This window comes from Phyllobates terribilis, unplaced genomic scaffold (genome assembly GCF_046119375.1).
Source record: "Phyllobates terribilis strain yellow unplaced genomic scaffold, ASM4611937v1 Scaffold_9__5_contigs__length_417890890, whole genome shotgun sequence".
NCBI classification, from domain to species: Eukaryota; Metazoa; Chordata; class Amphibia; order Anura; family Dendrobatidae; genus Phyllobates; species Phyllobates terribilis.
The window spans coordinates 198,846,856-198,918,944 of record NW_027362769.1 but is presented as its reverse complement, the minus strand read 5'-3'; positions in this window follow the sequence as shown (position 1 = coordinate 198,918,944).

Sequence of the window (72,089 nt, the reverse complement as noted above, 5' to 3'; positions counted from 1 at the left end):
TGTCAGGAAGTGAAGCAGAGGCTGCAGTGATCCCCGGTGTCAGGAGGTGATGCAGAGGCTGCAGTGATCCCTGGTGTCAGGAGGTGATGCAGAGGCTGCAGTGATCCCTGGTGTCAGGAAGTGACACAGAGGCTGCAGTGATCCCTGGTGTCAGGAGGTGATGCAAAGGCTGCAGTGATCCCAGGTGTCAGGAGGTGATGCAGAGGCTGCAGTGATCCCCGGTGTCAGGAGGTGACTCAGAGGCTGCAGTGACCCCCGGTGTCAGGAGGTGATGCAGAGGCTGCAGTGATCCCTGGTGTCAGGAGGTGATGCAGAGGCTGCAGTGATCCCCGGTGTCAGGAGGTGTTGCAGAGGCTGCAGTGATCCCTGGTGTCAGGAGGTGACGCAGAGGCTGCAGTGATCCCCGGTGTCAGGAGGTGACGCAGAGGCTGCAGTGATCCCTGGTGTCAGGAGGTGACGCAGAGGCTGCAGTGATCCCCGGTGTCAGGAGGTGATGCAGAGGCTGCAGTGATCCCCTGGTGTCAGGAGGTGACGCAGAGGCTGCAGTGATCCCTGGTGTCAGGAGGTGACGCAGAGGCTGCAGTGATCCCCGGTGTCAGGAAGTGACGCAGAGGCTGCAGTGATCCCCTGTGTCAGGAGGTGACGCAGAGGCTGCAGTGATCCCCGGTGTCAGGAAGTGACGCAGAGGCTGCAGTGATCCCCGGTGTCAGGAAGTGATGCAGAGGCTGCAGTGATCCCTGGTGTCAGGAAGTGACGCAGAGGCTGCAGTGATCCCCGGTGTCAGGAGGTGACGCAGAGGCTGCAGTGATCCCCGGTGTCAGGAGGTAATGCAGAGGCTGCAGTGATCCCTGGTGTCAGGAGGTGACGCAGAGGCTGCAGTGATCCCCTGGTGTCAGGAGGTGATGCAGAGGCTGCAGTGATCCCCGGTGTCAGGAGGTGACGCAGAGGCTGCAGTGATCCCCGGTGTTAGGAGGTGACGCAGAGGCTGCAGTGATCCCTGGTGTCAGGAGGTGACGCAGAGGCTGCAGTGACCCCCGGTGTCAGGAGGTGACGCAGAGGCTGCAGTGATCCCTGGTGTCAGGAGGTGACGCAGAGGCTGCAGTGATCCCCGGTGTCAGGAGGTGACGCAGAGGCTGCAGTGACCCCCGGTGTCAGGATGTGATGCAGAGACTGCAGTGATCCCTGGTGTCAGGAGGTGACACAGAGGCTGCAGTGATCCCGGGTGTCAGAAGGTGACGCAGAGGCTGCAGTGATCTCCGGTGTCAGGAGGTGACGCAGAGGCTGCAGTGATCCCTGGTGTCAGGAGGTGACGCAGAGGCTGCAGTGACGCCCGGTGTCAGGAGGTGAAGCAGAGGCTGCAGTGACCCCCGGTGTCAGGAGGTGATGCAGAGGCTGCAGTGACCCCCGGTGTCAGGAGGTGACCAGAGGCTGCAGTGATCCCCGGTGTTAGGGGGAGACGCAGAGGCTGCAGTGATCCCCGGTGTTAGGGGGAGACGCAGAGGCTGCAATGATCCCCGGTGTTAGGGTGTGACGCAGAGGCTGCAGTGACCCCCGGTGTTAGGAGGTGACGCAGAGGCTGCAGTGATCCAGGTGTCAGGAGGTGACGCAGAGGCTGCAGTGATCCCCGGTGTCAGGAGGTGACGCAGAGGCTGCAGTGATCCCCGGTGTCAGGAGGTGACGCAGAGGCTGCAGTGATCCCTGGTGTCAGGAGGTGACGAAGAGGCTGCAGTGATCCTCGGTGTCAGGAGGTGACGCAGAGGCTGCAGTGATCCCTGGTGTCAGGAGGTGACGCAGAGGCTGCAGTGATCCCCGGTGTCAGGAGGTGACGCAGAGGCTGCAGTGATCCCCGGTGTCAGGAGGTGATGCAGAGGCTGCAGTGATCCCTGGTGTCAGGAGGTGATGCAGAGGCAGCAGTGATCCCTGGTGTCAGGAAGTGACGCAGAGGCTGCAGTGATCCCTGGTGTCAGGAGGTGATGCAGAGGCTGCAGTGATCCCAGGTGTCAGGAGGTGATGCAGAGGCTGCAGTGATCCCCGGTGTCAGGAGGTGATGCAGAGGCTGCAGTGATCCCTGGTGTCAGGATGTGACGCAGAGGCTGCAGTGACCCCCGGTGTCAGGAGGTGAAGCAGAGGCTGCAGTGATCCCCGGTGTCAGGAGGTGACGCAGAGGCTGCAGTGATCCCCGGTGTCAGGAGGTGACACAGAGGCTGCAGTGATCCCCGGTGTCAGGAGGTGATGCAGAGGCTGCAGTGATCCCTGGTGTCAGGAGGTGATGCAGAGGCAGCAGTGATCCCTGGTGTCAGGAAGTGACGCAGAGGCTGCAGTGATCCCTGGTGTCAGGAGGTGATGCAGAGGCTGCAGTGATCCCCGGTGTCAGGAGGTGATGCAGAGGCTGCAGTGATCCCTGGTGTCAGGATGTGACGCAGAGGCTGCAGTGACCCCCGGTGTCAGGAGGTGAAGCAGAGGCTGCAGTGACCCCCGGTGTCAGGAGGTGATGCAGAGGCTGCAGTGACCCCCGGTGTCAGGAGGTGACGCAGAGGCTGCAGTGATCCCCGGTGTTAGGGGGAGACGCAGAGGCTGCAGTGATCCCCGGTGTTAGGGGGTGACGCAGAGGCTGCAGTGACACCTGGTGTTAGGAGGTGACGCAGAGGCTGCAGTGATCCAGGTGTCAGGAGGTGACGCAGAGGCTGCAGTGATCCCCGGTATCAGGGGGTGATGCAGAGGCTGCAGTGATACCTGGTGTCAGGAGGTGATGCAGAGGCTGCAGTGATCCCTGGTGTCAGGAGGTGACGCAGAGGCTGCAGTGATCCCCGGTGTCAGGAGGTGACTCAGAGGCTGCAGTGATCCCCGGTTTCAGGAGGTGACGCAGAGGCTGCAGTGATCCCCTGGTGTCAGGAGGTGACGCAGAGGCTGCAGTGATCCCCGGTGTTAGGGGGTGACGCAGAGGCTGCAGTGATCCCCTGGTGTCAGGAGGTAACGCAGAGGCTGCAGTGATCCCCTGTGTCAGGAGGTGACGCAGAGGCTGCAGTGATCCCTGGTGTCAGGAGGTGACGCAGAGGCTGCAGTGATCCCCGGTGTCAGGAGGTGATGCAGAGGCTGCAGTGATCCCTGGTGTCAGGAGGTGATGCAGAGGCTGCAGTGATCCCTGGTGTCAGGAGGTGATGCAGAGGCTGCAGTGTTCCCTGGTGTCAGGAGGTGACGCAGAGGCTGCAGTGATCCCCGGTGTCAGGAGGTGACGCAGAGGCTGCAGTGATCCCCGGTGTCAGGAGGTGACGCAGAGGCTGCAGTGATCCCCTGGTGTCAGGAGGTGACGCAGAGGCTGCAGTGATCCCCGGTGTTAGGGGGTGACGCAGAGGCTGCAGTGATCCCCTGGTGTCAGGAGGTGATGCAGAGGCTGCAGTGATCCCCTGTGTCAGGAGGTTATGCAGAGGCTGCAGTGATCCCCTGGTGTCAGGAGGTGACGCAGAGGCTGCAGTGATCCCCGGTGTCAGGAGATGATGCAGAGGCTGCAGTGATCCCTGGTGTCAGGAGGTGATGCAGAGGCTGCAGTGATCCCCTGTGTCAGGAGGTTATGCAGAGGCTGCAGTGATCCCCTGGTGTCAGGAGGTGACGCAGAGGCTGCAGTGATCCCCTGGTGTCAGGAGGTGACGCAGAGGCTGCAGTGATCCCCGGTGTCAGGAGATGATGCAGAGGCTGCAGTGATCCCTGGTGTCAGGAGGTGACGCAGAGGCTGCAGTGATCCCCTGTGTCAGGAGGTTATGCAGAGGCTGCAGTGATCCCCTGGTGTCAGGAGGTGACGCAGAGGCTGCAGTGATCCCCGGTGTCAGGAGGTGATGCAGAGGCTGCAGTGATCCCTGGTGTCAGGAGGTGATGCAGAGGCTGCAGTGATCCCTGGTGTCAGGAGGTGACACAGAGGCTGGAGTGATCCCTGGTGTCAGGAGGTGACGCAGAGGCTGCAGTGATCCCCGGTGTCAGGAGGTGACGCAGAAGCTGCAGTGATCCCCGGTGTTAGGGGGTGACGCAGAGGCTGCAGTGATCCCCGGTGTCAGGAGGTGATGCAGAGGCTGCAGTGACCCCTGGTGTCAGGAGGTGATGCAGAGGCTGCAGTGATCCCTGGTGTCAGGAGGTGATGCAGAGGCTGCAGTGATCCCTGGTGTCAGGAGGTGACGCAGAGGCTGCAGTGATCCCCGGTGTCAGGAGGTGACACAGAGGCTGCAGTGATCCCCGGTGTCAGGAGGTGACGCAGAGCCTGCAGTGATCCCCGGTGTCAGGAGGTGACGCAGAGGCTGCAGTGATCCCTGGTGTCAGGAGGTGACGCAGAGGCTGCAGTGATCCCCGGTGTTAGGGGGTGACGCAGAGGCTGCAGTGATCCCTGGTGTCAGGAGGTGATGCAGAGGCTGCAGTGATCCCCGGTGTCAGGAGGTGACGCAGAGGCTGCAGTGATCCCCGGTGTCAGGAGGTGACGCAGAGGCTGCAGTGATCCCCCGTGTCAGGAGGTGACGCAGAGGCTGCAGTGATCCCCGGTGTTAGGGGGTGACGCAGAACCTGCAGTGATCCCCGGTGTCAGGAGGTGATGCAGAGGCTGCAGTGATCCCCGGTGTCAGGAGGTGACGCAGAGGCTGCAGTGATCCCCGGTGTCAGGAGGTGACGCAGAGGCTGCAGTGATACCTGGTGTCAGGAGGTGACGCAGAGGCTGCAGTGATCCCTGGTGTCAGGAGGTGACGCAGAGGCTGCAGTGATCCCCTGTGTCAGGAGGTGACGCAGAGGCTGCAGTGATCCCCGGTGTCAGGAGGTGATGCAGAGGCTGCAGTGATCCCCGGTGTCAGGAGGTGATGCAGAGGCTGCAGTGATCCCCGGTGTCAGGAGGTGATGTAGAGGCTGCAGTGATCCCCGGTGTCAGGAGGTGACGCAGAGGCTGCAGTGATCCCCGGTATCAGGAGGTGATGCAGAGGCTGCAGTGATCCCCGGTGTTAGGGGGTGACGCAGAGGCTGCAGTGATCCCCGGTGTCAGGAGGTGATGCAGAGGCTGCAGTGATCCCCGGTGTCAGGAGGTGACGCAGAGGCTGCAGTGATCCCCGGTGTCAGGAGGTGACGCAGAGGCTGCAGTGATACCTGGTGTCAGGAGGTGACGCAGAGGCTGCAGTGATCCCTGGTGTCAGGAGGTGACGCAGAGGCTGCAGTGATCCCCGGTGTCAGGAGGTGACGCAGAGGCTGCAGTGATCCCCGATGTCAGGAGGTGATGCAGAGGCTGCAGTGATCCCCGGTGTCAGGAGGTGATGCAGAGGCTGCAGTGATCCCCGGTGTCAGGAGGTGATGTAGAGGCTGCAGTGATCCCCGGTGTCAGGAGGTGACGCAGAGGCTGCAGTGATCCCCGGTGTCAGGAGGTGATGTAGAGGCTGCAGTGATCCCCGGTGTCAGGAGGTGACGCAGAGCCTGCAGTGATCCCTGGTGTCAGGAGGTGACGCAGAGGCTGCAGTGATCCCCGGTGTTAGGGGGTGACGCAGAGGCTGCAGTGATCCCCGGTGTCAGGAGGTGACGCAGAGGCTGCAGTGATCCCCGGTGTCAGGAGGTGACGCAGAGGCTGCAGTGATCCCTGGTGTCAGGAGGTGACGCAGAGCCTGCAGTGATCCCCGGTGTCAGGAGGTGACGCAGAGGCTGCAGTGATGCCCGGTGTTAGGGGGTGACGCAGAGGCTGCAGTGATCCCCTGGTGTCAGGAGGTGACGCAGAGGCTGCAGTGATCCCCGGTGTCAGGAGGTGATGCAGAGGCTGCAGTGATCCCCGGTGTCAGGAGGTGATGCAGAGGCTGCAGTGATCCCCGGTGTCAGGAGGTGATGTAGAGGCTGCAGTGATCCCCGGTGTCAGGAGGTGACGCAGAGGCTGCAGTGATCCCCGGTATCAGGAGGTGATGCAGAGGCTGCAGTGATCCCCGGTGTTAGGGGGTGACGCAGAGGCTGCAGTGATCCCCGGTGTCAGGAGGTGATGCAGAGGCTGCAGTGATCCCCGGTGTCAGGAGGTGACGCAGAGGCTGCAGTGATCCCCGGTGTCAGGAGGTGACGCAGAGGCTGCAGTGATACCTGGTGTCAGGAGGTGACGCAGAGGCTGCAGTGATCCCTGGTGTCAGGAGGTGACGCAGAGGCTGCAGTGATCCCCGGTGTCAGGAGGTGACGCAGAGGCTGCAGTGATCCCCGATGTCAGGAGGTGATGCAGAGGCTGCAGTGATCCCCGGTGTCAGGAGGTGATGCAGAGGCTGCAGTGATCCCCGGTGTCAGGAGGTGATGTAGAGGCTGCAGTGATCCCCGGTGTCAGGAGGTGACGCAGAGGCTGCAGTGATCCCCGGTGTCAGGAGGTGATGTAGAGGCTGCAGTGATCCCCGGTGTCAGGAGGTGACGCAGAGCCTGCAGTGATCCCTGGTGTCAGGAGGTGACGCAGAGGCTGCAGTGATCCCCGGTGTTAGGGGGTGACGCAGAGGCTGCAGTGATCCCCTGGTGTCAGGAGGTGACGCAGAGGCTGCAGTGATCCCCGGTGTCAGGAGGTGATGCAGAGGCTGCAGTGATCCCCGGTGTCAGGAGGTGATGCAGAGGCTGCAGTGATCCCCGGTGTCAGGAGGTGACGCAGAGGCTGCAGTGATCCCTGGTGTCAGGAGGTGACGCAGAGGCTGCAGTGATCCCCGGTGTCAGGAGGTGACGCAGAGGCTGCAGTGATCCCTGGTGTCAGGAGGTGACGCAGAGCCTGCAGTGATCCCCGGTGTCAGGAGGTGACGCAGAGGCTGCAGTGATGCCCGGTGTTAGGGGGTGACGCAGAGGCTGCAGTGATCCCCTGGTGTCAGGAGGTGACGCAGAGGCTGCAGTGATCCCCGGTGTCAGGAGGTGATGCAGAGGCTGCAGTGATCCCCGGTGTCAGGAGGTGATGCAGAGGCTGCAGTGATCCCCGGTGTCAGGAGGTGACGCAGAGGCTGCAGTGATCCCTGGTGTCAGGAGGTGACGCAGAGGCTGCAGTGACCCCCGGTGTCAGGAGGTGATGCAGAGGCTGCAGTGATCCCCGGTGTCAGGAGGTGACGCAGAGGCTGCAGTGATCCCTGGTGTCAGGAGGTGACGCAGAGGCTGCAGTGATCCCTGGTGTCAGGAGGTGACGCAGAGGCTGCAGTGATCCCCGGTGTCAGGAGGTGACGCAGAGGCTGCAGTGACCCCCGTTGTCAGGAGGTGATGCAGAGGCTGCAGTGATCCCCGGTGTCAGGAGGTGACGCAGAGGCTGCAGTGACCCCCGGTGTCAGGAGGTGATGCAGAGGCTGCAGTGATCCCCGGTGTCAGGAGGTGACGCAGAGGCTGCAGTGATCCCTGGTGTCAGGAGGTGACGCAGAGGCTGCAGTGACCCCCGGTGTCAGGAGGTGATGCAGAGGCTGCAGTGATCCCCGGTGTCAGGAGGTGACGCAGAGGCTGCAGTGATGCCCGGTGTCAGGAGGTGACGCAGAGGCTGCAGTGATCCCCTGGTGTCAGGAGGTGGCGCACTCGAGGGCTCATCCTCTGTTGGCTGCTGTGACTTCCCCTCCTGGTGGTAACAGTTGGGCCCATTAGCCATGATTACTCCAGAGTAGATGAGAGCAGGCTGGTGGAATCACGGCGTTAATTAGGTCTGAGTGGAATTATAATCACGTTGCCTCTCCAGCATTCGAGCGCCGTCCTTGTACTTAATGTCACATGAATACATGAGAGCGCGGCGCAGAACCTATTACTGCTGAGAATTCAGCACAATGTGTCGGAGACAATGAATCTTCTTTTGTGTTCTTCTAATTAGGAGACAATATTGGTTATTACGGTGAAGCCCCCGACCCGCGCCGCGCTTCATGCATTTCCTGGGATACAATCTTCAGTGACACATGTAATATTACCTGGAACGAGGCTTCGCAAATTGAATTAAATATGCAGAGCGCAAATTTGTTCGATAATTAAGATAAAAATCCCCGTCAGGTAAAGCCCTGGTGACTATCAGTAACCGCGCGGCGGATCCACTGGAGAATATCAGCAACCGCGCGGCGGATCCAGCAAACGAGTCATTTCTGTCGGAGCTTAATTACTAGAATATCCCTGGAAGAGCGAAGAGCGAAAATCGCTAGGAAATATCCAAAGTAAACACGATCATTCCGAAAGACCGTCCAGAAAATTACCCGTCATCGTAGAGCCGCGCAGGGGGCTCAGACTGCTGGTAGAACATGGGGGCTCAGACTGCTGGTATAACATGGGGGCTCAGACTGCTGGTATAACATGGGGGCTCAGACTGCTGGTATAACATGGGGGCTCAGACTGCTGGTAGAACATGGGGGCTCAGACTGCTGGTAGAACATGGGGGCTGAGACTGCTGGTAGAACATGGGGGCTGAGACTGCTGGTATAACATGGGGGCTGAGACTGCTGGTATAACATGGGGGCTCAGACTGCTGGTATAACATGGGGGCTGAGACTGCTGGTAGAACATGGGGGCTGAGACTGCTGGTATAACATGGGGGCTCAGACTGCTGGTATAACATGGGGGCTGAGACTGATGGTATAACATGGGGGCTGAGACTGCTGGTATAACATGGGGGCTCAGACTGCTGGTATAACATAGGTGCTGAGATTGCTGATATAACATGGGTGCTCAGACTGCTGGTATAACATGGATGCTCAGACTGCTGGTAGAACATGGGGGCTGAGACTGCTGGTATAATATGGGGGCTGAGACTGCTGGTAGAACATGGGGGCTCAGACTGCTGGTAGAACATGGGGGCTGAGACTGCTGGTAGAACATGGGGGCTGAGACTGCTGGTAGAACATGGGGGCTGAGACTGCTGGTAGAACATGGGGGCTGAGACTGCTGGTAGAACATGGGGGCTGAGACTGCTGGTAGAACATGGGGGCTGAGACTGCTGGTAGAACATGGGGGCTGAGACTGCTGGTAGAACATGGGGGCTGAGACTGCTGGTATAACATGGGGGCTGAGACTGCTGGTAGAACATGGGGGCTCAGACTGCTGGTAGAACATGGGGGCTGAGACTGCTGGTAGAACATGGGGGCTGAGACTGCTGGTAGAACATGGGGGCTGAGACTGCTGGTAGAACATGGGGGCTGAGACTGCTGGTATAACATGGGGGCTGAGACTGCTGGTAGAACATGGGGGCTCAGACTGCTGGTAGAACATGGGGGCTGAGACTGCTGGTAGAACATGGGGGCTGAGACTGCTGGTAGAACATGGGGGCTGAGACTGCTGGTAGAACATGGGGGCTGAGACTGCTGGTAGAACATGGGGGCTGAGACTGCTGGTAGAACATGGGGGCTGAGACTGCTGGAAGAACATGGGGGCTGAGACTGCTGGTATAACATGGGGGCTGAGACTGCTGGTAGAACATGGGGGCTCAGACTGCTGGTAGAACATGGGGGCTGAGACTGCTGGTAGAACATGGGGGCTGAGACTGCTGGTAGAACATGGGGGCTGAGACTGCTGGTAGAACATGGGGGCTGAGACTGCTGGTAGAACATGGGGGCTGAGACTGCTGGTATAACATGGGGGCTGAGACTGCTGGTAGAACATGGGGGCTCAGACTGCTGGTAGAACATGGGGGCTGAGACTGCTGGTAGAACATGGGGGCTGAGACTGCTGGTAGAACATGGGGGCTGAGACTGCTGGTAGAACATGGGGGCTCAGACTACTGGTATAACATGGGGGCTGAGACCGCTGGTATAACATGGGGGCTCAGACTGCTGTTATAACATGGAGGCTGAGACTGCTGGTATAACATGGGGGCTGAGACTGCTGCTAGAACATGGGGGCTGAGACTGCTGGTATAACATGGGGACTCAGACTGCTGGAAGAACATGGGGGCTGAGACTGCTGGTAGAACATGGGGGCTCAGACTGCTGGTATAACATGGGGGCTGAGACTGCTGGTATAACATGGGGGCTGAGACTGCTGGTATAACATGGGGGCTCAGACTGCTGGTATAACATAGGTGCTGAGATTGCTGATATAACATGGGTGCTCAGACTGCTGGTATAACATGGATGCTCAGACTGCTGGTAGAACATGGGGGCTGAGACTGCTGGTATAACATGGGGGCTGAGACTGCTGGTAGAACATGGGGGCTCAGACTGCTGGTAGAACATGGGGGCTGAGACTGCTGGTAGAACATGGGGGCTGAGACTGCTGGTAGAACATGGGGGCTGAGACTGCTGGTAGAACATGGGGGCTGAGACTGCTGGTATAACATGGGGGCTGAGACTGCTGGTAGAACATGGGGGCTGAGACTGCTGGTAGAACATGGGGGCTGAGACTGCTGGTAGAACATGGGGGCTGAGACTGCTGGTAGAACATGGGTGCTGAGACTGCTGGAAGAACATGGGGGCTGAGACTGCTGGTAGAACATGGGGGCTGAGACTGCTGGTAGAACATGGGGGCTCAGACTGCTGGTAGAACATGGGGGCTGAGACTGCTGGTAGAACATGGGGGCTGAGACTGCTCGTAGAACATGGGGGCTGAGACTGCTGGTAGAACATGGGGGCTGGGACTGCTGGTAGAACATGGGGCTGAGACTGCTGGTAGAACATGGGGGCTGAGACTGCTGGTATAACATGGGGGCTGAGACTGCTGGTATAACATGGGGGCTGAGACTGCTGGTAGAACATGGGGGCTCAGACTGCTGGTAGACCATGGGGGCTGAGACTGCTGGTAGAACATGGGGGCTGAGACTGCTGGTAGAACATGGGGGCTGAGACTGCTGGTATAACATGGGGGCTGAGAACGCTGGTATAACATGGGGGCTCAGACTGCTGGTATAACATGGGGGCTGAGACTGCTGGTATAACATGGGAGCTAAGACTGCTGCTAGAACATGGGGGCTGAGACTGCTGGTAGAACATGGGGGCTGAGACTGCTGGTAGAACATGGGGGCTGAGACTGCTGGTAGAACATGGGTGCTGAGACTGCTGGAAGAACATGGGGGCTGAGACTGCTGGTATAACATGGGGGCTGAGACTGCTGGTAGAACATGGGGGCTCAGACTGCTGGTAGAACATGGGGGCTGAGACTGCTGGTAGAACATGGGGGCTGAGACTGCTGGTAGAACATGGGGGCTGAGACTGCTGGTAGAACATGGGGGCTGAGACTGCTGGTATAACATGGGGGCTGAGACTGCTGGTATAACATGGGGGCTGAGACTGCTGGTAGAACATGGGGGCTCAGACTGCTGGTAGAACATGGGGGCTGAGACTGCTGGTAGAACATGGGGGCTGAGACTGCTGGTAGAACATGGGGGCTGAGACTGCTGGTAGAACATGGGGGCTCAGACTGCTGGTATAACATGGGGGCTGAGACCGCTGGTATAACATGGGGGCTCAGACTGCTGTTATAACATGGGGGCTGAGACTGCTGGTATAACATGGGGGCTGAGACTGCTGCTAGAACATGGGGGCTGAGACTGCTGGTATAACATGGGGACTCAGACTGCTGGAAGAACATGGGGGCTGAGACTGCTGGTAGAACATGGGGGCTCAGACTGCTGGTATAACATGGGGGCTGAGACTGCTGGTATAACATGGGGGCTCAGACTGCTGGTATAACATGGGGGCTCAGACTGCTGGTATAACATAGGTGCTGAGATTGCTGATATAACATGGGTGCTCAGACTGCTGGTATAACATGGATGCTCAGACTGCTGGTAGAACATGGGGGCTGAGACTGCTGGTATAACATGGGGGCTGAGACTGCTGGTAGAACATGGGGGCTCAGACTGCTGGTAGAACATGGGGGCTGAGACTGCTGGTAGAACATGGGGGCTGAGACTGCTGGTAGAACATGGGGGCTGAGACTGCTGGTAGAACATGGGGGCTGAGACTGCTGGTATAACATGGGGGCTGAGACTGCTGGTAGAACATGGGGGCTGAGACTGCTGGTAGAACATGGGGGCTGAGACTGCTGGTAGAACATGGGTGCTGAGACTGCTGGAAGAACATGGGGGCTGAGACTGCTGGTAGAACATGGGGGCTGAGACTGCTGGTAGAACATGGGGGCTCAGACTGCTGGTAGAACATGGGGGCTGAGACTGCTGGTAGAACATGGGGGCTGAGACTGCTGGTAGAACATGGGGGCTGAGACTGCTGGTAGAACATGGGGCTGAGACTGCTGGTAGAACATGAGGGCTGAGACTGCTGGTATAACATGGGGGCTGAGACTGCTGGTATAACATGGGGGCTGAGACTGCTGGTAGAACATGGGGGCTCAGACTGCTGGTAGAACATGGGGGCTGAGACTGCTGGTAGAACATGGGGGCTGAGACTGCTGGTAGAACATGGGGGCTCAGACTGCTGGTATAACATGGGGGCTGAGAACGCTGGTATAACATGGGGGCTCAGACTGCTGGTATAACATGGGGGCTGAGACTGCTGGTATAACATGGGGGCTGAGACTGCTGCTAGAACATGGGGGCTGAGACTGCTGGTAGAACATGGGGGCTCAGACTGCTGGTATAACATGGGGGCTGAGACTGCTGGTATAACATGGGGACTCAGACTGCTGGAAGAACATGGGGGCTGAGACTGCTGGTAGAACATGGGGGTCAGACTGCTGGTATAACATGGGGGCTGAGACTGCTGGTATAACATGGGGGCTGAGACTGCTGGTATAACATGGGGGCTCAGACTGCTGGTATAACATGGGGGCTGAGACTGCTGGTAGAACATGGGGGTCAGACTGCTGGTATAACATGGGGGCTGAGACTGCTGGTAGAACATGGGGGCTGAGACTGCTGGTAGAACATGGGGGCTGAGACTGCTGGTAGAACATGGGGGCTGAGACTGCTGGTAGAACATGGGGGCTGAGACTGCTGGTATAACATGGGGGCTCAGACTGCTGGTATAACATGGGGGCTGAGACTGCTGGTAGAACATAGGGGCTGAGACTGCTGGTAGAACATGGGGGCTAAGACTGCTGGTAGAACATGGGGGCTGAGACTGCTGGTAGAACATGGGGGCTGAGACTGCTGGTAGAACATGGGGGCTCAGACTGCTGTAGAACATGGGGGCTGAGACTGCTGGTATAACATGGGGGCTGAGACTGCTGGTAGAACATGGGGGCTGAGACTGCTGGTATAACATGGGTGCTCAGACTGCTGGTATAACATGGGGGCTGAGACTGCTGGTATAACATGGGGGCTGAGACTGCTGGTAGAACATGGGGGCTGAGACTGCTGGTATAACATGGGGGCTGAGACTGCTGGTATAACATGGGTGCTGAGACTGCTGGTATAACATGGGGGCTGAGACTGCTGGTATAACATGGGGGCTCAGACTGCTGGTATAACATGGGGGCTGAGACTGCTGGTAGAACATGGGGGCTGAGACTGCTGGTAGAACATGGGGGCTAAGACTGCTGGTAGAACATGGGGGCTGAGACTGCTGGTAGAACATGGGGGCTGAGACTGCTGGTAGAACATGGGGGCTCAGACTGCTGTAGAACATGGGGGCTGAGACTGCTGGTATAACATGGGGGCTGAGACTGCTGGTATAACATGGGGGCTCAGACTGCTGGTATAACATGGGGGCTGAGACTGCTGGTATAACATGGGGGCTGAGACTGCTGGTAGAACATGGGGGCTGAGACTGCTGGTAGAACATGGGGACTGAGACTGCTGGTAGAACATGGGGGCTGAGACTGCTGGTAGAACATGGGGGCTGAGACTGCTGGTATAACATGGGGGCTGAGACTGCTGGTAGAACATGGGGGCTGAGACTGCTGGTAGAACATGGGGGCTGAGACTGCTGGTAGAACATGGGTGCTGAGACTGCTGGTATAACATGGGGGCTGAGACTGCTGGTATAACATGGGGGCTGAGACTGCTGGTATAACATGGGGGCTGAGACTGCTGGTATAACATGGGGGCTGAGACTGCTGGTATAACATGGGGGCTGAGACTGCTGGTAGAACATGGGGGCTGAGACTGCTGGTATAACATGGGGGCTGAGACTGCTGGTAGAACATGGGGGCTCAGACTGCTGGTATAACATGGGGGCTGAGACTGCTGGTATAACATGGGGGCTGAGACTGCTGGTATAACATGGGTGCTGAGACTGCTGGTATAACATGGGGGCTGAGACTGCTGGTATAACATGGGGGCTCAGACTGCTGGTATAACATGGGGGCTGAGACTGCTGGTAGAACATGGGGGCTGAGACTGCTGGTATAACATGGGGGCTGAGACTGCTGGTAGAACATGGGGGCTGAGACTGTTGGTAGAACATGGGGGCTCAGACTGCTGGTAGAACATGGGGGCTGAGGCTGCTGGTATAACATGGGGGCTGAGACTGCTGGTAGAACATGGGGGCTGAGACTGCTGGTATACCATGGGTGCTCAGACTGCTGGTATAACATGGGGGCTGAGACTGCTGGTATAACATGGGGGCTGAGACTGCTGGTAGAACATGGGGGCTGAGACTGCTGGTAGAACATGGGGGCTGAGACTGCTGGTAGAACATGGGGGCTGAGACTGTTGGTAGAACATGGGGGCTGAGACTGCTGGTATAACATGGGGGCTCAGACTGCTGGTATAACATGGGTGCTGAGACTGCTGGTATAACATGGGGGCTCAGACTGCTGGTATAACATGGGTGCTGAGACTGCTGGTATAACATGGGTGCTGAGACTGCTGGTATAACATGGGGGCTGAGACTGCTGGTATAGCATGGGGGCTGAGACTGCTGGTAGAACATGGGAGCTGAGACTGCTGGTATAACATGGGGGCTGAGACTGCTGGTATAACATGGGGGCTGAGACTGCTGGTATAACATGGGGGCTCAGACTGCTGGTATAACATGGGGGCTCAGACTGCTGGTAGAACATGGGGGCTGAGACTGCTGGTAGAACATGGGGGCTGAGATTGCTGGTGTAACATGGGGGCTGAGACTGCTGGTATAACATGGGGGCTGAGACTGCTGGTAGAACATGGGGGCTCAGACTGCTGGTAGAACATGGGGGCTGAGACTGCTGGTATAACATGGGGGCTGAGACTGCTGGTAGAACATGGGGGCTGAGACTGCTGGTATAACATGGGTGCTCAGACTGCTGGTATAACATGGGGGCTGAGACTGCTGGTATAACATGGGGGCTGAGACTGCTGGTAGAACATGGGGGCTGAGACTGCTGGTAGAACATGGGGGCTGAGACTGCTGGTAGAACATGGGGGCTGAGACTGCTGGTATAACATGGGGGCTGAGACTGCTGGTATAACATGGGGGCTCAGACTGCTGGTATAACATGGGTGCTCAGACTGCTGGTATAACATGGGGGCTGAGACTGCTGGTATAACATAGGTGCTGAGACTGCTGGTATAACATGGATGCTCAGACTGCTGGTAGAACATGGGGGCTGAGACTGCTGGTATAACATGGGGGCTGAGACTGCTGGCAGAACATGGGGGCTGAGACTGCTGGTAGAACATGGGTGCTGAGACTGCTGGTATAACATGGGTGCTGAGACTGCTGGTATAACATGGGGGCTGAGACTGCTGGTATAACATGGGGGCTGAGACTGCTGGTAGAACATGGGGGCTGAGACTGCTGGTATAACATGGGGGCTGAGACTGCTGGTATAACATGGGTGCTGAGACTGCTGGTATAACATGGGGGCTGAGACTGCTGGTATAACATGGGGGCTCAGACTGCTGGTATAACATGGGGGCTGAGACTGCTGGTAGAACATGGGGGCTGAGACTGCTGGTAGAACATGGGGGCTAAGACTGCTGGTAGAACATGGGGGCTGAGACTGCTGGTAGAACATGGGGGCTGAGACTGCTGGTAGAACATGGGGGCTCAGACTGCTGTAGAACATGGGGGCTGAGACTGCTGGTATAACATGGGGGCTGACAATCAGGGTCGTGGGCAAACGTGGGGCCATAACTCATAAAAGATTGCCCCATCACACTGAATGGGTTGAATCTACATGCGCTGAGTTCAGGCTGTTACATGAGCGCAATCCAGAATATTGAAGTAATTCTGTGCTCATCTATCAGCCCTTTACACAGGATGATGAAGAATGACGGACACAGAACCATCAGCAATAGATCAGTCTGTGCCCATACAGCATCCTGTTATCAGCAGCACATCTGCAGGTTACAGCGGCGATGTGCTGCCGAGAACAAGGATAAGCATGATTGCCAACATGTTTATGTCTTTGAACTCTCGTCTGCGCTGCCGGGATTTATACATTTGAATGCTGTATACACAGAGTATGTGACACACAAATATGTATGCACACATCGTACACACACACATGTATACACAGAGCACACACACACATGTATACACAGAGCACATACATACACACACATGTATACACAGAGCACATACATACACACACATGTATACACAGAGCACATACATACACACACATATATACACAGAGCACAGAAACATCTAGCCAGCTCTGGCTCCAGGATTTGAGGAAGGAACACAAACACACACTCAAACAGAGAGACACACAGACATTGATACACACACCGAGACACATACAGACACACACATGGAGACGCACACACACATACATAAATATACATACACACACATTTACCACCAGCCTATCTCCTCTTCAGTTCTTCAGACTCCCACAGTACTGAACCTGTGGTGACATCACGATCACATGACCGGTCATTTGCTCATGAGATCACAAAAGGTCTGGAAGCAGTTTCCACATCAGAAACTACACTGACAATGCTATTATGGTTCTAGCGACTGTTGCCCGGTGATTTCTGACTGTTCATAGCGACTGTTGCCTGGTGATTTCTGACTGGTTCTATGGACTGTTGCCTGGTGATTTCTGACTGGCTCTAGAGACTGTTGCCTGCTGACTTCTGATCGGTTTTAGGGACTGTTGCCCAGTGATTTCTGACAGGTTCTCGGGACTGTTGCCCGGTGATTTCTGACTGTTCATAGCGACTGTTGCCTGGTGATTTCTGACTGGTTCTATGGACTGTTGCCTGGTGATTTCTGACTGGTTCTAGTGACTGTTGCCTGGTGATTTCTGACTGTTCATAGCGACTGTTGCCTGGTGATTTCTGACTGGTTCTATGGACTGTTGCCCGGTGATTTCTGACTGGTTCTAGTGACTGTTGCCTGGTGATTTCTGACTGGTTCTAGGGACTGTTGCCCGGTGATTAGTGACTGGTTGTAGCTACATTTGCCCAGTGATTTCTAACTGATTCTAGAGACTGTTGCCCGGTGATTTCTGACAGGTTCTCGGGACTGTTGCCCAGTGATTTCTGACTGGTTCTAGGGACTGTTGCCCGGTGATTTCTAACTGATTCTAGAGACTGTTGCCCGGTGATTTCTGACTGGTTCTAGCGACTGTTGCCCGGTGATTTCTGACTGGTTCTAGCGACTGTTGCCTGGTGATTTCTGACTGGTTCTAGGGACTGTTGCCCGGTGATTAGTGACTGGTTGTAGCTACATTTGCCCAGTGATTTCTAACTGATTCTAGAGACTGTTGCCCGGTGACTTCTGACTGGTTCTATGAACTGTTGCCCGGTGATTTCTGACAGGTTCTCGGGACTGTTGCCTGGTGATTTCTGACTGGTTCTAGGGTCATTTGCCCGGTGATTTCTGACTGGTTCTAGTGACTGTTGCCTGGTGATTTCTGACTGGTTCTAGTGACTGTTGCCTGGTGATTTCTGACTGGTTCTAGGGACTGTTGCCCGGTGATTAGTGACTGGTTGTAGCTACATTTGCCCAGTGATTTCTAACTGATTCTAGAGACTGTTGCCCAGTGACTTCTGACTGGTTCTAGAGACTGTTGCCCGGTGATTTCTGACTGGTTCTAGCGACTGTTGCCTGGTGATTTCTGACTGGTTCTAGGGACTGTTGCCCGGTGATTTCTGACTGGTTGTAGCGACTGTTGCCCGGTGATTTCTGACTGGTTTTAGTGACTGTTGCCTGGTGATTTCTGACTGGTTCTAGGGACATTTGCCTGGTGATTTCTAACTGGTTCTAGGGACTGTTCCCCGCTGATTTCTGACTGGTTCTAGGGACTGTTGCCTGGTGATTTCTGACTGGTTCTAGCGACTGTTGCCTGGTGATTTCTGACTGGTTCTAGGGACTGTTGCCCGGTGATTTCTGACTGGTTGTAGCGACTGTTGCCCGGTGATTTCTGACTGGTTTTAGTGACTGTTGCCTGGTGATTTCTAACTGGTTCTAGGGACTGTTCCCCGCTGATTTCTGACTGGTTCTAGGGACTGTTGCCTGGTGATTTCTGACTGGTTCTAGGGAGTGTTGCCTGGTGATTTCTGACTGGTTCTAGGGACTGTTGCCCGGTGATTTCTGACTGGTTGTAGCGACTGTTGCCCGGTGATTTCTGACTGGTTTTAGTGAATGTTGCCCGGTGATTTCTGACTGGTTCTAGGGACTGTTGCCTGGTGATTTCTGACTCGTTGTAGCGACTGTTGCCCGGTGATTTCTGACTGGTTTTAGTGACTGTTGCCTGGTGATTTCTGACTGGTTCTAGGGACTGTTGCCTTGTGATTACTGACTGGTTGTAGCGACTGTTGCCCGGTGATTTCTGACTGGTTTTAGTGACTGTTGCCTGGTGATTTCTGACTGGTTCTAGGGACTGTTCCCCGTTGATTACTGACTGGTTCTAGGGACTGTTCCCCGTTGATTGCTGACTGGTTCTAGGGACTGTTCCCCGTTGATTACTGACTGGTTCTAGAGACTGTTGCCTGGTGATTTCTGACTGGTTCTAGGGACTGTTCCCCATGATTACTGACTGGTTCTAGGGACTGTTCCCTGTTGATTACTGACTGGTTCTATGGACTGTTCCCCGTTGATTGCTGACTGCTTCTAGGGACTGTTCCCCGTTGATTACTGACTGGTTCTAGGGACTGTTGCCTGGTGATTTCTAACTGGTTCTATGGACTTTTCCCCGCTGATTTCTGACTGGTTCTAGGGACTGTTCCCCGTTGATTACTGACTAGTTCTAGGGACTGTTGCCTGGTGATTTCTAACTGGTTCTATGGACTGTTCCCCGCTGATTTCTGACTGGTTCTAGGGACTGTTGCCTGATGATTTCTGACTGGTTCTAGGGACTGTTGCCTGGTGATTTCTGACTGGTTTTAGTGACTGTTGCCTGGTGATTACTGACTGGATCTAGGGACTGTTCCCCGTTGATTACTGACTGGTTCTATGGACTGTTCCCCGTTGATTACTGACTGGTTCTATGGACTGTTCCCCGTTGATTACTGACTGGTTCTATGGACTGTTCCCCGTTGATTACTGACTGGTTCTATGGACTGTTCCCCGTTGATTACTGACTGGTTGTAGCGAGATTTGCCTGGTGATTTCTGACTTGTTCTATGGACTGTTCCCCGGTGATTACTGACTGGTTGTAGCGACTGTTGCCCGGTGATTTCTGACTGGTTCTAGGGACTGTTGCCTGGTGATTTCTGACTTGTTCTATGGACTGTTCCCCGGTGATTACTGACTGGTTGTAGCGACTGTTGCCCAGTGATTACTGACTGGTTGTAGCGACTGTTCCCCGGTGATTACTGACTGGTTGTAGCGACTGTTGCCCGGTGATTACTGACTGGTTGTAGCGACTGTTCCCCGCTGATTTCTGACTGGTTTTAGGGACTGTTGCCTGATGATTTCTGACTGGTTTTAGGGACTGTTGCCTGATGATTTCTGACTGGTTCTAGGGACTGTTGCCTGATGATTTCTGACTGGTTTTAGGGACTGTTGCCCGGTGATTACTGACTGGTTGTAGCGACTGTTGCCCGGTGATTTCTGACTGGATCTAGGGACTGTTGCCCGTTGATTACTGACTGGATCTAGGGACTGTTCCCCGTTGATTACTGACTGGATCTAGGGACTGTTGCCCGTTGATTACTGACTGGATCTAGGGACTGTTCCCCGTTGATTTCTGACTGGATCTAGGGACTGTTGCCTGGTGATTACTGACTGGTTGTAGCGACTGTTGCCCGGTGATTTCTGACTGGATCTAGGGACTGTTGCCCGGTGATTTCTGACTGGATCTAGGGACTGTTCCCCGTTGATTACTGACTGGATCTAGGGACTGTTCCCCGTTGATTACTGACTTGTTCTATGGACTGTTCCCCGGTGATTTCTGACTGGATCTAGGGACTGTTGCCCGGTGATTTCTGACTGGATCTAGGGACTGTTCCCTGTTGATTACTGACTGGATCTAGGGACTGTTCCCTGTTGATTACTGACTGGATCTAGGGACTGTTCCCCGTTGATTACTGACTGGTTCTAGGGACTGTTCCCCGGTGATTTCTGACTGGATCTAGGGATTGTTGCCCGGTGATTTCTGACTGGATCTAGGGACTGTTCCCTGTTGATTACTGACTGGATCTAGGGACTGTTCCCCGTTGATTACTGACTGGATCTAGGGACTGTTCCCCGTTGATTACTGACTGGTTCTATGAACTGTTCCCCGTTGATTACTGACTGGATCTAGGGACTGTTCCCCGTTGATTACTGACTGGATCTAGGGACTGTTCCCTGTTGATTACTGACTGGATCTAGGGACTGTTCCCCGTTGATTACTGACTGGATCTAGGGACTGTTCCCCGTTGATTACTGACTGGTTCTATGGACTGTTCCCCGTTGATTACTGACTGGATCTAGGGACTGTTCCCCGTTGATTACTGACTGGTTCTATGAACTGTTCCCCGTTGATTACTGACTGGATCTAGGGACTGTTCCCCGTTGATTACTGACTGGATCTAGGGACTGTTCCCTGTTGATTACTGACTGGATCTAGGGACTGTTCCCCGTTGATTACTGACTGGATCTAGGGACTGTTCCCCGTTGATTACTGACTGGTTCTAGGGACTGTTCCCCGTTGATTACTGACTGGTTCTATGGACTGTTCCCCGTTGATTACTGACTGGTTCTAGGGACTGTTCCCCGTTGATTACTGACTGGTTGCTGCGAGATTTGCCTGGTGATTACTGACTGGTTCTATGAACTGTTCCCCGTTGATTTCTGACTGGATCTAGGGACTGTTCCCCGTTGATTACTGACTGGATCTAGGGACTGTTCCCTGTTGATTACTGACTGGATCTAGGGACTGTTCCCCGTTGATTACTGACTGGATCTAGGGACTGTTCCCCGTTGATTACTGACTGGTTCTATGGACTGTTCCCCGTTGATTACTGACTGGATCTAGGGACTGTTCCCTGTTGATTACTGACTGGATCTAGGGACTGTTCCCCGTTGATTACTGACTGGATCTAGGGACTGTTCCCCGTTGATTACTGACTGGATCTAGGGACTGTTCCCCGTTGATTACTGACTGGTTCTATGGACTGTTCCCCGTTGATTACTGACTGGATCTAGGGACTGTTCCCCGTTGATTACTGACTGGATCTAAGGACTGTTCCCTGTTGATTACTGACTGGATCTAGGGACTGTTCCCCGTTGATTACTGACTGGATCTAGGGACTGTTCCCCGTTGATTACTGACTGGATCTAGGGACTGTTCCCCGTTGATTACTGACTGGTTCTATGGACTGTTCCCCGTTGATTACTGACTGGATCTAGGGACTGTTCCCCGTTGATTACTGACTGGATCTAGGGACTGTTCCCCGGTGATTTCTGACTGGTTTTAGGGACTGTTGCCCGGTGTAATGGTCTGTTGGGTAACATGAGAGGTTTGTGACCGGTGAGACCTTGGCCAGAATTCTGCATTGCTGCGATGTACAATTCACCCTTTGCTATGATAGTTGCAGTTGTGTAGACAGCCGTCAGTAGCCGCCTCACATCAGATTGAGCCGCCATTGTGTGATCCTCCTGATATCTATGGCGGGTGCAGACTCCGCTTGTATCTCACCCCCCGTATCTCTTACATGGAGCATTGACCCCCGCTCATAATCGTCCATAATTAGTAATTTACATGGAAATGGCAGATCTGGCTGATAGACCTGGTAACAATGAATGTATAATGAAGCGGTTCCCTCCCGCGCCTCCGCCGCCGCCTCCGCCTCCGCCGCCGCTCACAATGACAATATTTTTATTTCATCTGCGGATTGATTTCCAGGGCCGGATGAGGGTCTATTGTGGGTGTAAATGCGGGCGACGCGTCCAGCTGAGTATTTCCACTACAATCCCATTATCTAATCATTTCCAGGACAACTCTCCGCTGATAAACTCCCCCCTGTGAGCAGAGGTTAAGAGTCTAATTATTAATTATCTCCCTCCATCATTGATATGGAAATGAGAACACTGTGGGGCAGGGGGGCCACCGAGGAGACCCCTAATTTGTCAATAATCACTGTGGCCCGTGACCCTTAGCAGGGCAGCGGGTGAGGAGCTGATTTATCCCAGCGGCGCTGACAGCCGGAGCCTGAGCCGATAAAAGGAGGAATATTGGAGAAAGCAGGATGATGAATGGATGATGAATGGAGAACAAGGCGGCAGCTCATCATCTCATTACACACTCCGCTCTTCCCCCAAGAACTAATGTACCAAGTCATTGCCTCCCCTCGCTGCGGCTCAGGGATTTACTGCCACCACAACCTGCTGTCCCCCCCCTGCAGGGGCTCCGACAGCCCACCACACTCCGGGGACCCCTCCTCTTCTCAGCTCCTTAGTAATGACAGGAATCCCATGTTGGATTTTAGATACTTATCATTATTCTCCTCTGACCTTGTCCTCTGACTGATGAGAAGACCCTCAGACCCCAGAATAATGTAGAACTGGAGACTGCGGAGAGGAACCAAACTCCAAATGTATATATAGGACAATGGCAACGTGATATAAGATCTATGTGACAGTATCCCATGTGATATAGGATCTATGTGACAGTATCCGATGTGATATAAGATCTATGTGACAGTATCCGATGTGATATAGGATCTATGTGACAGTATCCGATGTGATATAGGATCTATGTGACAGTATCCAATGTGATATAGGATCTATGTGACAGTATCCGATGTGATATAAGATCTATGTGACAGTATCCAATGTGATATAGGATCTATGTGACAGTATCCGATGTGATATAAGATCTATGTGACAGTATCCGATGTGATATAAGATCTATGTGACAGTATCCGATGTGATATAAGATCTATGTGACAGTATCCGATGTGATATAGGATCTATGTGACAGTATCCGATGTGATATAGGATCTATGTGACAGTATCCGATGTGATATAGGATCTATGTGACAGTATCCGATGTGATATAAGATCTATGTGACAGTATCCGATGTGATATAAGATCTATGTGACAGTATCCAATGTGATATAAGATCTATGTGACAGTATCCGATGTGATATAGGATCTATGTGACAGTATCCGATGTGATATAGGATCTATGTGAGAGTATCCGATGTGATATAAGATCTATGTGACAGAATCCGATGTGATATAGGATCTATGTGACACTATCCGATGTGATATAGGATCTATGTGACAGTATGCGATATGATATAGGCTCTATGTGACAGTATCCGATGTGATATAAGATCTATGTGACAGTATCCGATGTGATATAAGATCTATGTGACAGTATCCGATGTGATATAGGATCTATGTGAGAGTATCCGATGTGATATAGGATCTATGTGACAGTATCCGATGTGATATAGGATCTATGTGACAGTATCCGATGTGATATAGGATCTATGTGACACTATCCGATGTGATATAGGATCTATGTGACAGTATCCGATGTGATATAAGATCTATGTGACAGTATCCGATGTGATATAAGATCTATGTGACAGTATCCGATGTGATAAAAGATCTATGTGACAGTATCCGATGTGATATAGGATCTATGTGACTGTATCCGATGTGATATAAGATCTATGTGACAGTATCCGATGTGATATAGGATCTATATGGCAGTATCCGATGTGATATAGGATCTATGTGACAGTATCCGATGTGATATAAGATCTATGTGATAGTATCCGATGTGATATAGGATCTATGTGACAGTATCCGATGTGATATAGGATCTATGTGACGGTATCCGATGTGATATAGGATCTATGTGACAGTATCCGATGTGATATAGGATCTATGTGACAGTATCCGATGTGATATAGGATCTATGTGACAGTATCCGATGTGATATAGGATCTATGTGACAGTATCCGATGTGATATAAGATCTATGTGACAGTATCCGATGTGATATAGGATCTATGTGACAGTATCCGATGTGATATAGGATCTATGTGACAGTATCCGATGTGATATAGGATCTATGTGACAGTATCCGATGTGATATAGGATCTATGTGACAGTATCCGATGTGATATAAGATCTATGTGACAGTATCCGATGTGATATAGGATCTATATGACAGTATCCGATGTGATATAAGATCTATGTGACAGTATCCGATGTGATATAGGATCTATGTGACAGTATCCGATGTGATATAAGATCTATGTGACAGTATCCGATGTGATATAGGATCTATGTGACAGTATCCGATGTAATATAAGATCTATGTGACAGTATCCGATGTGATATAAGATCTATGTGACAGGATCCGATGTGATATAGGATCTATATGACAGTATCCGATGTGATATAGGATCTATGTGACAGTATCCGATGTGATATAAGATCTATGTGACAGTATCCGATGTGATATAGGATCTATGTGACAGTATCCGATGTGATATAAGATCTATGTGACAGTATCCGATGTGATATAGGATCTATGTGACAGTATCCGATGTGATATAGGATCTATGTGACAGTATCCGATGTGATATAAGATCTATGTGACAGTATCCGATGTGATATAGGATCTATATGACAGTATCCGATGTGATATAGGATCTATGTGACAGTATCCGATGTGATATAGGATCTATATGGCAGTATCCGATGTGATATAGGATCTATATGGCAGTATCCGATGTGATATAGGATCTTTGTGACAGTATCGAATGTGATATAAGATCTATGTGACAGTATCCGATGTGATATAGGATCTATGTGACAGTATCCGATGTGATATAGGATCTATGTGACAGTATCCGATGTGATATAGGATCTATGTGACAGTATCCGATGTGATATAGGATCTATGTGACAGTATCCGATGTGATATAAGATCTATGTGACAGTATCCGATGTGATATAGGATCTTTGTGACAGTATCCGATGTGATATAAGATCTATGTGACAGTATCCGATGTGATATAGGATCTATATGGCAGTATCCGATGTGATATAGGATCTATATGGCAGTATCCGATGTGATATAGGATCTTTGTGACAGTATCCGATGTGATATAAGATCTATGTGACAGTATCCGATGTGATATAAGATCTATGTGACAGTATCCGATGTGATATAGGATCTATGTGACAGTATCCGATGTGATATAGGATCTATGTGACAGTATCCGATGTGATATAGGATCTATATGACAGTATCCGATGTGATATAAGATCTATGTGACAGTATCCGATGTGATATAGGATCTATGTGACAGTATCCGATGTGATATAAGATCTATGTGACAGTATCCGATGTGATATAGGATCTATGTGACAGTATCCGATGTGATATAGGATCTATGTGACAGTATCCGATGTGATATAGGATCTATGTGACAGTATCCGATGTGATATAGGATCTATGTGACTGTATCCAATGTGATATAGTATCTATGTGACAGTATCCAATGTGATATAAGATCTATGTGACAGTATCCGATGTGATATAGGATCTATGTGACAGTATCCGATGTGATATAAATCTATATGACAGTATCCGATGTGATATAGGATCTATGTGACAGTATCCGATGTGATATAAGATCTATGTGACAGTATCCGATGTGATATAGGATCTATGTGACAGTATCCGATGTGATATAAGATCTATGTGACAGTATCCGATGTGATATAAGATCTATGTGACAGTATCCGATGTGATATAGGATCTATGTGACGGTATCCGATGTGATATAAGATCTATGTGACAGTATCCGATGTGATATAGGATCTATGTGACAGTATCCGATGTGATATAAGATCTATGTGACAGTATTCGATGTGATATAGGATCTATGTGACAGTATCCGATGTGATATAAGATCTATGTGACTATATCCGATGTGATATAGGATCTATGTGACAGTATCCGATGTGATATAGGATCTATGTGAGAGTATCCGATGTGATATAAGATCTATGTGACAGAATCCGATGTGATATAGGATCTATGTGACACTATCCGATGTGATATAGGATCTATGTGACAGTATCCGATGTGATATAGGCTCTATGTGACAGTATCCGATGTGATATAAGATCTATGTGACAGTATCCGATGTGATATAGGATCTATGTGACAGTATCCGATGTGATATAGGATCTATGTGACAGTATCCGATATGATATAGGCTCTATGTGACAGTATCCGATGTGATATAAGATCTATGTGACAGTATCCGATGTGATATAAGATCTATGTGACAGTATCCGATGTGATATAGGATCTATGTGAGAGTATCCGATGTGATATAGGATCTATGTGACAGTATCCGATGTGATATAGGATCTTTGTGACAGTATCCGATGTGATATAAGATCTATGTGACAGTATCCGATGTGATATAGGATCTATGTGACAGTATCCGATGTGATATAGGATCTATGTGACAGTATCCGATGTGATATAGGATCTATATGACAGTATCCGATGTGATATAAGATCTATGTGACAGTATCCGATGTGATATAGGATCTATGTGACAGTATCCGATGTGATATAAGATCTATGTGACAGTATCCGATGTGATATAGGATCTATGTGACAGTATCCGATGTGATATAGGATCTATGTGACAGTATCCGATGTGATATAGGATCTATATGACAGTATCCGATGTGATATAAGATCTATGTGACAGTATCCGATGTGATATAGGATCTATGTGACAGTATCCGATGTGATATAAGATCTATGTGACAGTATCCGATGTGATATAGGATCTATGTGACAGTATCCGATGTGATATAGGATCTATGTGACAGTATCCGATGTGATATAGGATCTATGTGACAGTATCCGATGTGATATAGGATCTATGTGACTGTATCCGATGTGATATAGTATCTATGTGACAGTATCCAATGTGATATAAGATCTATGTGACAGTATCCGATGTGATATAGGATCTATGTGACAGTATCCGATGTGATATAAATCTATATGACAGTATCCGATGTGATATAGGATCTATGTGACAGTATCCGATGTGATATAAGATCTATGTGACAGTATCCGATGTGATATAGGATCTATGTGACAGTATCCGATGTGATATAAGATCTATTTGACAGTATCCGATGTGATATAGGATCTATGTGACGGCATCCGATGTGATATAAGATCTATGTGACAGTATCCGATGTGATATAGGATCTATGTGACAGTATCCGATGTGATATAAGATCTATGTGACAGTATCCGATGTGATATAGGATCTATGTGACAGTATCCGATGTGATATAGGATCTATGTGAGAGTATCCGATGTGATCTAAGATCTATGTGACAGAATCCGATGTGATATAGGATCTATGTGACACTATCCGATGTGATATAGGATCTATGTGACAGTATCCGATGTGATATAGGCTCTATGTGACAGTATCCGATGTGATATAAGATCTATGTGACAGTATCCGATGTGATATAGGATCTATGTGACAGTATCCGATGTGATATAGGATCTATGTGACAGTATCCGATATGATATAGGCTCTATGTGACAGTATCCGATGTGATATAAGATCTATGTGACAGTATCCGATGTGATATAAGATCTATGTGACAGTATCCGATGTGATATAGGATCTATGTGAGAGTATCCGATGTGATATAGGATCTATGTGACAGTATCCGATGTGATATAGGATCTATGTGACAGTATCCGATATGATATAGGCTCTATGTGACAGTATCCGATGTGATATAAGATCTATGTGACAGTATCCGATGTGATATAGGATCTATGTGAGAGTATCCGATGTGATATAGGATCTATGTGACAGTATCCGATGTGATATAGGATCTATGTGACAGTATCCGATGTGATATAGGATCTATGTGACACTATCCGATGTGATATAGGATCTATGTGACAGTATCCGATGTGATATAAGATCTATGTGACAGTATCCGATGTGATATAAGATCTATGTGACAGTATCCGATGTGATATAAGATCTATGTGACAGTATCCGATGTGATATAGGATCTATGTGACTGTATCCGATGTGATATAAGATCTATGTGACAGTATCCGATGTGATATAGGATCTATATGACAGTATCCGATGTGATATAGGATCTATGTGACAGTATCCGATGTGATATAGGATCTATGTGACTGTATCCGATGTGATATAAGATCTATATGGCAGTATCCGATGTGATATAGGATCTATATGGCAGTATCCGATGTGATATAGGATCTTTGTGACAGTATCCGATGTGATATAAGATCTATGTGACAGTATCCGATGTGATATAGGATCTATGTGACTGTATCCGATGTGATATAAGATCTATATGGCAGTATCCGATGTGATATAGGATCTATATGGCAGTATCCGATGTGATATAGGATCTTTGTGACAGTATCCGATGTGATATAAGATCTATGTGACAGTATCCGATGTGATATAAGATCTATGTGACGGTATCCGATGTGATATAGGATCTATGTGACAGTATCCGATGAGATATAGGATCTATGTGACAGTATCCGATGTGATATAGGATCTATGTGACAGTATCCGATGTGATATAGGATCTATGTGACAGTATCCGATGTGATATAAGATCTATGTGACAATATCCGATGTGATATAGGATCTATATGACAGTATCCGATGTGATATAAGATCTATGTGACAGTATCCGATGTGATATAGGATCTATGTGACAGTATCCGATGTGATATAAGATCTATGTGACAGTATCCGATGTGATATAGGCTCTATGTGACAGTATCCGATGTGATATAAGATCTATGTGACAGTATCCGATGTGATATAGGATCTATGTGACAGTATCCGATGTGATATAGAATCTATGTGACAGTATCCGATATGATATAGGCTCTATGTGACAGTATCCGATGTGATATAAGATCTATGTGACAGTATCCGATGTGATATAAGATCTATGTGACAGTATCCGATGTGATATAGGATCTATGTGAGAGTATCCGATGTGATATAGGATCTATGTGACAGTATCCGATGTGATATAGGATCTATGTGACAGTATCCGATATGATATAGGCTCTATGTGACAGTATCCGATGTGATATAAGATCTATGTGACAGTATCCGATGTGATATAGGATCTATGTGAGAGTATCCGATGTGATATAGGATCTATGTGACAGTATCCGATGTGATATAGGATCTATGTGACAGTATCCGATGTGATATAGGATCTATGTGACACTATCCGATGTGATATAGGATCTATGTGACAGTATCCGATGTGATATAAGATTTATGTGACAGTATCCGATGTGATATAAGATCTATGTGACAGTATCCGATGTGATATAAGATCTATGTGACAGTATCCGATGTGATATAGGATCTCTGTGACTGTATCCGATGTGATATAAGATCTATGTGACAGTATCCGATGTGATATAGGATCTATATGGCAGTATCCGATGTGATATAGGATCTTTGTGACAGTATCCGATGTGATATAAGATCTATGTGACAGTATCCGATGTGATATAAGATCTATGTGACGGTATCCGATGTGATATAGGATCTATGTGACAGTATCCGATGTGATATAGGATCTATGTGACAGTATCCGATGTGATATAGGATCTATGTGACAGTATCCGATGTGATATAGGATCTATGTGACAGTATCCGATGTGATATAGGATCTATATGACAGTATCCGATGTGATATAAGATCTATGTGACAGTATCCGATGTGATATAGGATCTATGTGACAGTATCCGATGTGATATAAGATCTATGTGACAGTATCCGATGTGATATAGGATCTATGTGACAGTATCCGATGTGATATAAGATCTATGTGACAGTATCCGATGTGATATAAGATCTATGTGACAGTATCCGATGTGATATAGGATCTATATGACAGTATCCGATGTGATATAGGATCTATGTGACAGTATCCGATGTGATATAGGATCTATGTGACAGTATCCGATGTGATATAAGATCTATGTGACAGTATCCGATGTGATATAGGATCTATATGACAGTATCCGATGTGATATAGGATCTATGTGACAGTATCCGATGTGATATAGGATCTATGTGACAGTATCCGATGTGATATAAGATCTATGTGACAGTATCCGATGTGATATAGGATCTATATGGCAGTATCCGATGTGATATAGGATCTATATGGCAGTATCCGATGTGATATAGGATGTTTGTGACAGTATCCGATGTGATATAAGATCTATGTGACAGTATCCGATGTGATATAAGATCTATGTGACAGTATCCGATGTGATATAGGATCTATGTGACAGTATCCGATGTGATATAGGATCTATGTGACAGTATCCGATGTGATATAGGATCTATGTGACAGTATCCGATGTGATATAAGATCTATGTGACAGTATCCGATGTGATATAGGATCTATATGACAGTATCCGATGTGATATAAGATCTATGTGACAGTATCCGATGTGATATAGGATCTATGTGACAGTATCCGATGTGATATAAGATCTATGTGACAGTATCCGATGTGATATAGGATCTATGTGACAGTATCCGATGTGATATAAGATCTATGTGACAGTATCCGATGTGATATAAGATCTATGTGACAGTATCCGATGTGATATAGGATCTATATGACAGTATCCGATGTGATATAGGATCTATGTGACAGTATCCGATGTGATATAGGATCTATGTGACAGTATCCGATGTGATATAAGATCTATGTGACAGTATCCGATGTGATATAGGATCTATATGACAGTATCCGATGTGATATAGGATCTATGTGACAGTATCCGATGTGATATAGGATCTATGTGACAGTATCAGATGTGATATAAGATCTATGTGACAGTATCCGATGTGATATAGGATCTATATGGCAGTATCCAATGTGATATAGGATCTATATGGCAGTATCCGATGTGATATAGGATCTTTGTGACAGTATCCGATGTGATATAAGATCTATGTGACAATATCCGATGTGATATAAGATCTATGTGACAGTATCCGATGTGATATAGGATCTATGTGACAGTATCCGATGTGATATATGATCTATGTGACAGTATCTGATGTGATATAGGATCTATATGACAGTATCCGATGTGATATAATATCTATGTGACTGTATCCGATGTGATATAGGATCTATGTGACAGTATCCGATGTGATATAAGATCCATGTGACAGTATCCGATGTGATATAGGATCTATGTGACAGTATCCGATGTGATATAAGATCTATATGACAGTATCTGATGTGATATAAGATCTATGTGACAGTATCCGATGTGATATAGGATCTATGTGACAGTATCCGATGTGATATAAGATCTATGTGACAGTATCCGATGTGCTATAGGATCTATGTGACAGTATCCGATGTGATATAGGATCTATGTGACAGTATCCAATGTGATATAAGATCTATGTGACAGTATCCGATGTGATATAGGATCTATGTGACAGTATCCGATGTGATATATGATCTATGTGACAGTATCTGATGTGATATAGGATCTATATGACAGTATCCGATGTGATATAATATCTATGTGACTGTATCCGATGTGATATAGGATCTATGTGACAGTATCCGATGTGATATAAGATCTATGTGACAGTATCCGATGTGATATAGGATCTATGTGACAGTATCCGATGTGATATAGGATCTATATGACAGTATCCGATGTGATATAATATCTATGTGACAGTATCCGATGTGATATAGGATCTATGTGACAGTATCCGATGTGATATAAGATCTATGTGACAGTATCCGATGTGATATAGGATCTATGTGACAGTATCCGATGTGATATAGGATCTATGTGACAGTATCCGATGTGATATAAATCTATATGACAGTATCCGATGTGATATAGGATCTATGTGACAGTATCCGATGTGATATAAGATCTATGTGACAGTATCCGACATGATATAAGATCTATGTGACAGTATCCGATGTGATATAGGATCTAAGTGACAGTATCCGATATGATATAGGCTCTATGTGACAGTATCCGATGTGATATAAGATCTATGTGACAGTATCCGATGTGATATAGGATCTATGTGAGAGTATCCGATGTGATATAGGATCTATGTGACAGTATCCGATGTGATATAGGATCTATGTGACAGTATCCGATGTGATATAGGATCTATGTGACACTATCCGATGTGATATAGGATCTATGTGACAGTATCCGATGTGATATAAGATCTATGTGACATTATCCGATGTGATATAAGATCTATGTGACAGTATCCGATGTGATATAAGATCTATGTGACAGTATCCGATGTGATATAGGATCTATGTGACACTATCCGATGTGATATAGGATCTATGTGACAGTATCCGATGTGATATAAGATCTATGTGACAGTATCCGATGTGATATAAGATCTATGTGACTGTATCCGATGTGATATAAGATCTATGTGACAGTATCCGATGTGATATAGGATCTATATGGCAGTATCCGATGTGATATAGGATCTATATGGCAGTATCCGATGTGATATAGGATCTTTGTGACAGTATCCGATGTGATATAAGATCTATGTGACAGTATCCGATGTGATATAAGATCTATGTGACGCTATCCGATGTGATATAGGATCTATGTGACAGTATCCGATGTGATATAGGATCTATGTGACAGTATACGATGTGATACAGGATCTATGTGACAGTATCCGATGTGAAATAGGATCTATGTGACAGTATCCGATGTGATATAAGATCTATGTGACAGTATCCGATGTGATATAGGATCTATGTGACAGTATCCGATGTGATATAAGATCTATGTGACAGTATCCGATGTGATATAGGATCTATGTGACAGTATCCGATGTGATATAAGATCTATGTGACAGTATCCGATGTGATATAAGATCTATTTGACAGTATCCGATGTGATATAGGATCTATGTGACAGTATCCGATGTGATATAGGATCTATGTGACAGTATCCGATGTGATATAAGATCTATGTGACAGTATCCGATGTGATATAGGATCTATATGACAGTATCCGATGTGATATAGGATCTATGTGACAGTATCCGATGTGATATAAGATCTATGTGACAGTATCCGATGTGATATAAGATCTATGTGACAGTATCCGATGTGATATAGGATCTATATGGCAGTATCCGATGTGATATCTGATCTATATGGCAGTATCCGATGTGATATAGGATCTTTGTGACAGTATCCGATGTGATATAAGATCTATGTGACAGTATCCAATGTGATATAAAATCTATGTGACAGTATCCGATGTGATATAGGATCTATGTGACAGTATCCGATGTGATATAGGATCTATGTGACAGTATCCGATGTGATATAGGATCTATGTGACAGTATCCGATGTGATATAGGATCTATATGACAGTATCCGATGTGATATAAGATCTATGTGACAGTATCCGATGTGATATAGGATCTTTGTGACAGTATCCGATGTGATAGAAGATCTATGTGACAGTATCCGATGTGATATAGGATCTATATGGCAGTATCCGATGTGATATAGGATCTATATGGCAGTATCCGATGTGATATAGGATCTTTGTGACAGTATCCGATGTGATATAAGATCTATGTGACAGTATCCGATGTGATATAAGATCTATGTGACAGTATCTGATGTGATATAGGATCTATGTGACAGTATCCGATGTGATATAGGATCTATGTGACAGTATCCGATGTGATATAGGATCTATATGACAGTATCCGATGTGATATAAGATCTATGTGACAGTATCCGATGTGATATAGGATCTATGTGACAGTATCCGATGTGATATAAGATCTATGTGACAGTATCCGATGTGATATAGGATCTATATGACAGTATCCGATGTGATATAGGATCTATGTGACAGTATCCAATGTGATATAAGATCTATGTGACAGTATCCGATGTGATATAGGATCTATGTGACAGTATCCGATGTGATATAAATCTATATGACAGTATCCGATGTGATATAGGATCTATGTGACAGTATCCGATGTGATATAAGATCTATGTGACAGTATCCGACATGATATAAGATCTATGTGACAGTATCCGATGTGATATAGGATCTATGTGACAGTATCCGATGTGATATAAGATCTATGTGACAGTTTCCGATGTGATATAGGATCTATGTGACAGTATCTGATGTGATATAGGATCTATGTGACGGTATCCGATGTGATATAGGATCTATGTGACAGTATCCGATGTGATATAGGATCTATGTGACAGTATCCGATGTGATATAGGATGTATATGACAGTATCCGATGTGATATAGGATCTATGTGACAGTATCCGATGTGATATAGGATCTATGTGACAGTATCCGATGTGATATAAGATCTATGTGACAGTATCCGATGTGATATAGGATCTATATGACAGTATCCGATGTGATATAGGATCTATGTGACAGTATCCGATGTGATATAGGATCTATGTGACAGTATCCGATGTGATATAGGATCTATATGGCAGTATCCGATGTGATATAAGATCTATGTGACAGTATCCGATGTGATATAGGATCTATATGGCAGTATCCGATGTGATATAGGATCTTTGTGACAGTATCCGATGTGATATAAGATCTATGTGACAGTATCCGATGTGATATAGGATCTATGTGACAGTATCCGATGTGATATAAGATCTATGTGACAGTTTCCGATGTGATATAGGATCTATGTGACAGTATCTGATGTGATATAGGATCTATGTGACGGTATCCGATGTGATATAAGATCTATGTGACAGTATCCGATGTGATATAGGATCTATGTGACAGTATCCGATGTGATATAATATCTATGTGACAGTATCCGATGTGATATAGGATCTATGTGACAGTATCCGATGTGATATAAGATCTATGTGACTATATCCGATGTGAAATAAGATCTATGTGACAGTATCCGATGTGATATAAGATCTATGTGACAGTATCCGATGTGATATAGGATCTATGTGACAGTATCCGATGTGATATAGGATCTATGTGAGAGTATCCGATGTGATATAAGATCTATGTGACAGAATCCGATGTGATATAGGATCTATGTGACACTATCCGATGTGATATAGGATCTATGTGACAGTATCCGATGTGATATAGGCTCTATGTGACAGTATCCGATGTGATATAAGATCTATGTGACAGTATCCGATGTGATATAGGATCTATGTGACAGTATCCGATGTGATATAGGATCTATGTGACAGTATCCGATATGATATAGGCTCTATGTGACAGTATCCGATGTGATATAAGATCTATGTGACAGTATCCGATGTGATATAAGATCTATGTGACAGTATCCGATGTGATATAGGATCTATGTGAGAGTATCCGATGTGATATAGGATCTATGTGACAGTATCCGATGTGATATAGGATCTATGTGACAGTATCCGATATGATATAGGCTCTATGTGACAGTATCCGATGTGATATAAGATCTATGTGACAGTATCCGATGTGATATAGGATCTATGTGAGAGTATCCGATGTGATATAGGATCTATGTGACAGTATCCGATGTGATATAGGATCTATGTGACAGTATCCGATGTGATATAGGATCTATGTGACACTATCCGATGTGATATAGGATCTATGTGACAGTATCCGATGTGATATAAGATCTATGTGACAGTATCCGATGTGATATAAGATCTATGTGACAGTATCCGATGTGATATAAGATCTATGTGACAGTATCCGATGTGATATAGGATCTATGTGACTGTATCCGATGTGATATAAGATCTATGTGACAGTATCCGATGTGATATAGGATCTATATGGCAGTATCCGATGTGATATAGGATCTATATGGCAGTATCCGATGTGATATAGGATCTTTGTGACAGTATCCGATGTGATATAAGATCTATGTGACAGTATCCGATGTGATATAAGATCTATGTGACGGTATCCGATGTGATATAGGATCTATGTGACAGTATCCGATGTGATATAAGATCTATATGAGAGTATCCGATGTGATATAAGATCTATGTGACAGTATCCGATGTGATATAGGATCTATGTGACAGTATCCGATGTGATATAGGATCTATGTGACAGTATCCGATGTGATATAAGATCTATATGAGAGTATCCGATGTGATATAAGATCTATGTGACAGTATCCGATGTGATATAAGATCTATATGACAGTATCCGATGTGATATAGGATCTATGTGACAGTATCCGATGTGATATAGGATCTATGTGACAGTATCCGATGTGATATAAGATCTATGTGACAGTATCCGATGTGATATAAGATCTATGTGACAGTATCCGATGTGATATAAGATCTATATGACAGTATCCGATGTGATATAAGATCTATATGACAGTATCCGATGTGATATAAGATCTATGTGACAGTATCCGATGTGATATAAGATCTATGTGACAGTATCCGATGTGATGTAAGATCTATATGACAGTATCCGATGTGATATAAGATCTATATGACAGTATCCGATGTGATATAGGATCTATGTGACAGTATCCGATGTGATATAGGATCTATGTGACAGTATCCGATGTGATGTATTATCTATGTGACAGTATCCGATGTGATATAGGATCTATGTGACAGTATTCGATGTGATATAGGATCTATGTGACAGTATCCGATGTGATATAAGATCTATATGAGAGTATCCGATGTGATATAGGATCTATGTGACAGTATCCGATGTGATATAGGATCTATGTGACTGTATCCGATGTGATATAAGATCTATGTGACAGTATCCGATGTGATATAATATCTATGTGACAGTATCCGATGTGATATAGGATCTATGTGACAGTATCCGATGTGATATAGGATCTATGTGACAGTATCCGATGTGATGTAGGATCTATGTGACAGTATCCGATGTGATATAAGATCTATGTGACAGTATCCGATGTGATATAGGATCTATGTGACAGTATCCGATGTGATATAGGATCTATGTGACAGTATCCGATGTGATGTAGGATCTATGTGACAGTATCCGATGTGATATAAGATCTATGTGACAGTATCCGATGTGATATAGGATCTATGTGACAGAATCCGATGTGATGTAGGATCTATGTGACAGTATCCGATGTGATATAGGATCTATGTGACAGTATCCGATGTGATATAAGATCTATGTGACAGTATCCGATGTGATATAGGATCTATGTGACAGTATACGATGTGATGTAGGATCTATGTGACAGTATCCGATGTGATATAGGATCTATGTGACAGTATCCGATGTGATATAGGATCTATGTGACAGTATCCGATGTGATATAAGATCTATATGACAGTATCCTATGTGATGTAGGATCTATGTGACAGTATACGATGTGATATAGGATCTATGTGACAGTATCCGATGTGATATAGGATCTATGTGACAGTATCCGATGTGATATAGGATCTATGTGACAGTATCCGATGTGATATAAGATCTATGTGACAGTATCTGTTGTGATATAGTATCTATGTGACAGTATCCGATGTGATATAGTATCTATGTGACAGTTTCCAATGTGATATAGGATCTATGTGACAGTATCCGATGTGATATAGGATCTATGTGACAGTATCCGATGTGATATAAGATCTATGTGACAGTATCCGATGTGATATAAGATCTATGTGACAGTATCCGATGTGATATAGGATCTATGTGACTATATCCGATGTGATATAGTATCTATGTGACAGTATCCGATGTGATATAGGATCTATGTGACTGTATTCGATGTGATATAGTATCTATGTGACTGTATCCGATGTGATATAGTATCTATGTGACAGTATCCTATGTGATATAAGATCTATGTGACAGTATCCGATGTGATATAAGATCTATGTGACAGTTTCCGATGTGAAATAGGATCTATGTGACAGTATCCGATGTGATATAAGATCTATGTGACTGTATCCGATGTGATGTAGGATCTATGTGACAGTATCCGATGTGATATAGGATCTATGTGACATTATCCGATGTGATATAAGATCTATGTGACGGTATCCGATGTGATATAGTATCTATGTGACAGTTTCCGATGTGATATAGGATCTATATGACAGTATCCGATGTGATATAGGATCTATGTGACTGTATCCGATGTGGTATAGTATCTATGTGACAGTATCCGATGTGATATAGTATCTTTGTGACAGTATCCGATGTGATATAGGATCTATGTGACTGTATCCGATGTGATATAGTATCTATGTGACAGTATCCGATGTGATATAGGATCTATGTGACTGTATCCGATGTGATATAAGAACTATGTGACAGTATCCGATGTGATATAAGATCTATATGACAGTATCCGATGTGATATAAGATCTATGTGACAGTATCCGATGTGATATAGGATCTATGTGACTGTATCCGATGTGATATAGTATCTATGTGACAGTATCCGATGTGATATAATATCTATGTGACAGTATCCGATGTGATATAGGATCTATGTGACTGTATCCGATGTGATATAGTATCTATGTGACAGTATCCGATGTGATATAGGATCTATGTGACTGTATCCGATGTGATATAGGATCTATGTGACAGTATCCGATGTGATATAAGATCTATGTGACAGTATCCGATGTGATATAGGATCAATGTGACTGTATCCGATGTGATATAGTATCTATGTGACAGTATCCGATGTGATATAGTATCTATGTGACAGTATCCGATGTGATATAAGATCTATGTGATAGTATCCGATGTGATATAGGATCTATGTGACTGTATCCGATGTGATATAAGATCTATGTGACAGTATCCGATCTGATATAAGATCTATGTGACAGTGTCCGATGTGATATAAGATCTATGTGACAGTATCCGATGTGATATAGGATCTATATGACAGTATCCGATGTGATATAAGATCTATGTGACAGTATCCGATGTGATATAGGATCTATGTGACAGTATCCGATGTGATATAGGATCTATGTTACTGTATCCGATGTGATATAAGATCTATGTGACAGTATCCGATGTGATATAATATCTATGTGACAGTATCCGATGTGATATAGGATCTATGTGACTGTATCCGATGTGATATAGGATCTATGTGACAGTATCCGATGTGATGTAGGATCTATGTGACAGTATCCGATGTGATATAGGATCTATATGACAGTATCCGATGTGATATAAGATCTATGTGACAGTATCCGATGTGATATAGGATCTATGTGACAGTATCTGTTGTGATATAGTATCTATGTGACAGTATCCGATGTGATATAGTATCTATGTGACAGTTTCCGATGTTATATAGGATCTATGTGACAGTATCCGATGTGATATAGGATCTATGTGACAGTATCCGATGTGATATAAAATCTATGTGACAGTATCCGATGTGATATAAGTTCTATGTGACAGTATCCGATGTGATATAGGATCTATGTGACTGTATCCGATGTGATATAGTATCTATGTGACAGTATCCGATGTGATATAGTATCTATGTGACAGTATCCGATGTGATATAGGATCTATGTGACTGTATCCGATGTGATATAGAATCTATGTGACAGTTTCCGATGTGATATAGGATCTATGTGACAGTATGCGATGTGATATAAAATCTATGTGACTGTATCCGATGTGATGTAGGATCTATGTGACAGTATCCGATGTGATATAGGATCTATGTGACATTATCCGATGTGATATAAGATCTATGTGACGGTATCCGATGTGATATAGTATCTATGTGACAGTTTCCGATGTGATATAGGATCTATGTGACAGTATCCGATGTGATATAGGATCTATGTGACTGTATCCGATGTGATATAGTATCTATGTGACAGTATCCGATGTGATATAAGATCTATGTGACTGTATCCGATGTGATGTAGGATCTATGTGACAGTATCCGATGTGATATAGGATCTATGTGACAGTATCCGATGTGATATAGGATCCATGTGACAGTATCCGATGTGATATAGGATCTATGTGACAGTATCCGATGTGATATAAGATCTATGTGACTGTATCCGATGTGATGTAGGATCTATGTGACAGTATCCGATGTGATATAGGATCTATGTGACATTATCCGATGTGATATAAGATCTATGTGACGGTATCCGATGTGATATAGTATCTATGTGACAGTTTCCGATGTGATATAGGATCTATGTGACAGTATCCGATGTGATATAGGATCTATGTGACTGTATCCGATGTGATATAGTATCTATGTGACAGTATCCGATGTGATATAGTATCTTTGTGACAGTATCCGATGTGATATAGGATCTATGTGACTGTATCCGATGTGATATAGGATCTATGTGACTGTATCCGATGTGATATAAGAACTATGTGACAGTATCCGATGTGATATAAGATCTATATGACAGTATCCGATGTGATATAAGATCTATGTGACAGTATCCGATGTGATATAGGATCTATGTGACTGTATCCGATGTGATATAGTATCTATGTGACAGTATCCGATGTGATATAATATCTATGTGACAGTATCCGATGTGATATAGGATCTATGTGACTGTATCCGATGTGATATAGTATCTATGTGACAGTATCCGATGTGATATAGGATCTATGTGACTGTATCCGATGTGATATAAGGTCTATGTGACAGTATCCGATGTGATATAAGATCTATGTGACAGTATCCGATGTGATATAGGATCTATGTGACTGTATCCGATGTGATATAGGATCTATGTGACTGTATCCGATGTGATATAGTATCTATGTGACAGTATCCGATGTGATATAGTATCTTTGTGACAGTATCCGATGTGATATAGGATCTATGTGACTGTATCCGATGTGATATAGTATCTATGTGACAGTATCCGATGTGATATAGGATCTATGTGACTGTATCCGATGTGATATAAGAACTATGTGACAGTATCCGATGTGATATAAGATCTATATGACAGTATCCGATGTGATATAAGATCTATGTGACAGTATCCGATGTGATATAGGATCTATGTGACTGTATCCGATGTGATATAGTATCTATGTGACAGTATCCGATGTGATATAATATCTATGTGACAGTATCCGATGTGATATAGGATCTATGTGACTGTATCCGATGTGATATATATCTATGTGACTGTATCCGATGTGATATAAGGTCTATGTGACAGTATCCGATGTGATATAAGATCTATGTGACAGTATCCGATGTGATATAGTATCTATGTGACTGTATCCGATGTGATATAAGGTCTATGTGACAGTATCCGATGTGATATAAGATCTATGTGACAGTATCCGATGTGATATAGGATCTATGTGACTGTATCCGATGTGATATAGTATCTATGTGACAGTATCCGATGTGATATAGTATCTATGTGACAGTATCCGATGTGATATAAGATCTATGTGATAGTATCCGATGTGATATAGGATCTATGTGACTGTATCCGATGTGATATAAGATCTATGTGATAGTATCCGATGTGATATAAGATCTATGTGACAGTGTCCGATGTGATATAAGATCTATGTGACAGTATCCGATGTGATATAGGATCTATATGACAGTATCCGATGTGATATAAGATCTATGTGACTATATCCGATGTGATATAGGATCTATGTGACTATATCCGATGTGATATAGGATCTACGTGACAGTATCCGATGTGATATAAGATCTATGTGACAGTATCCGATGTGATATAAGATCTATGTGACAGTATCCGATGTGATATAAGATCTATGTCACAGTATCCGATGTGATATAAGATCTATGTCACACTATCCGATGTGATATAAGATCTATGTGACAGTATCCGATGTGATATAGGATCCATGTGACAGTATCCGATGTGATATAGGATCTATGTGACAGTATCCGATGTGATATAAGATCTATGTGACTGTATCCAATGTGATATAGGATCTATGTGACAGTATCCGATGTGATATAAGATCTATGTGACTGTATCCGATGTGAAATAGGATCCATGTGACAGTATCCGATGTGATATAGGATCTATGTGACAGTATCCGATGTGATATAAGATCTATGTGACTATATCCGATGTGATATAGGATCTATGTGACAGTGTCCGATGTGATATAAGATCTATGTGACAGTATCCGATGTGATATAAGATCTATGTGACAGTATCCGATGTGATATAGGATCTATGTGACAGTATCCGATGTGATATGAGATCTATGTGACAGTATCCGATGTGATAAAGGATCTATGTGACAGTATCCGATGTGATATAAGATCTATGTGACAGTATCCGATGTGATATAGGATCTATGTGACAGTGTCCGATGTGATATAAGATCTATGTGACAGTATCCGATGTGATATAAGATCTATGTGACAGTATCCGATGTGATATAGGATCTATGTGACAGTATCCAAGGTGTTATATGATCTATGTGACAGTATCCGATGTGATATAAGATCTATGTGACAGTATCCGATGTGATATAGGATCTATGTGACAGTATCCGATGTGATATAAGATCTATGTGACAGTATCCGATGTGATATAAGATCTATGTGACAGTATCCGATGTGATATAGGATCTATATGACAGTATCCGATGTGATATAGGATCTATGTGACTGTATCCGATGTGATATAGTATCTATGTGACAGTATCCGATGTGATATAGTATCTTTGTGACAGTATCCGATGTGATATAGGATCTATGTGACTGTATCCGATGTGATATAGTATCTATGTGACAGTATCCGATGTGATATAGGATCTATGTGACTGTATCCGATGTGATATAAGATCTATGTGACAGTATCCGATGTGATATAAGATCTATATGACAGTATCCGATGTGATATAAGATCTATGTGACAGTATCCGATGTGATATAGGATCTATGTGACTGTATCCGATGTGATATAATATCTATGTGACAGTATCCAATGTGATATAGGATCTATGTGACTGTATCCGATGTGATATAGTATCTATGTGACAGTATCCGATGTGATATAGGATCTATGTGACTGTATCCGATGTGATATAAGATCTATGTGACAGTATCCTATGTGATATAAGATCTATGTGACAGTATCCGATGTGATATAGGATCTATGTGACTGTATCCGATGTGATATAGTATCTATGTGACAGTATCCGATGTGATATAGTATCTATGTGACAGTATCCGATGTGATATAAGATCTATGTGATAGTATCCGATGTGATATAGGATCTATGTGACTGTATCCGATGTGATATAAGATCTATATGACAGTATCCGATGTGATATAAGATCTATGTGACAGTATCCGATGTGATATAAGATCTATGTGACAGTGTCCGATGTGATGTAAGATCTATGTGACAGTATCCGATGTGATATAGGATCTATATGACAGTATCCGATGTGATATAAGATCTATGTGACAGTATCCGATGTGATATAGGATCTATGTGACAGTATCCGATGTGATATAGGATCTATGTGACAGTATCCGATGTGATATAGGATCTATGTGACAGTATCCGATGTGATATAAGATCTATATCAGAGTATCCGATGTGATATAAGATCTATGTGACAGTATCCGATGTGATATAAGATCTGTATGAGAGTATCCGATGTGATATAGGATCTATGTGACAGTATCCGATGTGATATAGTATCTATGTGACAGTATCCGATGTGATATAGTATCTATGTGACAGTATCCGATGTTATATAGTATCTATGTGACAGTATCCGATGTGATATAAGATCTATGTGACTATATCCGATGTGATATAGGATCTATGTGACAGTATTCGAGGTGATATAGAATCTATGTGACAGTATCCGATGCGACATAGGATCTATGTGACTGTATCCGATGTGATATAAGATCTATGTGACAGTATCTGATGTGATATAGGATCTATGTGACAGTATCCGATGTGATATATGATCTATGTGACAGTATCCGATGTGATATAGGATCTATGTGACTGTATCCGATGTGATATAAGATCTATGTGACAGTATCCAATGTGATATCGGATCTATGTGACAGTATCCGATGTGATATAGGATCTATGTGACAGTATCCGATGTGATATAAGATCTATGTGACAGTATCCGATGTGATATAAGATCTATGTGACAGTATCCGATGTGATATAAGATCTATATGAGAGTATCCGATGTGATATAAGATCTATGTGACAGTATCCGATGTGATATAGGATCTATGTGACAGTATCCGATGTGATATAGGATCTATGTGACAGTATCCGATGTGATATAAGATCTATGTGACAGTATCCGATGTGATATAGGATCTATGTGACAGTATCCGATGTGATATAGGATCTATGTGACAGTATCCGATGTGATATAAGATCTATATGAGAGTATCCGATGTGATATAAGATCTATGTGACAGTATCCGATGTGATATAGGATCTATGTGACAGTATCCGATGTGATATAGGATCTATGTGACAGTATCCGATGTGATATAAGATCTATGTGACAGTATCCGATGTGATATAGGATCTATATGACAGTATCCGATGTGATATAGGATCTATGTGACAGTATCCGATGTGATATAAGATCTATATGACAGTATCCGATGTGACATAAGATCTATGTGACTATATCCGATGTGATATAGGATCTATGTGACTATATCCGATGTGATATAGGATCTATGTGACAGTATCCGATGTGATATAAGATCTATGTGACAGTATCCGATGTGATATAAGATCTATGTGACAGTATCCGATGTGATATAAGATCTATGTCACAGTATCCGATGTGATATAAGATCTATGTCACAGTATCCGATGTGATATAAGATCTATATGAAAGTATCCGATGTGATATAGGATCTATGTGACTATATCCGATGTGATATAAGATCTATGTAACTATATCCGATGTGATATAGGATCTATGTGACAGTATCCGATGTGATATAAGATCTATGTGACAGTATCCAATGTGATATAGGATCTATATGACAGTATCCGATGTGATATAAGATCTATATGACAGTATCCGATGTGATATAGGATCTATGTGACAGTATCCGATGTGATATAAGATCTTTGTGACTATATCCGATGTGATATTGGATCTATGTGACAGTATCCGATGTGATATAAGATCTATGTGACAGTATCCGATGTGATATAGGATCTATATGACAGTATCCGATGTGATATAAGATCTATATGACAGTATCCAATGTGATATAAGATCTATGTGACTATATCCGATGTGATATAGGATCTATGTGACAGTATCCGATGTGATATAAGATCTATGTGACAGTATCCGATGTGATATAAGATCTATGTGACTGTATCCGATGTGATATAGGATCCATGTGACAGTATCCGATGTGATATAGGATCTATGTGACAGTATCCGATGTGATATAAGATCTATGTGACTATATCCGATGTGATATAGGATCTATGTGACAGTATCCGATGTGATATAAGATCTATGTGACTGTATCCGATGTGATATAGGATCCATGTGACAGTATCCGATGTGATATAGGATCTATGTGACAGTATCCGATGTGATATAAGATCTATGTGACTATATCCGATGTGATATAGGATCTATGTGACAGTATCCGATGTGATATAAGATCTATGTGACAGTATCCGATGTGATATAAGATCTATGTGACAGTATCCGATGTGATATAGGATCTATGTGACAGTATCCGATGTGATATAAGATCTATGTGACAGTATTCGATGTGATATAGGATCTATGTGACAGTATCCGATGTAATATAAGATCTATGTGACAGTATCCGATGTGATATAGGATCTATGTGACAGTATCCGATGTGATATAAGATCTATGTGACAGTATCAGATGTGATATAAGATCTATGTGACAGCATCCGATGTGATATAGGATCTATGTGACAGTATCCGAGGTGATATAAGATCTATGTGACAGTATCCGATGTGATATAAGATCTATGTGACAGTATCCGATGTGATATAGGATCTATGTGACAGTATCCGATGTGATATAAGATCTATGTGACTGTATCCGATGTGATATAGAATCCATGTGACAGTATCCGATGTGATATAGGATCTATGTGACAGTATCCGATGTGATATAAGATCTATGTGACTGTATCCGATGTGATATAGGATCTATGTGACAGTATCCGATGTGATATAGGATCTGTGTGACAGTATCCGATGTGATATAGGATCTATGTGACAGTATCCGATGTGATATAGGATCTATGTGACAGTATCCGATGTGATATAGGATCTATGTGACAGTATCCGATGTGATATAAGATCTATGTGACAGTATCCGATGTGATATAAGATCTATGTGACAGTATCCGATGTGATATAAGATCTATGTGACTGTATCCGATGTGATATAGGATCCATGTGACAGTATCCGATGTGATATAGGATCTATGTGACAGTATCCGATGTGATATAAGATCTATGTGACAGTATCCAATGTGATATAAGATCTATGTGACAGTATCCGATGTGATATAAGATCTATGTGACTGTATCCGATGTGATATAGGATCTATGTGACTGTATCCGATGTGATATAAGATCTATGTGACTGTATCCGATGTGATATAGGATCCATGTGACAGTATCCGATGTGATATAGGATCTATGTGACAGTATCCGATGTGATATAAGATCTATGTGACAGTATCCGATGTGATATAAGATCTATGTGACTGTATCCGATGTGATATAGGATCTATGTGACTGTATCCGATGTGATATAAGATCTATGTGACTGTATCCGATGTGATATAGGATCCATGTGACAGTATCCGATGTGATGTAGGATCTATATGACAGTATCCGATGTGATATAAGATCTATGTGACAGTATCCGATGTGATATAAGATCTATGTGACTGTATCCGATGTGATATAGGATCCATGTGACAGTATCCGATGTGATATAGGATCTATGTGACAGTATCCGATGTGATATAAGATCTATGTGACAGTATCCGATGTGATATAAGATCTATGTGACAGTATCCGATGTGATATAGGATCTAGGTGACAGTATCCGATGTGATATAAGATCTATGTGACAGTATCCGATGTGATATAGGATCTATGTGACAGTATCCGATGTGATATAAGATCTATGTGACAGTATCCGATGTGATATAGGATCTATGTGACAGTATCCGATGTGATATAAGATCTATGTGACAGTATCCGATGTGATATAAGATCTATGTGACAGTATCCGATGTGATATAGGATCTATGTGACAGTATCCGAGGTGATATAAGATCTATGTGACAGTATCCGATGTGATATAAGATCTAAGTGACAGTATCCGATGTGATATAGGATCTATGTGACAGTATCCGATGTGATATAAGTTCTATGTGACAGTATCCGATGTGATATAAGATCTATGTGACAGTATCCGATGTGATATAGGATCTATATGACTGTATCCGATGTGATATAAGATCTATGTGACTGTATCCGATGTGATATAGGATCTATGTGACAGTATCCAATGTGATATAAGATCTATGTGACAGTATCCGATGTGATATAGGATCTATGTGACAGTATCCGATGTGATATAAGATCTATGTGACAGTATCCGATGTGATATAAGATCTATGTGACAGTATCCGATGTGATATAGGATCTATGTGACAGTATCCGATGTGATATAAGATCTATGTGACAGTATCCGATGTGATATAGGATCTATGTGACAGTATCCGATGTGATATAAGATCTATGTGACAGTATCCGATGTGATATAGGATCTATGTGACAGTGTCCGAGGTGATATAAGATCTATGTGACAGTATCCGATGTGATATAAGATCTATGTCACAGTATCCGATGTGATATAGGATCTATATGACAGTATCCGATGTGATATAAGAACTATATGACAGTATCCGATGTGATATAGGATCTATGTGACAGTATCCGATGTGATATAAGATCTATGTGACTATATCCGATGTGATATAAGATCTATGTGACTATATCCGATGTGATATAGGATCTATGTGACAGTGTCCGATGTGATATAAGATCTATGTGACAGTATCCGATGTGATATAGGATCTATATGACAGTATCCGATGTGATATAAGATCTATATGACAGTATCCGATGTAATATAGGATCTATGTGACAGTATCCGATGTGATATAATATCTATGTGACTATATCCGATGTGATATAGGATCTATGTGACAGTATCCGATGTGATATAAGATCTATGTGACAGTATCCGATGTGATATAGGATCTATGTGACAGTATCCGATGTGATATAAGATCTATATGACAGTATCCGATGTGATATAAGATCTATGTGACAGTATCCGATGTGATATAAGATCTATGTGACTGTATCCGATGTGATATAGGATCTATGTGACAGTGTCCGATGTGATATAAGATCTATGTGACTATATCCGATGTGATATAGGATCTATGTGACAGTATCCGATGTGATATAGGATCTATGTGACAGTATCCGATGTGATATAGGATCTATGTGACAGTGTCCGAGGTGATATAAGATCTATGTGACAGTATCCGATGTGATATAAGATCTATGTCACAGTATCCGATGTGATATAGGATCTATGTGACAGTATCCGATGTGATATAAGATCTATGGGACAGTATCCGATCTGATATAAGATCTATGTGACAGTATCCGATGTGATATAAGATCTATGTGACAGTATCCGATGTGATATAGGATCTATGTGACAGTGTCCGAGGTGATATAAGATCTATGTGACAGTATCCGATGTGATATAAGATCTATGTGACAGTATCCGATGTGATATAGGATCTATGTGACAGTATCCGATGTGATATAAGATCTATGTGACAGTATCCGATGTGATATAGGATCTATATGACAGTATTTGATGTGATATAGGATCTATGTGACAGTATCCAATGTGATATAGAATCTATGTGACAGTGTCCGATGTGATATAGGATCTATATGACAGTATCCGATGTGATATAGGATCTATATGACAGTATTTGATGTGATATAGGATCTATGTGACAGTATCCGATGTGATATAGGATCTATATGACAGTATCCGATGTGATATAAGATCTATGTGACAGTATTCGATGTGATATAAGATCTATATGACAGTATCCGATGTGATATAGGATCTATGTGACAGTATCCGATGTGATATAGGATCTATATGACAGTATTCGATGTGATATAGGATCTATGTGACAGTATCCGATGTGATATAGGATCTATGTGACAGTATCCGATGTGATATAAGATCTATGTGACATTATCCGATGTGATATAAGATCTATGTGACAGTATCCGATGTGATATAAGATCTATGTGACTGTATCCGATGTAATATAAGATCTATGTGGCAGTATCCGATGTGATATAAGATCTATGTGGCAGTATCCGATGTGATATAGGATCTATGTGACTGTATCCGATGTGATATAAGATCTATGTGGCAGTATCCGATGTGATATAGGATCTATGTGACTGTATCCGATGTGATATAGGATCTATGTGACAGTATCCGATGTGATATAGGATCTATATGACAGTATCCGATGTGATATAGGATCTATGTGACAGTATCCGATGTGATATAGGATCTATGTGACTGTATCCGATGTGATATAAGATCTATGTGACAGTATCCGATGTGATATAGGATCTATGTGACAGTATCCGATGTGATATAGGATCTATGTGACAGTATCCGATGTGATATAGGATCTATGTGACAGTATCCGATGTGATATAAGATCTATGTGAGAGTATCCGATGTGACATAAGATCTATGTGACAGTATCCGATGTGATATAGGATCTATGTGACAGTATCCGATGTGATATAGGATCTATGTGACAGTATCCGTTGTGATATAGGATCTATGTGACAGTATCCGATGTGATATAAGATCTATGTGACAGTATCCGATGTGATATAGGATATATGTGACAGTATCCGATGTGATATAAGATCTATGTGTCAGTATCCGATGTGATATAGGATCTATGTGACAGTATTCGATGTGATATAAGATCTATGTGACAGTATCCGATGTGATATAGGATCTATGTGACAGTATCCGATGTGATATAGGATCTATATGACAGTATTCGATGTGATATAGGATCTATGTGACAGTATCCGATGTGATATAAGATCTATGTGACAGTATTCGATGTGATATAAGATCTATATGACAGTATCCGATGTGATATAGGATCTATGTGACAGTATCCGATGTGATATAGGATCTATATGACAGTATTCGATGTGATATAGGATATATGTGACAGTATCCGATGTGATATAAGATCTATGTGTCAGTATCCGATGTGATATAGGATCTATGTGACAGCATTCGATGTGATATAAGATCTATGTGACAGTATCCGATGTGATATAGGATCTATGTGACAGTATCCAATGTGATATAGGATCTATATGACAGTATCCGATGTGATATAGGATCTATATGACAGTATCCGATGTGATATAGGATCTATATGACAGTATTTGATGTGATATAGGATCTATGTGACAGTATCCGATGTGATATAGGATCTATGTGACAGTATTCGATGTGATATAAGATCTATATGACAGTATCCGATGTGATATAGGATCTATGTGACAGTATCCGATGTGATATAGGATCTATGTGACAGTATCCGAAGTGATATAGGATCTATGTGACAGTATCCGATGTGAATTAGGATCTATGTGACAGTATCCGATGTGATATAGGATCTATGTGAAAGTATCCGACGTGATATAGGATCTATGTTGCAGTATCCGATGTGATATAGGATCTATGTGACTGTATCCGATGTGATATAAGATCTATGTGACAGTATCTGATGTGATATAAGATCTATGTGACAGTATCCAATGTGATATAACATCTATGTGACAGTATCCGATGTGATATAGGATCTATGTGACAGTATCCGATGTGATATAACATCTATGTGACAGTATCCGATGTGATATAGGATCTATGTGACAGTATCCGATGTGATATAGGATCTATGTGACAGTATCCGATGTGATATAGGATCTGTGTGACAGTATCCGATGTGATATAAGATCTATATGAGAGTATCCGATGTGATATAAGATCTATGTGACAGTATCCGATGTGATATAAGATCTATGTGACAGTATCCGATGTGATATAAGATCTATGTGACAGTATCCGATGTGATATAGGATCTGTATGACAGTATCCGATGTGATATATGATCTATGTGACAGTATCCGATGTGATGTAAGATCTATGTGACAGTATCCGATGTGATATAGGATCTATGTGACAGTATCCGATGTGATATAGGATCTATGTGACAGTATCCGATGTGATGTAAGATCTATGTGACAGTATCCGATGTGATATAGGATCTATGTGACAGTATCCGATGTGATTTAAGATCTATGTGACAGTATCCGATGTGATATAAGATCTATGTGACAGTATCCGATGAGATATAAGATCTATGTGACAGTATCCGATGTGATGTAGGATCTATGTGACAGTATCCGATGTGATATAAGATCTATGTGACAGTATCCGATGTGATATAGGATCTATATGACAGTATCCGATGTGATATAAGATCTATGTGACAGTATCCGATGTGATGTAGGATCTATGTGACAGTATCCGATGTGATATAAGATCTATGTGACAGTATCCGATGTGATATAAGATCTATGTGACAGTATCCGATGTGATATAAGATCTATGTGACAGTATCCGATGTGATATAAGATCTATGTGACAGTATCCGATGTGATGTGGGATCTATGTGACAGTATCCGATGTGATGTAGGATCTATGTGACAGTATCCGATGTGATATAATTTCTATGTGACAGTATCCGATGTGAAATATTATTATTATTATTATTATTATTATTTATTATTATAGCGCCATTTATTCCATGGCGCTTTACATGTGAAAAAGGGGGTATAATACAAGAACAATTTCAATAATCTTGAACACAATGTGACAGCGACTGGTACAGGCGGATCTAGGACCCTGCCCGCGAGGGCTCACAATCTACGATGGATGGGTGAGCATACAGTAGGTGAGGGTAGAGCTGGTCGTGCAGCGGTATGGTGGAGCGATGGTTACTGTAGGTTGTAGGCTTGTCGGAAGAGGTGGGTCTTCAGGTTTCTTTTGAAGGTTTCCACGGTAGGCGAGAGTCTGTTACGTTGGGGTAGAGAGTTCCAGAGTAGGGCGGAAGCACGGGAGAAATCTTGTATACCAGAGGTCCCCAACCGCCGGTCCGCGGACCAGGACCGGGCCGTTGGGGTTTTTCAGCCGATCCGCGGCGCCGCTGACAGCTAGCTCCGCGGCCCTGCGCCTGGTCAGAGCTCGCTCTGTGTGGATTTATAATGTTTTCTGCCATAGCCGTGACAGCTCGCAGCTCCCGGCAGAGAACATTATGCAGGACGGGGTGGGGCGTCGGGCGGGTCTTAGTGACGCAGCCCTCCACAGCACAACATGGTACCTGTTGTACGTCACGGGGCGGGTCTTAGTGACGCGGCCCTCCTGCACAGCATGGTACCTGTTGTACGTCACGGGGCGGGTCTTAGTGACGCGGCCCTCCTGCACAGCATGGTGTGTTCCTGACGGGGTGGGGCGGCAGGCTCTCCTCACTGACACGCCCCCGGCAGAACATGTTATGTGGGGCGTGCTGGGGCAGCAGACTGGCTTCAGTGACGCGGCTCCCGGTACCAGTGTTCAGTGTGTAGCGCTGCTAAGCTGCAGGCTGTATACACTGACGCTCAATGTACAATGCTGCTACTTAGCAGCGCTGTACACCGAGGTCCCGCCAGCATCCTCCCCATACAGCTCCACCCCTCCATAACCCCACCCCCATATGACCAAAGCCCCGCCCCCACCCCCACCGGGCCATGGAAAACTGGTCTTGCTTAAAGCCGGTCCCTGGTGCAAAAAAGGTTGGGGACCTCTGTTGTATACGGTTGTGGGAGGAGGAGATAAGAGGGGAGTAGAGCAGGAGATCTTGTGAGGATCGGAGGTTGCGTGCAGGTATGTAACGGGAGACTAGGTCAGAGATATATGGAGGAGACAGGCTGTGAATGGCTTTGTATGTCATGGTTAGGGTTTTGAACTGGAGTCTCTGAACAATGGGGAGCCAGTGAAGAGATTGACAGAGAGGAGAGGCCGGGGAATAGCGGGGGGACAGGTTGATTAGTCGAGCAGCAGAGTTTATGATAGATTGGAGGGGTGCGAGAGTGTTAGAGGGGAGGCCACAGAGCAGGAGGTTGCAGTAGTCAAGGCGGGAGATGATGAGGGCGTGCACTAGTGTTTTTGCAGATTCATGGTTTAGGAATGTGCGGATCCGGGAGATATTTTTGAGCTGGAGTCGGCAGGAAGTGGAGAGGGCTTGGATATGTGGTTTGAAGGAGAGTTCTGAGTCCAGGGTTACCCCGAGGCAGCGAGCTTGAGGGACTGGGGAGAGTGGGCAGCCATTGACTATGATGGATAGGTCAGTTGGGAGGGTTGAATGAGATGGCGGAAAGATGATGAATTCTGTTTTGTCCATGTTAAGTTTTAGAAATCTAGCAGAGAAGAAGGATGAAATAGCAGACAGACATTGTGGGATTTTGGTTAATACGGAGGTGATATCGGGTCCAGAGAGGTAGATCTGTGTGTCATCAGCATAGAGGTGATAATGAAAGCCATGAGACTCTATGAGCTGTCCCAGGCCTAAGGTGTAGATGGAGAAGAGCAGGGGTCCTAGAACTGAACCTTGGGGGACACCGACAGATAGGGGGCGAGATGAAGAGGTGGTGTGTGAGTGGGAGACACTGAATGTCCGGTCTGTTAGGTATGAGGAGATCCAGGATAGGGCCAAGTCTGTGATGCCGAGAGATGAGAGAGTCTGTAGTAATAGGGAATGGTCCACTGTGTCAAAGGCAGATGACAGGTCTAGGAGGAGGAGGACAGAGTAGTGTCGCTTAGATTTGGCGGTTAGTAGGTCGTTTGTGACTTTAGTCAGTGCAGTTTCAGTAGAATGGTGCGGTCGGAAACCAGATTGTAGGCGGTCAAAGAGGGAGCAGGAGGAGAGGTGGGAGGACAGTTCAGAATGGACATGTTGTTCCAGTAGTTTTGAGGCATAGGGGAGAAGTGATATGGGGCGATAGCTAGACACAGAGGATGGGTCAAGGGAGGGCTTTTTGAGGATGGGTGTGATTGAGGCATGTTTGAAACATGAGGGGAAGACACCAGTTGTTAGTGACAGGTTGAAGAGGTGGGCTAGTGCTGGGATGAAGATAGTGGTAAGGTTTGGGATGAGGTGGGACGGGATTGGGTCAAGTTTACAGGTGGTGAGGTGTGATTTGGAGAGTAAGGAGGAAAGTTGATCTTCAGAAATGGTGGAGAATGTAGTTTTGGAGGAGGAGGGTTGAGTAGGTGTGGGGAGGGGCTGTGGGGGCTTTAGGCAAAAGCTTTGTCTGATGGTGTCAATCTTCTGCTTGAAGAATGAGGCAAAGTCTTCGGCTGAAATAAGAGGAGAGGGAGGAGGCACTGGGGGACGGAGGAGAGAATTGAAGGTGTTGAATAGTTGTTTGGGGTTGTGGGACAGGGAGGATATGAGAGATGTGAAGTATGTTTGTTTTGCTGCAGTGAGTGTGGACTTGAAGGTAGTGAGGGACTGTTTGAATGCGATGAAGTGCTCATGGGAGTGGGACCTTTTCCATCTACGTTCAGCAGCCCTGGAGGCCCGTCGCAGTTCTTTAGTTAGGCTGGTGTGCCAGGGTTGTCTGTTGATTGTGCGAGTCTTGGTATGCATGAGGGGGGCGACCGAATCGAGAGCTGCAGCTGTTGTGGTGTTGTATAAAGTGGCAGCAGCATCTGCATCATGTAAGGAACTAATGTCTGTAAGAGGGAGGAGGGATTCAGAGAGAGAGTGTAGGTCAAGGTGTTTGAGATTTCTACGAGGGTATTCAAGTTTGTGGAGTGGGGATTGTTGCCCCGGGGAGGAGAGAGAAGAGAATGTGAGTAGGTTGTGGTCAGAGAGAGGGAGAGGTGAGTTAGAGAGGTTAGATAGGGAACAGAGGCGGGTGAAGATGAGGTCCAGCGTGTGGCCGTCTTTGTGGGTGGGTGTGGAAGACCACTGGGTAAGACCAAAGGAGGAAGTGAGGGATAGAAGCTTAGAGGCAGCTGAGAGGGAAGTATCAATGGGGATGTTAAAGTCGCCCATGAGGATAGTGGGGATGTCAACAGAGAGGAAATGAAGTAGCCAGGTGGTGAAGTGGTCAAAGAAAGTGGTGGCTGATCCTGGGGGGCGGTAGATGACAGCCAGTTGGAGGTTGGAGGGGGAGTAGATGCGCACACAGTGCACTTCAAAAGACGGGAGAGTAATTGCGGGTGGCAGTGGGATCTGGGTGAAGGAGCAGTTTTCTGAGAGGAGGAAACCTATTCCTCCACCGTGCTTGCCGTTGGGGCGGGGGGTATGGGAGAGGTGGAATCCGCCATACGAAAGTGCAGCAGGAGAGGTTGTGTCGGAGGGGGTGAGCCAGGTTTCAGTGATTCCGAGGAAGGAAAGCTTGTTAGTGATGAAGAGATCGTGAATGTAGGAAAGTTTATTGCAGACAGAGCGAGCGTTCCATAGAGCTCCTGTTAGTGGAACTGGGGAAGCGGGGGCTGGGCGGATGGGTGTAAGGTTAGAAGGGTTACGAGAGTTTGGGATAGATCGGGGGTAGGAGGTGGAAGTGAATGTAGGGATGTGGTGAGGAGGGCCAGGATTTGGAGAGATGTCGCCGGCAGTAAGGAGGAGCAGAGAAAGCGTTATTAGGTGGGAGCAGGAGAGGGCATGAGGTGGCTGTCTGTGTTTGGAGACAAAGGATTGTATGTTGTGGAATTGCTCTGAGGAAGAGGTGAGATGGGTGGGGAGAATGGAGGGAGAGATGAAGAGTTCCTTTCCAGGTGTAGGGATTAGGGGTGGTTGAAAGAAGTGAAGGATTAAGGGGGTGAGAGTGAAAACAAAAACAAACATTGTTTACTGTGACTTAGTATCCAGGTAACTTCAGTTCACTTCAGGTTCAATTCAGGATAAATTCAAATTTCAGACACTTCAGCTCATGGACACTTTAGGTGATGGACACAGACTAAAGTCTGACACAGACTCCTGGCCCACAATATATTTGTAACAGAATGCATTAAGCTGTGAACCAGAGGGGAGTGGTCTGTGCTCATCTTGATCAGCTGATTAAGGCTGAACCAGATGTAGGATACTCAAAGGTTCAGTAAACAAGGTCATAAATGAAAGTGGGGGGTGGGTAGTGTAACTTGGGTCACGTACCATTAGTATATAGTAGGAGCAGAGAGATATAGGGAAGGCTGCATGGAAATCAGGATGGAAAAGTTGGGTCAAGATCTATGTAACAGTATCCGATGTGATATAGGATCTATGTGACAGTATCCGATGAGATATAAGATCTATGTGACAGTATCCGATGTGATGTAGGATCTATGTGACAGTATCCGATGTGATATAGGATCTATGTGACAGTATCCGATGTGATGTAGGATCTATGTGACAGTATCCGATGTGATGTAGGATCTATATGACAGTGTCCGATGTGATATAGGATCTATGTGACAGTATCCGATGTGATATAGGATCTATGTGACAGTATCCGATGTGATATAGGATCTATGTGACAGTATCCGATGTGATATAAGATCTATGTGACAGTATCCGATGTGATATAAGATCTATGTGACAGTATCCGATGTGATATAGGATCTATGTGACAGTATCCGATGTGATATAAGATTTATGTGACAGTATCCGATGTGATATAAGATCTATGTGACAGTATCCGATGTGATATAGGATCTATGTGACAGTATCCGATGTGATATAAGATCTATATGACAGTATCCGTTGTGATATAGGATCTATGTGACAGTATCCGATGTGATATAGGATCTATGTGACAGTATCCGATGTGATATAGGATCTATGTGACAGTATCCGATGTGATATAGGATCTATGTGACAGTATCCGATGTGATATAGGATCTATGTGACAGTATCCGATGTGATATAAGATCTATATGACAGTATCCGATGTGATATAAAATCTATGTGACAGTATCCGATGTGATATAGGATCTATGTGACAGTATCCGATGTGATATAAGATCTATATGACAGTATCCGATGTGATATAGGATCTATGTGACAGTATCCGATGTGATATAGGATCTATGTGACAGTATCCGATGTGATATAAGATCTATATGACAGTATCCGATGTGATATAGGATCTATATGACAGTATCCGATGTGATATAGGATCTATGTGACAGTATCCGATGTGATATAGGATCTATGTGACAGTATCCGATGTGATGTAGGATCTATGTGACAGTATCCGATATGATGTAGGATCTATGTGACAGTATCCGATGTGATATAAGATCTATGTGACAGTATCCGATGTGATATAGGATCTATGTGACAGTATCCGATGTGATATAGGATCTATGTGACAGTATCCGATGTGATATAGGATCTATGTGACAGAATCCGATGTGATGTAGGATCTATGTGACAGTATCCGATGTGATATAGGATCTATGTGACAGTATCCGATGTGATATAAGATCTATGTGACAGTATCCGATGTGATATAGGATCTATGTGACAGTATCCGATGTGATATAGGATCTATGTGACAGAATCCGATGTGATGTAGGATCTATGTGACAGTATCCGATGTGATATAGGATCTATGTGACAGTATCCGATGTGATATAAGATCTATGTGACAGTATCCGATGTGATATAAGATCTATGTGACAGTATTCGATGTGATATAGGATCTATGTGACAGAATCCGATGTGATGTAGGATCTATGTGACAGTATCCGATGTGATATAGGATCTATGTGACAGTATCCGATGTGATATAGGATCTATGTGACAGTATACGATGTGATGTAGGATCTATGTGACAGTATCCGATGTGATATAGGATCTATGTGACAATATCCGATGTGATGTAGGATCTATGTGACAGTATCCGATGTGATATAAGATCTATATGACAGTATCCGATGTGATGTAGGATCTATGTGACAGTATCCGATGTGATATAGGATCTATGTGACAGTATCCGATGTGATATAAGATCTATATGACAGTATCCGATGTGATATAAGATCTATGTGACAGTATCCGATGTGATATAGGATCTATGTGACAGTATCCGATGTGATATAAGATCTATGTGACAGTATCCGATGTGATATAAGATCTATGTGACAGTATCCGATGTGATATAGGATCTATGTGACAGTATCCGATGTGATATAAGATCTATGTGACAGTATCCGATGGGATATAGGATCTATATGACTGTATCCGATGTGATATAAGATCTATGTGACAGTATCCGATGTGATATAGGATCTATGTGACAGTATCCGATGTGATATAGGATCTATGTGACAGTATCCGATGTGATATAAGAACTATGTGACAGTATCCGATGTGATATAGGATCTATGTGACAGTATCCGATGTGATATAAGATCTATGTGACAGTATCCGATGTGATATAAGATCTATGTGACAGTATCCGATGTGATATATGATCTATGTGACAGTATCCGATATGATATAGGATCTATGTGACAGTATCCAATGTGATATAAGATCTATGTGACAGTATCCGATGTGATATAGGATCTATGTGACAGTATCCGATGTGATGTAGGATCTATGTGACAGTATCCGATGTGATATAGGATCTATGTGACAGTATCCGATGTGATATACGATCTATGTGACAGTATCCGATGTGATATACGATCTATGTGACAGTATCCGATGTGATATAAGATCTATGTGACAGTATCCGATGTGATATAGGATCTATGTGACTGTATCCAATGTGATATAAGATCTATATGACAGTATCCGATGTGATATAAGATCTATGTGACAGTATCCGATGTGATATAAGATCTATATGACAGTATCCGATGTGATATAGGATCTATGTGACAGTATCCGATGAGATATAAGATCCATGTGACAGTATCCGATGTGATATAGGATCTATGTGACAGTATCCGATGTGATATAAGATCTATGTGACAGTATCCGATTTGAAATAAGATCTATGTGACAGTATCCGATGTGATATAGGATCTATGTGACAGTATCCGATGTGATGTAGGATCTATGTGACAGTATCCGATGTGATATAGGATCTATGTGACAGTATCCGATGTGATATAGGATCTATGTGACAGTATCCGATGTGATGTAGGATCTATGTGACAGTATCCGATGTGATATAGGATCTATGTGACAGTATCCGATGTGATGTAGGATCTATGTGACAGTATCCGATGTGATGTAGGATCTATATGACAGTGTCCGATGTGATATAGGATCTATGTGACAGTATCCGATGTGATATAGGATCTATGTGACAGTATCCGATGTGATATAGGATCTATGTGACAGTATCCGATGTGATATAAGATCTATGTGACAGTATCCGATGTGATATAAGATCTATGTGACAGTATCCGATGTGATATAGGATCTATGTGACAGTATCCGATGTGATATAAGATTTATGTGACAGTATCCGATGTGATATAAGATCTATGTGACAGTATCCGATGTGATATAGGATCTATGTGACAGTATCCGATGTGATATAAGATCTATATGACAGTATCCGTTGTGATATAGGATCTATGTGACAGTATCCGATGTGATATAGGATCTATGTGACAGTATCCGATGTGATATAGGATCTATGTGACAGTATCCGATGTGATATAGGATCTATGTGACAGTATCCGATGTGATATAGGATCTATGTGACAGTATCCGATGTGATATAAGATCTATATGACAGTATCCGATGTGATATAAAATCTATGTGACAGTATCCGATGTGATATAGGATCTATGTGACAGTATCCGATGTGATATAAGATCTATATGACAGTATCCGATGTGATATAGGATCTATGTGACAGTATCCGATGTGATATAGGATCTATGTGACAGTATCCGATGTGATATAAGATCTATATGACAGTATCCGATGTGATATAGGATCTATATGACAGTATCCGATGTGATATAGGATCTATGTGACAGTATCCGATGTGATATAGGATCTATGTGACAGTATCCGATGTGATGTAGGATCTATGTGACAGTATCCGATATGATGTAGGATCTATGTGACAGTATCCGATGTGATATAAGATCTATGTGACAGTATCCGATGTGATATAGGATCTATGTGACAGTATCCGATGTGATATAGGATCTATGTGACAGTATCCGATGTGATATAGGATCTATGTGACAGAATCCGATGTGATGTAGGATCTATGTGACAGTATCCGATGTGATATAGGATCTATGTGACAGTATCCGATGTGATATAAGATCTATGTGACAGTATCCGATGTGATATAGGATCTATGTGACAGTATCCGATGTGATATAGGATCTATGTGACAGAATCCGATGTGATGTAGGATCTATGTGACAGTATCCGATGTGATATAGGATCTATGTGACAGTATCCGATGTGATATAAGATCTATGTGACAGTATCCGATGTGATATAAGATCTATGTGACAGTATTCGATGTGATATAGGATCTATGTGACAGAATCCGATGTGATGTAGGATCTATGTGACAGTATCCGATGTGATATAGGATCTATGTGACAGTATCCGATGTGATATAGGATCTATGTGACAGTATACGATGTGATGTAGGATCTATGTGACAGTATCCGATGTGATATAGGATCTATGTGACAATATCCGATGTGATGTAGGATCTATGTGACAGTATCCGATGTGATATAAGATCTATATGACAGTATCCGATGTGATGTAGGATCTATGTGACAGTATCCGATGTGATATAGGATCTATGTGACAGTATCCGATGTGATATAAGATCTATATGACAGTATCCGATGTGATATAAGATCTATGTGACAGTATCCGATGTGATATAGGATCTATGTGACAGTATCCGATGTGATATAAGATCTATGTGACAGTATCCGATGTGATATAAGATCTATGTGACAGTATCCGATGTGATATAGGATCTATGTGACAGTATCCGATGTGATATAAGATCTATGTGACAGTATCCGATGGGATATAGGATCTATATGACTGTATCCGATGTGATATAAGATCTATGTGACAGTATCCGATGTGATATAGGATCTATGTGACAGTATCCGATGTGATATAGGATCTATGTGACAGTATCCGATGTGATATAAGAACTATGTGACAGTATCCGATGTGATATAGGATCTATGTGACAGTATCCGATGTGATATAAGATCTATGTGACAGTATCCGATGTGATATAAGATCTATGTGACAGTATCCGATGTGATATATGATCTATGTGACAGTATCCGATATGATATAGGATCTATGTGACAGTATCCAATGTGATATAAGATCTATGTGACAGTATCCGATGTGATATAGGATCTATGTGACAGTATCCGATGTGATGTAGGATCTATGTGACAGTATCCGATGTGATATAGGATCTATGTGACAGTATCCGATGTGATATACGATCTATGTGACAGTATCCGATGTGATATACGAACTATGTGACAGTATCCGATGTGATATAAGATCTATGTGACAGTATCCGATGTGATATAGGATCTATGTGACTGTATCCAATGTGATATAAGATCTATATGACAGTATCCGATGTGATATAAGATCTATGTGACAGTATCCGATGTGATATAAGATCTATATGACAGTATCCGATGTGATATAGGATCTATGTGACAGTATCCGATGAGATATAAGATCCATGTGACAGTATCCGATGTGATATAGGATCTATGTGACAGTATCCGATGTGATATAAGATCTATGTGACAGTATCCGATTTGAAATAAGATCTATGTGACAGTATCCGATGTGATATAGGATCTATGTGACAGTATCCGATGTGATGTAGGATCTATGTGACAGTATCCGATGTGATATAGGATCTATGTGACAGTATCCGATGTGATATAGGATCTATGTGACAGTGTCCGATGTGATGTAGTATCTATGTGACAGTATCCGATGTGATATAGGATCTATGTGACAGTGTCCGATGTGATGTAGGATCTATGTGACAGTATCCGATGTGATATAAGATCTATGTGACAGTGTCCGATGTGATATAAGATCTATGTGACAGTATCCGATGTGATATAGGATCTATGTGACAGTGTCCGATGTGATGTAGGATCTATGTGACAGTATCCGATGTGATATAAGATCTATGTGACAGTGTCCGATGTGATGTAGGATCTATGTGACAGTATCCGATGTGATATAGGATCTATGTGACAGTATCCGATGTGGTATAAGATTTATGTGACAGTATCCGATGTGATATAAGATCTATGTGACAGTATCCGATGTGATATAGGATCTATGTGACAGTATCCGATGTGATATAAGATCTATATGACAGTATCCGTTGTGATATAGGATCTATGTGACAGTATCCGATGTGATATAGGATCTATGTGACAGTATCCGATGTGATATAGGATCTATGTGAAAGTATCCGATGTGATATAGGATCTATGTGACAGTATCCGATGTGATATAAGATCTATATGACAGTATCCGATGTGATATAAAATCTATGTGACAGTATCCGATGTGATATAGGATCTATGTGACAGTATCCGATGTGATATAAGATCTATATGACAGTATCCGATGTGATATAGGATCTATGTGACAGTATCCGATGTGATATAGGATCTATGTGACAGTATCCGATGTGATATAAGATCTATGTGACGGTATCCGATGTGATATAGGATCTATGTGACAGTATCCGATGTGATATAGGATCTATGTGACAGTATCCGATGTGATATAGGATCTATATGACAGTATCCGAAGTGATATAGGATCTATATGACAGTATCCGATGTGATATAGGATCTATGTGACAGTATCCGATGTGATATAGGATCTATGTGACAGTATCCGATGTGATGTAGGATCTATGTGACAGTATCCGATGTGATGTAGGATCTATGTGACAGTATCCGATGTGATATAAGATCTATGTGACAGTATCCGATGTGATATAGGATCTATGTGACAGTATCCGATGTGATATAAGATCTATGTGACAGTATCCGATGGGATATAGGATCTATATGACTGTATCCGATGTGATATAAGATCTATGTGACAGTATCCGATGTGATATAGTATCTATGTGACAGTATCCGATGTGATATAGGATCTATGTGACAGTATCCGATGTGATATAAGAACTATGTGACAGTATCCGATGTGATATAGGATCTATGTGACAGTATCCGATGTGATATAGGATCTATGTGACAGTATCCGATGTGATATAAGAACTATGTGACAGTATCCGATGTGATATAGGATCTATGTGACAGTATCCGATGTGATATAAGATCTATGTGACAGTATCCGATGTGATATAAGATCTATGTGACAGTATCCGATGTGATATATGATCTATGTGACAGTATCCGATATGATATAGGATCTATGTGACAGTATCCGATGTGATATAAGATCTATGTGACAGTATCCGATGTGATATAGGATCTATGTGACAGTATCCGATGTGATGTAGGATCTATGTGACAGTATCCGATGTGATATAGGATCTATGTGACAGTATCCGATGTGATATACGATCTATGTGACAGTATCCGATGTGATATAGGATCTATGTGACAGTATCCGATGTGATATAAGATCTATGTGACAGTATCCGATGTGATATAGGATCTATGTGACTGTATCCAATGTGATATAAGATCTATATGACAGTATCCGATGTGATATAAGATCTATGTGACAGTATCCGATGTGATATAAGATCTATATGACAGTATCCGATGTGATATAGGATCTATGTGACAGTATCCGATGTGATATAAGATCTATGTGACAGTATCCGATGTGATATAGGATCTATGTGACAGTATCCGATGTGATATAAGATCTATGTGACAGTATCCGATTTGAAATAAGATCTATGTGACAGTATCCGATGTGATATAGGATCTATGTGACAGTATCCGATGTGATATAAGATCTATGTGACAGTGTCCGATGTGATGTAGGATCTATGTGACAGTATCCGATGTGATATAAGATCTATGTGATAGTATCCGATGTGATGTAGGATCTATGTGACAGTATCCGATGTGATATAAGATCTATATGACAGTATCCGATGTGATATAGGATCTATGTGACAGTATCCGATGTGATATAGGATCTATGTGACAGTATCCGATGTGATATAAGATCTATATGACAGTATCCGATGTGATATAGGATCTATATGACAGTATCCGATGTGATATAAGATCTATGTGACAGTATCCAATGTGATGTAGGATCTATGTGACTGTATCCAATGTGATATAAGATCTATATGACAGTATCCGATGTGATATAAGATCTATGTGACAGTATCCGATGTGATATAAGATCTATATGACAGTATCCGATGTGATATAGGATCTATGTGACAGTATCCGATGAGATATAAGATCTATGTGACAGTATCCGATGTGATATAGGATCTATGTGACAGTATCCGATGTGATATAAGATCTATGTGACAGTATCCGATTTGAAATAAGATCTATGTGACAGTATCCGATGTGATATAGGATCTATGTGACAGTATCCGATGTGATATAAGATCTATGTGACAGTGTCCGATGTGATGTAGGATCTATGTGACAGTATCCGATGTGATATAGGATCTATGTGACAGTATCCGATGTGGTATAAGATTTATGTGACAGTATCCGATGTGATATAAGATCTATGTGACAGTATCCGATGTGATATAGGATCTATGTGACAGTATCCGATGTGATATAAGATCTATATGACAGTATCCGTTGCGATATAGGATCTATGTGACAGTATCCGATGTGATATAGGATCTATGTGACAGTATCCGATGTGATATAGGATCTATGTGACAGTATCCAATGTGATATAGGATCTATGTGACAGTATCCGATGTGATATAAGATCTATATGACAGTATCCGATGTGATATAAAATCTATGTGACAGTATCCGATGTGATATAGGATCTATGTGACAGTATCCGATGTGATATAAGATCTATATGACAGTATCCGATGTGATATAGGATCTATGTGACAGTATCCGATGTGATATAAGATCTATATGACAGTATCCGATGTGATATAGGATCTATATGACAGTATCCGATGTGATATAGGATCTATGTGACAGTATCCGATGTGATATAGGATCTATGTGACAGTATCCGATGTGATGTAGGATCTATGTGACAGTATCCGATGTGATGTAGGATCTATGTGACAGTATCCGATGTGATATAAGATCTATGTGACAGTATCCGATGTGATATAGGATCTATGTGACAGTATCCGATGTGATATAGGATCTATGTGACAGTATCCGATGTGATATAAGATCTATGTGACAGTATCCGATGTGATATAGGATCTATGTGACAGAATCCGATGTGATGTAGGATCTATGTGACAGTATCCGATGTGATATAGGATCTATGTGACAGTATCCGATGTGATATAAGATCTATGTGACAGTATCCGATGTGATATAGGATCTATGTGACAGTATACAATGTGATGTAGGATCTATGTGACAGTATCCGATGTGATATAGGATCTATGTGACAGTATCCGATGTGATATAGGATCTATGTGACAGTATCCGATGTGATATAAGATCTATATGACAGTATCCTATGTGATGTAGGATCTATGTGACAGTATCCGATGTGATATAAGATCTATGTGACAGTATCCGATGTGATGTAGGATCTATGTGACAGTATCCGATGTGATATAAGATCTATATGACAGTATCCGATGTGATGTAGGATCTATGTGACAGTATCCGATGTGATATAGGATCTATGTGACAGTATCCGATGTGATATAGGATCTATGTGACAGTATCCGATGTGATATAAGATCTATATGACAGTATCCGATGTGATATAAGATCTATGTGACAGTATCCGATGTGATATAGGATCTATGTGACAGTATCCGATGTGATATAAGATCTGTGTGACAGTATCCGATGTGATATAGGATCTATGTGACAGTATCCGATGTGATATAAGATCTATGTGACAGTATCCGATGGGATATAGGATCTATATGACTGTATCCGATGTGATATAAGATCTATGTGACAGTATCCGATGTGATATAGGATCTATGTGACAGTATCCGATGTGATATAGGATCTATGTGACAGTATCCGATGTGATATAAGAACTATGTGACAGTATCCGATGTGATATAGGATCTATGTGACAGTATCCGATGTGATATAGGATCTATGTGACAGTATCCGATGTGATATAAGAACTATGTGACAGTATCCGATGTGATATAGGATCTATGTGACAGTATCCGATGTGATATAAGATCTATGTGACAGTATCCGATGTGATATAAGATCTATGTGACAGTATCCGATGTGATATATGATCTATGTGACAGTATCCGATATGATATAGGATCTATGTGACAGTATCCGATGTGATATAAGATCTATGTGACAGTATCCGATGTGATATAGGATCTATGTGACAGTATCCGATGTGATGTAGGATCTATGTGACAGTATCCGATGTGATATAGGATCTATGTGACAGTATCCGATGTGATATACGATCTATGTGACAGTATCCGATGTGATATAGGATCTATGTGACAGTATCCGATGTGATATAAGATCTATGTGACAGTATCCGATGTGATATAGGATCTATGTGACTGTATCCAATGTGATATAAGATCTATATGACAGTATCCGATGTGATATAAGATCTATGTGACAGTATCCGATGTGATATAAGATCTATATGACACTATCCGATGTGATATAGGATCTATGTGACAGTATCCGATGTGATATAAGATCTATGTGACAGTATCCGATGTGATATAGGATCTATGTGACAGTATCCGATGTGATATAAGATCTATGTGACAGTATCCGATTTGAAATAAGATCTATGTGACAGTATCCGATGTGATATAGGATCTATGTGACAGTATCCGATGTGATATAAGATCTATGTGACAGTGTCCGATGTGATGTAGGATCTATGTGACAGTATCCGATGTGATATAAGATCTATGTGATAGTATCCGATGTGATGTAGGATCTATGTGACAGTATCCGATGTGATATAAGATCTATATGACAGTATCCGATGTGATATAGGATCTATGTGACAGTATCCGATGTGATATAGGATCTATGTGACAGTATCCGATGTGATATAAGATCTATATGACAGTATCCGATGTGATATAGGATCTATATGACAGTATCCGATGTGATATAAGATCTATGTGACAGTATCCGATGTGATGTAGGATCTATGTGACAGTATCCGATGTGATGTAGGATCTATGTGACAGTATCCGATGTGATATAAGATCTATGTGACAGTATCCGATGTGATATAGGATCTATGTGACAGTATCCGATGTGATATAGGATCTATGTGACAGTATCCGATGAGATATAGGATCTATGTGACAGTATCCGATGTGATGTAGGATCTATGTGACAGTATCCGATGTGATGTAGGATCTATGTGACAGTATCCGATGTGATATAAGATCTATGTGACAGTATCCGATGTGATATAGGATCTATGTGACAGTATCCGATGTGATATAGGATCTATGTGACAGTATCCGATGTGATATAAGATCTATGTGACAGTATCCGATGTGATATAAGATCTATGTGACAGTATCCGATGTGAAATAGGATCTATGTGACAGTATCCGATGTGATATAAGATCTATGTGACAGTATCCGATGTGATATAGGATCTATGTGACAGAATCCAATGTGATGTAGGATCTATGTGACAGTATCCGATGTGATATAGGATCTATGTGACAGTATCCGATGTGATATAAGATCTATGTGACAGTATCCGATGTGATATAGGATCTATGTGACAGTATACGATGTGATGTAGGATCTATGTGACAGTATCCGATGTGATATAGGATCTATGTGACAGTATCCGATGTGATATAGGATCTATGTGACAGTATCCGATGTGATATAAGATCTATATGACAGTATCCGATGTGATATAGGATCTATGTGACAGTATCCGATGTGATATAGAATCTATGTGACAGTATCCGATGTGATATAAGAACTATGTGACAGTATCCGATGTGATATAGGATCTATGTGACAGTATCCGATGTGATATAGGATCTATGTGACAGTATCCGATGTGATATAAGAACTATGTGACAGTATCCGATGTGATATAGGATCTATGTGACAGTATCCGATGTGATATAGGATCTATGTGACAGTATCCGATGTGATATAAGAACTATGTGACAGTATCCGATGTGATATAGGATCTATGTGACAGTATCCGATGTGATATAGGATCTATGTGACAGTATCCGATGTGATATAAGAACTATGTGACAGTATCCGATGTGATATAGGATCTATGTGACAGTATCCGATGTGATATAAGATCTATATGACAGTATCCTATGTGATGTAGGATCTATGTGACAGTATCCGATGTGATATAGGATCTATGTGACAGTATCCGATGTGATATAGGATCTATGTGACAGTATCCGATGTGATGTAGGATCTATGTGACAGTATCCGATGTGATTTAGGATCTATGTGACAGTATCCGATGTGATATAAGATCTATGTGACAGTATCCGATGTGATATAGGATCTATGTGACAGTATCCGATGTGATATAGGATCTATGTGACAGTATCCGATGTGATATAAGATCTATGTGACAGTATCCGATGTGATATAGGATCTATGTGACAGAATCCGATGTGATGTAGGATCTATGTGACAGTATCCGATGTGATATAGGATCTATGTGACAGTATCCGATGTGATATAAGATCTATGTGACAGTATCCGATGTGATATAGGATCTATGTGACAGTATACGATGTGATGTAGGATCTATGTGACAGTATCCGATGTGATATAGGATCTATGTGACAGTATCCGATGTGATATAGGATCTATGTGACAGTATCCGATGTGATATAAGATCTATATGACAGTATCCTATGTGATGTAGGATCTATGTGACAGTATCCGATGTGATATAAGATCTTTGTGACAGTATCCGATGTGATGTAGGATCTATGTGACAGTATCCGATGTGATATAAGATCTATATGACAGTATCCGATGTGATGTAGGATCTATGTGACAGTATCCGATGTGATATAGGATCTATGTGACAGTATCCGATGTGATATAGGATCTATGTGACAGTATCCGATGTGATATAAGATCTATGTGACAGTATCCGATGTGATATAGGATCTATGTGACAGTATCCGATGTGATATAAGATCTATGTGACAGTATCCGATGTGATATAGGATCTATGTGACAGTATCCGATGTGATATAAGATCTATGTGACAGTATCCGATGGGATATAGGATCTATATGACTGTATCCGATGTGATATAAGATCTATGTGACAGTATCCGATGTGATATAGGATCTATGTGACAGTATCCGATGTGATATAGGATCTATGTGACAGTATCCGATGTGATATAGGATCTATGTGACAGTATCCGATGTGATATAAGAACTATGTGACAGTATCCGATGTGATATAAGATCTATGTGACAGTATCCGATGTGATATAGGATCTATGTGACAGTATCCGATGTGATATAAGATCTATGTGACAGTATCCGATGTGATATAGGATCTATGTGACAGTATCCGATGTGATATAGGATCTATGTGACAGTATCCGATGTGATATAAGAACTATGTGACAGTATCCGATGTGATATAGGATCTATGTGACAGTATCCGATGTGATATAGGATCTATGTGACAGTATCCGATGTGATATAAGAACTATGTGACAGTATCCGATGTGATATAAGATCTATGTGACAGTATCCGATGTGATATAGGATCTATGTGACAGTATCCGATGTGATATAAGATCTATGTGACAGTATCCGATGTGATATAAGATCTATGTGACAGTATCCGATGTGATATATGATCTATGTGACAGTATCCAATATGATATAGGATCTATGTGACAGTATCCGATGTGATATAAGATCTATGTGACAGTATCCGATGTGATATAGGATCTATGTGACAGTATCCGATGTGATGTAGGATCTATGTGACAGTATCCGATGTGATATAGGATCTATGTGACAGTATCCGATGTGATATACGATCTATGTGACAGTATCCGATGTGATATAGGATCTATGTGACAGTATCCGATGTGATATAAGATCTATGTGACAGTATCCGATGTGATATAGGATCTATGTGACTGTATCCAATGTGATATAAGATCTATATGACAGTATCCGATGTGATATAAGATCTATGTGACAGTATCCGATGTGATATAAGATCTATATGACAGTATCCGATGTGATATAGGATCTATGTGACAGTATCCGATGTGATATAAGATCTATGTGACAGTATCCGATGTGATATAGGATCTATGTGACAGTATCCGATGTGATATAAGATCTATGTGACAGTATCCGATTTGAAATAAGATCTATCTGACAGTATCCGATGTGATATAGGATCTATGTGACAGTATCCGATGTGATATAAGATCTATGTGACAGTGTCCGATGTGATGTAGGATCTATGTGACAGTATCCGATGTGATATAAGATCTATGTGATAGTATCCGATGTGATATAAGATCTATATGACAGTATCCGATGTGATATAGGATCTATGTGACAGTATCCGATGTGATATAGGATCTATGTGACAGTATCCGATGTGATATAAGATCTATATGACAGTATCCGATGTGATATAGGATCTATATGACAGTATCCGATGTGATATAAGATCTATGTGACAGTATCCGATGTGATGTAGGATCTATGTGACTGTATCCAATGTGATATAAGATCTATATGACAGTATCCGATGTGATATAAGATCTATGTGACAGTATCCGATGTGATATAAGATCTATATGACAGTATCCGATGTGATATAGGATCTATGTGACAGTATCCGATGAGATATAAGATCTATGTGACAGTATCCGATGTGATATAGGATCTATGTGACAGTATCCGATGTGATATAAGATCTATGTGACAGTATCCGATTTGAAATAAGATCTATGTGACAGTATCCGATGTGATATAGGATCTATGTGACAGTATCCGATGTGATATAAGATCTATGTGACAGTGTCCGATGTGATGTAGGATCTATGTGACAGTATCCGATGTGATATAGGATCTATGTGACAGTATCCGATGTGGTATAAGATTTATGTGACAGTATCCGATGTGATATAACATCTATGTGACAGTATCCGATGTGATATAGGATCTATGTGACAGTATCCGATGTGATATAAGATCTATATGACAGTATCCGTTGTGATATAGGA